The 61,709-nt window shown below is 33.4% G+C and overlaps 1 protein-coding gene and 1 non-coding gene across 2 annotated transcripts; both read right to left on the bottom strand.

The window, feature by feature from the left end:
* Window positions 1-13,936: 13,936 nt before the first annotated feature.
* On the bottom strand, window positions 13,937-23,599 carry LOC123655066. The gene is made up of 3 exons (XM_045590904.1): window positions 23,519-23,599; window positions 22,395-22,589; window positions 13,937-14,068 (listed from the first exon to the last, which is right to left on the bottom strand). Exons 1-3 carry the CDS (start codon window positions 23,597-23,599, stop codon window positions 13,937-13,939), a joined length of 408 nt encoding a protein of 135 aa, XP_045446860.1.
* A 31,016-nt stretch (window positions 23,600-54,615) lies between these two features.
* On the bottom strand, window positions 54,616-54,734 carry LOC123655444. The gene has a single exon (XR_006743404.1). It is a non-coding gene; the product is annotated as a 5S ribosomal RNA (ribosomal RNA).
* Window positions 54,735-61,709: the final 6,975 nt, after the last annotated feature.

Raw genomic sequence — 61,709 nt, 5'->3', positions numbered from 1 at the left:
GAGCTAATGTCATATACGCCATATACTACGGGTATTGTGCGGATATGCTGTGTGTGAGTGCTATATGCGTAATTCATGTAAATATAATATACACAAGTAAATAAATTATGTGTTCCCACACCTATACTTCTTATTTTTATTTATTTACTAGGGCCCCCCGTCCCGGGTTCACATGGGTGCAAAACTATCAGTTCCTCTACTATATTACACATGTATTATACATAAATACATACTTACTATTTACTAAAGAAAGCCGCATCAAAATCTGTTGCGTAGTTTTAAAGATCTAAGAATACAGACAGCGGGAAGCGACTTTGTTTTATACTATGTAGTGATTATTTATTCAATTTTAAAGCAATGTTTCACATGTAACATATCTGAAGCGGAAGGGTATCGCATGGGCCAGCGAGAGGAATGCTTCCTACCTCGCAAATCGGCATAAATCCACCCGGCCTAAGGTTGAGGAACAATTAAACATCCTGGACCACTTGCGAACTATTCGAATGAAACTGAGACCTTAGGATTTGGGGCCATTGAAAATAAACTGCTTAAATTATGTTAAATTGTTATTATTAATCAAAAAGTTGTTTTATTTTTTAAGAATTTTAATCAGTGGTTTTTCAAGGAAATAAAAAAAATGTTTTAATTGTTATAAAATTGTTTTTTTTTTCGAGAATACGAATCAAAGTTATTTAGTATATTGTCTTAAAAAAAACAATACATAAATACATAAAAACTAAACTACATTATCATTTAATTTTTAAATTTTTTAATAATACTAAAATTTTTGGACCGACGATCTACGTAAGATTGCCATTACTTGACAATATTTTCGTTGTCCTACGTTGTATTATACCGCATAACTTTTCATTGTGTGTACCGATTTTAATGATTCTGCTTTTAATCGAAAGCTGATGCTTGTTTTGTGGTTCCGTTTAAATTTGTTTGATATGATCAGTAGTTTTTGAGTTATATCTAATAATATGCATTAAGATATACCTAATTTGAATTACTTGTAATTGAAGTCAGTTTTTTTTTTCGTTTGAGAGCAAACACAATTATTTTATTAAACTAATTAACATGGTTGTACTCGTATATATAATAATAATCGCCCCTTTAGTAGCCATACCCAGCGGCCGTCTTAAGATATTAACTTTTGTCAAGGTATTCGCTTACATCCCGAGGGCTCGGTAATGTAGCGATGAGAAATTTAGTTTTAAACCTCTCAACTATGTAACCTTTTGCTTTGAATAATGTACCTCCGAGACTCGTAGTACATATTAAAGAGCGAACGTGTCTATAAATACTATAAAAACTAATAAATATATATGAACATGATATACTCATTGAGCCTCAGTGGCGTGAAAATTGCGTCGACCCAAAAAATACATGTCTCAAACATGAAGATAGTACCTATGGCTCTAAAAAAAATGATGCGCAGATATCGTACAAGCGACCACTAACGCTGTAGATTACCAAACCTTATTTATCTTCATCATTAAATAATTTTTATTTCTTGGTTCAAATTCTGACCTTCACCTTAACCTTCGATCACGTAAAGACAATCGTCTGAAAATGTTTGTTTCGCAATCGCAAGTGTACAGCAACTCTTTTAGGATTAAGGCTGCGAAACTATGGAATGGCCTACCTGGAAATGTTTGCCATTCTGATTCGTTATCAATTTTTAAGAATCGCTTATACAAACATTACCTATCGCTTTAAATGTTTTTTTTATATTATTTTGTGATATGCATTTGTGTACTTATGTTGTATGTGTATGTATTTATGTATGTATGTATGTATGTGTGTGTATGTATTTATGTATGTGTATGTATTTATGTATGTGTATGTATGTATGTATGTATGTATGTGTGTATGTATGTATTTTGTGTATGTTGTAAGTATTTAATATGTGTACCTATATTCTTACGTATGGTTTACGTAAATTTATTTATTCTCATGATTTTGTATGTTTATCTTATTCTTCTGTAAGTGTATGTATATATTTTTTTTATGTATTTATAATTCTATTTATATTTATCTACTTTTACACAATCCCGCACTTTGTTACTAATAATCTCCTTTTACCTGGGGTTGTCAGGAAGAGATTGCTTAAAGCAATAAGACCGCCTTTGCATGCTGTCATTATAACTACTTTTTGTTTAATTTTATTTCTGTTCTGTTTTTTTTCTTCTTCTTTTTACTACGTAAAAGTGTTTGATTATAAGTATGCAAGAAGTAATAAATAAATAAAATAAATGTTAGTTAACATCTCATAACATAAATATACTTCTTAATGGTACGACAAAGCGATACAAATTGCTTGAACCCCAAAAATCGTCTAACACTAAAAAGGTTGAGAGAAAAAAAATATCCAAATAAAAATTCAACAAAAACATTTGCAACGATATATGCCGAGTATAAATTATGCAGTTTAGCGAAGACAATCAGCCTTACCGGGTCGTTTAATCTAAATGGCAGTCATCCTTGACATCGAATAACTCCTAAGATTTAATATGGAGTTGGCATCGGGCAGTGGAAGTACGGGCGGCGCTCGCTCTTGGCAGCTCCGAGACATTTTCTTGAACATAAAAGAATACCAATTGAAGCGATTGAGAACCAAATTACTTACATTTAACAAAGCCTTCAACGAATAAGGCCCGCACTCGTATTTTACGTATGTCAAAATGTTCTAGCATAGCTAAAACTGCGCTAAAATGTTCTGATTAGCTCAAGTATTGGTATAACAATCAATAAATCTTCGAGATGTCACTGTAAGAGCATAACTGTAAACATCACCATAAGGATTCTGGCAGAAGTAGCAGCGTTGTGATAGTATTCCATAATGTATGCTGTGTGAGAACTTGTACACAAAGACAGTATATCTAATTGTTATATTTTTCTTATAAACAAAATCTTTAAATTATGTTTGTGTATAAGTTATTCTTTTATTTATCTCATTTTAAGATGTTGTAAATCCAGTGTAAGTTGTAATCTGTGGCAACATAAGTAAGGGAGATCTCTGTTACTGGTTCTACATATGTCGTCTCTCAGCATTTGTTCATGGCTGATTGGGCATTTTTGTGATTGATTGGTTCAGCTTGTAACATCCCGGTGCTAGGCATAGGCCTATTTCTACATGTGGGAGAAGTATAAGGATATTTATGCTGACAACAACAACAAGATTTATCCTTCACGTGCTTATAGGCCCTGAAGATTATCGTATATTCTTCCACATCAAGGCAAAACCCCTATCAAATGTAATAAGTAAGGAACTTTAATAATTAATAATAAAGTGAGATTTCAGATAACAAAAAGGCACAAAATAACCTTATAATATAGCGATCCGAACTCACGTTCAGCTCGTAAGTAACCTTCGATTTAATATTTGAGCAGCAGGCAGGTGCGCGCCGCGACGTGGCTCATGTATGAAACAGTGGTGGTGTAGCTCTATCACGAATGATATTTGGATGTAGGCACGTGACACACATGCTTTAGACGTATATTATTATATACATTTATTATATTGCACGATGCTATGGAAAATTCCACGAATATCCTAACACTGTTCATATAAGCATGTATGCTACTTATCCGCAGTGAAGCAGCGTAGGGGATTAAGCCCAGGTACTCCTCCTACATGGAGAAAGAGTCCTACATATACCTAGCAGTGGGACGCTATACTTTGAATCATATCGTGAACTGTCCTATACAAGTATACATAATTGTATTTAATATTTATGCATATATGTATAACGACTGAGGTCCACTGATTTCACTAAAAAGGTTTACAGCATAACAAATCCACACCAATCCACCACACCATCAAGTACGATGATTAGTATGAAGTGTGATGAAAATATGATTAAAATTAAGTATCCACCAGATTTTAAGCTCGAGCTCTGAAGTAGGTCTCGATTAGTATTAGTTTCCTGAGACATGCAAAGTACATATAGGTATCTACACCAACAAATATCAGTGTGACCTATACTTTCATTTGTCATGTGCGGGAATCGAACCAGCGATTAACAGCGTCGCAGCCAATTTTTGTGACAGCAGCCAATTGGTAATATGACCAATCCAATTTTTTATACTTATTAAAAAAGACAAATAATTAATTATTTTCTAAAAAATGAGGATACAAAAGTGCTTCAGAAGCCTATTTGAATTTTATATGATTTGAATTATTCTTCAACTTCAAATAAATATTATAATACATATATGTGTGAGCGTCATATGAAGCCAAGTGTAATATATAATATTAAACAGCGTTCTTTGTCCGGGATTGATTGAGCTGCTCCTCGGGGACGATGGTGTAGGTAGAATGCGTAGGTGTCGGTAAGGACTTATTCTGGACGACGTGAAATAAAATTATATTTTCATATTTTTTTTATGATGTACAGAATTAATTAAAAAAAATAGTTTATATGATTTGTTGTTAGTTGAAAATAAAATTAAATTATAAAACGAATTTGTGTCTTGTGTGTGTAGTTTAGAAATGGTATGTAATATTTAAGTTTAATTTATAACCCAAAGCTTGTATCCACATGTTTAACTTAAATATAATAATGATAATGATATTTAGTTTAGTATTACTTTTGATATAAATACTGATATATACATTATTTTCTAAAAAAAAATGTTTGCGATACATTAAGTTACGTTTGGCTATCATTACTGATTTTGTTGTCATACATACATAATTGTCATTAATCAAAAATTTAAATTGAACATAGCTAGTATAATTACATTGTACAGTTATTTTAAGAATATAGTAAATAATTAATAATAAACAAAAGCTCATGTTGTAGAAAAAAATAAGAAAACTAATGTCATCTAATTCGATTCAGAATAGGGAAGTGGGATAAATCTTGCAAGGGTTGAACCCTTTCAGTGCACATTCAATTAACGGCAGTGTAGCCGAGATGATGGGAAAAATCACACCATAATAGAAAACAATACACTGTAGACGCTCTCCATGAAAACCATGATGACATTAGGGGCGGTAATAATTTAATAATCATATCTAGCATAGCAAATTATACGTATTTGGTTTTATTATTTTCGTTCATTTTCAGGGAATAGATCTTTGTTTTTGTCAAGAAAAATAATAAGAAAAATTACTTGATAACAAGGCACGGGACAAGGACCAAGAGCACAAGGACCTAAAAATCTCCGATTTTATTAATGGCTATCTTTAAGGTTTTCGTTTGCATTAAATTATATTATTGCATGCATTTAACTAGATGTCGGTCAATTTTAAGTGAGACCACATGACAAGAAACACTTTTTTATTAAAAAAGAATTATCGAAATCGGTCCTCAAAGTTAAAGATTATGACTTATAATACAACGTAGATCGATGAAAAAATATTCAAGTAAATACGCATTATTAGCGATAACTCAAAAATTACCTGTCAGATCTCAATTACATTTAAATGGGACCACATGACACACCGATTTTGAATTTAAAAAAAAAATCGACCTACTCAGTAAAAGTATAATTATAAAAAAAATACTGTCGAATTAAGAATCTCCTACTTTTTTTGAAGTCGGTTAAAAAATGCAACTTTCGCGCGAGACAAATTTTATCAGTTACCGGTGAAGCAGGTCCTAAGCGATCTCGATTATCTACATACATACATGTTTATGTTGTGATTATATACATACATGTATTATAACTTGTTTAAGTTCCATAACTAAGTTTAATATGAAGTTACGTTAGATGCGATTAACCCAATAAACTCACGTGCTTACATTACTAGTACAATAAAAAGGAATCCCCGTAAATTTCCTAAGTCTAATTTCTTAGCTGATGGAAACCCTCCAATCTCGTGAGACGATAGTAACATACGTCTCGACAAACAGCCGTTACGCTGTATTGTTATACGGAGAAAACAGATACAAGTAGGTAATACAAGCGTAGTGCCTACCTTTGATAAGCTAGAACTGTTCACGCTGCATCAGCGAGCGATTTAGTAGCAGATCTTTTGATACGACTAATTTTTTTCGTGTTATTTAAAGTAATAAAAATATTTATGGTACTTTATTTAAAATTTATTGCATTACTAGATTTAATTCTGTCATAGTAGAAATTGTCTCTAGCAAATATGCGAACTGGAAAAACTGAAAAATCAAAAAGTTCTTGTTGTTTAAGAACAGGCATATTACTTTTCAATATTTTCATAGCGTATATAAATAAATAACGACATATATTTTAAATTATTATTTTTCAGTGTATTAAATACCATCGAAAAAATTTTCGTCTTCAAATTTTGGAACAGAATGAGATAAATTTGTATCACATAAATCGCTATCGCTTAAGACATCGCTATCGCTTATCACAGTGTCGTATATCTGTGCGTGTTCACGTATAATACTTGCAATAACAGTAACATTATGCGAGAGGGGAATAACTCCGCTTACGATGTTGGCTAATGTTCTACATGAATTTGCTCAGCCTTTTCAATATGCGTGCGGGTTGTGCTTTTGATTTTATGCTACGTGCTCTAACATACACACGAACGATGTATGGTATTGTGAATGTATGTATATTGTGTCGGTAATAGGAGTTAGGATGTGTAGGTCAATTGAGATATTTTTGTGTTGTGTTTTAAAAATAAGCTTGTGTCTGTTGTTTTAGATTTAAATTTTTTTTATAGTAGTTGTTGGCAATCGTAGTGTGGGACGCCCTCTGGCCCGCTTGACCGACGATCTACGTGAGATTGCCGGTGGGTGGATGAGGATTGCGGAAAATAGGAATCTTTGGCGTGAACTTGGGGAGGACTATGTCCAGCAGTACACTGCTATAGGCCGAAGTGAGTGTGAGAAACAGTGCTTGACGGATGCATTTTTTTTTGTTTTTAAATGCAATTGATTTTGAATAATAAATACTTTTCTTCTTACTTTGATACTTAATTATCCCGCTTTGTTCGTTTTATGTGTTCCATTTTGTTCTTGTTTTTATACTAGCTTTTATCTCTTCGTACGTAGAATTTTGAATTGAATAAATAAATAAATGTTCTATTACATTCACACATGACCTATGTGTCTGTTTCTAAAGTAACCAACTTAATGCTTATGTTATAGGTAACAGTCGACTGTTATAGCTGACTTTTTTTAATAAATATAACACAAATAAATATATAAATGCAAATATTACACCCAGCCTCAGAGCGGGTATAAAACCCTCAACCCACGGAGCAGAAAGCAGGGCACTACAAACTCCGCCAACGGGCTAATCAAAATATAAGTATTTTTATTTATATTCTTTCCGCCCGGTTCATTTCGGTAACGCCTAAGTAGATATCACATTTCCGTTAGACCTATATAAAGGAACTCAAACTTAAAATCAAATTGCACCAGTATTTTAAATTAGAATACTAGAAAGATTTGTTTGGGCTTCTGTTATCGGTGTTCCTCTCTCTTAGACGCAGATAAATCGTCTTTTCTATTTGTCTCTCACGGACATTAATTTTATTGCCATAACATTGAATGGTTACCGCTTAATTTCAAGTATTAAATTTATTAAAGTACTAACTTCCTAGTAACTTGAACACCACACCTACATCCTATATAAAGACGTTACGAAACTTTGAAAATTCATTCAGCTCGTAACATCCGATTAACCGGATGCGCGGAAGTGTATGTGTTGCCCAAGTTATTAGCTTCACCTGAGGGCGAAGGCGTATCAGAATGTTTGCCTACAAACAATACATTCAAATTATTATGAGACCCCCATAGTGTGTGCTGAAGTCAACTAACTTTGTTCTCTCTATCACGTAGTAAAACTTGCCTTATAGTTATTGGATTAAGGTTTATTATCCTATAATTTGTGATTAACGTTTCATCTTACAAGTTTGAATATTGACACAAGTAAATGTACCTATTATTACTGCCTCGATATTAATTCTCGATAGCTCTATCTACGTTACAAGGGGTTAGCGGTGCTTCAATTGATTTTGTGTGTTAAACAACGAGTCTCGTGGATGAGTGTTGTTTTCTTACACGGGAAATCAATAGAAAATTAATTAGGTTGTCTATAGGTGTACCTATATAAAAGGGACATTTTCGATTAAAATTTAATTAACCAATGATTATAATGATTATAATATAATGATATTAAAATAACTTTTATTTTAATATCATTATATTATGTTATAATGATATTAAAATAACTTTTTATTACATGATAAAAAACATTATTATTATAAAGGGAAACCTGTTATTGGCCTTATTTTTTGTAATTGTTTATAGTATGTATTGACTGAAACGTTGTTGGTTTTTTTAATAAATAAATAAAAAATTATAGTTTTAATGAGGACAATAGAAAGCAAAATAATTATTTTTTGAAGATGTTCTCTGTCTTTATGTTTGTTACGATTTTATGAGAAAAAAAAAATAGTTTAAAAGTGTATGTGATTGCCACGGTTATATCAGGTCTGACTTAAAAATACAAGATTCGTTTTGTTATACTGTCAAGAATTGGAGTATATTATTAATCTATATACTAATTGTAGTTGTTTTTAATCATTTATTTATTTAATGAAGCAACAGTACAATAAATATAGAATAATTTAAGTTAAACATTTAAGCCACTGTTAGAAACACTTTATGAGGCTAACAATTAGTGTTGCCCAAATTCAGTCTTGGTCTTGCAGTCTTGGTCTTGTTCTTGCGTTTTTGCAAGACCAAGACCAAGAACAAGACCGCGTATTTTTAGCAAGACCAAGACCAAGACTGACCGTGCAAGACTTGAGCAAGAACAAGACATAGCCTGCAAGACTCTTGCGTCTTGCAGCTAGGACTTAGCGCTATTTCACTGAGTAGTTAGGTGTAACAGTTCGGTGTATAGGTAGGTACGCTTAGGAATTCTACACTCACTGAACAAATCTCTGGAATTACCAGAAAAAGAAAATAAAGTATGTGATGAAGATGAAGACGTAATAGACTTTGATAAACTCTATGAATGTCCCCTGTCCATCTGGATCTTGTCTTCAAGGCTTAGTGATAGACGAGTTGGAGGAGTACCTGAGAAAACCAAGAACTGCCAGCTCGGAAGACATTTTAGATTGGTGGAGGACGCATGAGACAGAGTATCCGATTTTATCGAAAATGGCCCGTGATTTTCTCTCAATACCTGCAACTTCAGTACCTGCTGAGAGGTTATTTTCTAAAGCATCATTAGTAATTAGAAAACATAGAAATAGGTTAAGTGATGAGTCAGCCAGATGGTTACTTTGTATTAATTCTTGGTCAAAAAAATTGATATAAAGTATCATAACCTAATGATAAAGCTGTTGATTTGTGTTGTATTTTATTTTTTATTCAAATAAATGATAAATCGTAAAACTCTTTTATTAAATTTCTTATAAGTTGAGGGTTCAATCTCTTTCTAGACAGATAAGTATTGTTCTTTAAAATACAGTCAAGTTATTGTAATTAATTTGTTTTTTTACATGTTTTAGCAAATGTAAGCTTATAAATCATAAATGTTTATTAAGAAACAGTTACTTCCATGGAAAACGACATATAGGTCAGTTGATTTTTCGAATTTCTTATCAAATCTTCAGTTATTTATTAATCTGCTTGATCTTTACTATGGCTATGTTAATTCAAGCTCACAATGTTCCAATTCTAATACGTTTTTCTAAGATTTAAAGTAAACTTTAATAAATAGTAATAGACTAATAGGTAATTGCAAGACTTGCAAGACTCTTGCTGCAAGACCAAGACCAAGACCAAGACTGGGAGCGCAAGACCAAGACCAAGACCAAGACCAGGTGTATTGGCGCAAGAGCAAGACCAAGACTGGCTAAGTCTCGTCTTGTTCTTGCATTTGGGCAACACTACTAACAATTCAAAGTTTACAAAATGTTTACTATTACTCGTAACAACATAACATACTAAATATGACAAGATAATACACATATACTTTATTGTGACCAATCACTTTTGACTTTGACAAGAGGATAGGTTAAAAATAAAATAAAAAATCAAACAGGTCACTGCATAATAGTATCTTATCGACCAGTATGATTTACTATTTGCAGTTATATTCTAATGGAGTCGTTTTCGATACTAGAACAACGCAGACGAAGTCACTAGTATCGACTTGTATTAAAATATAAATTAAAGCAAAACAGTTGTTGTTAGTTAATATTATCTGGTTTGCTAACTTGTTTATAGTAGTAGTAATTAATTTTGAATTTACATTTATAATAACAACGAGGTGATTATGTGTTTAATGATGATGATTATGAGGATGATGTAATTATAACAATTGCGTATAATATTTTTTAACTGAGGTAAGGCACAGCAGGAAATTTCCTGCTCAAAGTTTGGAGCAGCCCGACTGGGGAAGTACCTCGAGATTGCAGAAGATCACAGCTAAAATTACCAGAGAATGATGCAGCAGCGTGGTGATATTAAGCTGCAATCCTTCTCCTACATACAGGCTGAATCGTATCGTGAACTTAATTATATCAGAAATAAAATCTTATTGCTAATGCGAATGCGAAATATTTAATGGATGAATGTAGTTTGTTACTCAATCACGTCAGAACGGGTGATCTAGGTAAAAGATATAATCTGGTAGGATATTTTCATATCAGAAAAATGTACATTTCCCACGGGATACGCATAGTTATTCATAAAACACAATCAAAATACACAATTACAGATTGTAAATCCCACGGTCAACCAACAGTAAGAGTGTTAACCCGTTAATACCGGCTCACGTAATCACCTACAACGTGTAAACAATTTCGAGTATCGCAAGTTATTAAAACATTCGTTCGAAGTAACATTAATTGCTTAAACCCTACAATGTTTGGGGTCGAGGCGACCCCGGCGATTAATTTTCGCTGTTTGAGTTTTGGTCGGGTAAATGAAAACGGGTCATCTCTAACTGCTTACGCTTTTTGATAACGGATGAATGGTTTTATATTATGTGTATGTGTTACAGATTCAGGAATACCTATACAAATATTATCATTTTATACTTATTAATAAAACACGAATGTCTGTTTATTCTTAGTGTTGTTTGAGTGATTGAAATTACTATATAAAATCTCAGTATAAAAATTTATTTTATTCAAAATCTCAAAAGTTATTTACAAGTTATTTATTAAAAGTTATTGTAGAACTAGACTAAAAATCCCATAAGTATAACCTGGAAGTAAATTTATTATAAATTTCGAGACATGTCCTTACACGTTAAAAATATAATAAGTTTTACATTCTCAACAAATAAAGTTTAAATTTGTATAATTGTCCATACGAGAACAGCAATGGGCGATTGGGCATACTCGTATCTATAGGAATAATTTTTAGATTGAAAATACATAATCAATAATTTTAAATCTTTGACCCCAAAATGTATGAGGTTGTTCACACACCTGGGATTTTTTTGTCCCATAGGGTAGAGTTACCGTGTAATGGAGTGGTGCCGCTATACGGGTTAGCATCTGCTTACTGATTGTAATTAAACGACGTCAAATATTCAGGTGAAATACGATTACCTGGAAAACAGGATGGTTTTACTTTCACCAATATTTATAAGCAGTGTTTCGTCAATATGAATCGTAGTATAAAAGTTATATGGCCTATGTTTAATTTACATATCTTTCTTGATAAAGTGATATTAATATTCGTAAAATTTATTAATTTTATGTTTAGAGTATAGATTTAAAAATCTTTGATTTGATGTTTATCAAAAGTTATAACAAATACCATATTCTTTATTTTAATTGATCAACAAATAACAATATTATTTTTAAATGTGTAGTTTTGAAACCCTTAAATTAACATCAATATATCACATATCAATATGATTTATTGGGAATTAAGATCAGATAGAAATTATTTTTTTTATTTATAAGCTTCTAAGAATCTTTGTGATCATCTTATTTTGAATGGAATGAAAATCCGCCCCGCTACTCTCACTGCGTGTTGGTGGGAAATTTCCCTTAAACGAGGTAATAATTGTTATCAAGTATCTATGTGAAAGTGATTGATTTACGCGCTTTCCAAGGCACGGTGTGGAGATAGTAACAAGTATACACCAAGGAGATACTGTGTGGCTACGATACAAAAGAATATGACCACCCGCTCTCTTCCCGTGGATGTCGTAAGAGGCCACTAAGGGATAACACAGTTCTACTACCACCTTGGAACTTAAAAAGCCGACAGGTGGCGGGATAAACATCCAACTCCTGGCTTTAAAATACACAGGCCGAAGACGGGCAGCAGCGTCTTCGGTGCGACAAAGCCAGCCCTGCGGTCACCAACCTGCCTGCCCAGCGTGGTGACTATGGGCAAAACACATGAGTTCACGTTATTTTTGGCGTAAACTTGTGGAGGCCTATGTCTAGCAGTGGACTGTATAGGCTGTAATGATGATGATACACCAAGGCTAGAAATATTTTTTTATTGAAACGCAAATCTTTGGTCTGAACGGGAACCGAAACATTATTAATACTATTTCCATATTGGAAATATTATGTATATAACATTAATTATTAATAACGGACATATTTTAATATCAGACACCCTTCTAAATTCAGAAATAAAGATTATAATCGACACTTAACTCTTTCGTCCATAAATTGAAAAATTATCACGAACATACCAATTATCTTAATTCGGGAGTCGAACCCAGGTTAACAATAACGAGCTCGTTCCACGAAACCCGCATGTGTCGCGACGACAATTGACTCAATTGCGCGCACGCAACTTTGTGTGTCAGGGGACTGTTTCCCAGATTATACCAGACAGTATGTGTTCCGTAATTCCCTTTAAACTGACTCAAGAATTGTCGGTTTGACTATGTATAACGCACATCTCTCGTACGTAGCATATGTTAAAAAAAAATTAAATGAGATAACTCCTCGCCTTATTGCCTCCACTGCTGACAAGAGGGCTGGTGCATTTTTTGCCCGGAGAATCGGCATAGCGATTCAACGGGGAAATGCTGCCAGCATTCTTGGCACACTTCCACGCGGACATGATTTATACCAAAACTATCTGTAAATATTTAGTTCATAAGTTGTGAATTGTAAATATGTACAATGTTTAATAAAATGTTTTGCTATATGTTTAGCTTCAAAAGACAGAAATATTTTTAATTGGATCATAAAGCAGATATAAAAAATTTAATACATGCGAGATTGTATATGACAATTAGATCTGATATTTTAACCGAGTTCCAAAAAAGGAGGAGGTTCTCAATTCTATTATATTTTTATTAATGTATGTTACTTCAGAACTTTTGACTGGGTGGACCGATTTCGATATATTTTTTTTTAAATCGAAAGGTGGTGCGTGTCATTTAGTCCCATTTAAATTTATTTGAGATCTAACAACTACTTTTCGAGCTATATTTAAGAATGAGTTATTAAGGAGTTCATCATCATCATCACTTTAGAATAAAAGCCCTTATTAATGAATCGAAACCTCTCAGCAATACCTTCAAAAGAAATGACCTTCAAAAGAAAACATCGGAATCATGCATACTCACCCATGTAGATATCTGTGTTATAAAACGTATGAGGAGTGAATTGTACTAAATGAACTGAGTTGAGTCAATTACCCGTACCTGCGTCGTATCTCTAAGCTAATCGGATGCGATGTGGGTCACACGGCTCCAACTCTCATAGAGTGGAGTTTAATATACTCGTATCAAGGAAAATGCAAATTATTATACAGGCATATATCTAAAACATCGAGAAAGCGAAACGAAAGAAAAAATAATACGCGATTTAGAACAAGATTGTGCAAATTTTGAGGAACTAGAAAGTAAATTCTGGCCGGTTGTTAAGACAATACAAAAGATTGGTAGTATTAGATCAATGTTTTGAAGTGAGCTACTTTATCTACACTGGCCATTTATTTCTATTAATCTGAGTGGGCTACGAGCAGCTGAATCTAGTACTAGCTTATATTTGGCAAATTAATTTTCTGATATTACTGTTTGTAGCCTCAATAGCATCTCTATTGTCCTCTATGTTCCTTCTGTTAAGTCTATTGACTGAATTGTCTGACTCAGCGGCCACCTGGCGGCTGATCACCTTAAATACTGTACAATTGGGCACTAATCTGTATTCGAAACAAGCGCTGTCTGTCGTTCATTTAGACTTCATCTTTCAATTGACTATCTTAATAAGTCAAATGAAGAAAATTGATTTCGTTTACAACGTTAATTCATTCAGATCGTTTATGGCTGGATTCTGATTTCATCTAAGTATGTGTATATACCAGTTGACTTATGAATTTCTTTCCGCCATATTATTTTTAATTTTGGAATAAAAATATCGAGATAATAATCGAAATAAAATAAAGCCTATTTTTTAAGTTGGACTAAATAAAATATCTGTGCAAAATTTTATTGAAATTGATCCAGGAGTTCCGGAAATTTGATTTTGATTTATATATATAGGTACATATATTCCATTTTTTTCACTTGCCGTTTCATTTCTTTTTTCATTTTTTGAACACCACAAAAAAAGACACGTTTTGAAACAGCACTGTATATCTAGATTTATTCTTTAGACGTACTGATGGTAGATGGAATCGGTAGGTGCTAGCATGCTAATCGTGCTTAGGCAAGCGTTGTGTAGAACGCCCGGTAGGACAGTACGAAGGACACAAGGAGTTAGGTTCAGCAGTGAGTAGTGACAAGCTGAATGATAGGATGAACTGTAAATTTTGGTATTCAATAAAGGAAACAGTATTACAAATGTTTTCATGATTTTATAATCGTTCAAAAGTGTTATAATTATGAACAGTATGTGATAGCCGGGAGCATTTTTTTCTTAAATTTATACGAGATTAAATTTATATGAATAATTTTTGGACATAAACTTCACCGTCATTATTTATCCTTTATTTTAACCCAACATCCTCTCCTTTCACATTTGATCATGAAATAATAACACAAAACTTGAGTTAATATTCTTATCCCATAACTAAAGATTAGTAGCCAAGAGAGCTTTCCTTCATATAACTAATATCTAATGAAAATTCTCTTTGAACACTGTACTTTGCGATGTTAGCACGTTGCTCTCGTACCGACAACTTTGCGTCAGTTGAATCTAATAAAACATGTCAGTTCACTTTTTAATTGATTTTTTATCTCTGTTTAAAATTTTAAGTAAATTCTCGCTTCACATGCTATATTTCTTAACGTTGTTAATCTAATACCTGATAACTTTGTTGTTTATTTGGTGCAATTCAAATCATTTTCAGGAGATAAAACGTTTTCTACAATAATTTGATATACGAAGCTGAAATCACTATATTTGCATAGAACAGGAGAAAACACATAACAAAAATCGTCTTTATAATATGTTAAATTTAACTTTCTATTTAACAAGCTAAAGTTGAAAGGGTTGTACAAGGCCGTAGATAAAATGATCAAACATTAACCAACACAAAGACAAAAGTGAAACACTAGTCCACTGTAACTTAAAACGTGTAAAATTAAATAAGGCCCTTTGTAAAGGTGCCCTTGCTAATAGTTCGCCCGCATGTACCGATGTGTTATACATTCCCCGACTATTGTGGTTAGGTGAGATCCATGGGCTTTGTTAAATAACAAAGCATGATAAAATCAATTGGGATAATCAAGTCGACTTTTAAATATTCTTTAGATATTTAGCTGAACAGTGTGACTATTCTAAGATTATCAAAATTTCATCTTTTGAGGTCTCATCAAGGTCTACCCATCTGTTAGCACAGCATTTTTTTGTGTTATGAAAATTGAAAACCGGTGTACGGTCCATCTGATGTTAAGAAGCCTATGGATGGTTATTATTGGTATGCGAAATGAAGTGAAAGATTCTTTTTTGGGACGTACTCGTATATGTAATAATAGCTGTCAAATCCTCGATCATGCGCGGTAAAGATCCTTCTCGATTGTTCCTCTGTAATACTATACTGTCCATACTAAGCATATAAAGACTCTACTCTACCCTTAGGGGCTATATATACCTTATAGGGGTATTGGGTTTAGCCCCAACAAGGAGCGCTGGCTTGCCTCACCACATTCTACTGGAGGGAAGTTATATTTGCCTTCAGGTTCAGGTACTTTGCCAGTCGAGCTGTTCAAGATTTAATGCAAGATATTTCCTGCTAGACCCTGGGCTTTAGAATTACTGTTATTCATATTTCTGAAAAGCATAGCCATGTCCATTATTGCACTTAGTTTTTTTCTCGATTTTTTGGGCTAAGCTTTTGTCACTTGTGGACTGTTTGCTACTGCATCTTCTTTAAATTAGTATGTAAAATTTGAATTCTTTAAAGAATGTAGGTTAAATAAAAAAAATTGATAGATTTTTTGAAGTGATTTAAAAAAACAAATTCATAGTAATGTTTGGGTTGTCTGGAAGAAATGGTTAAATAGCCATAAGTCCGCCCATTGTGCTTCACAGTCTGTAACTATCTTTAAAATGTTTAATGTTTAAAATTGTAGCTGTGGTCTACAATAAAGTATAAATAAATAATAAATAAATCATACATGTAAATTGCTTTGCATTGCGTCATACACGTAAATTGCTTTAAAAAAAAAAAACTAAAGTGAAATTGCTTGCATGACTGCGTAAAAAAAGTCATTAGAATCAATTAGTGGTCACAATGGTAAATTCTCGAAAATAAGTGTAAAGTAAGACCCAATTTAACACAAAAGGAAAGGGCCAACAATCGGCGAATGGGCCGGCATGCGGGCTGAGGAAATTATTAATTTAGACTATTAAAATTACCTTAGCAATTGAGACAGACGGACAAAAAGCTCCCCTTTAGAAAGGGCTTTCGTAGAACAGTTACGTTAGAAGTGATATGGGTTATATGTTTTTTTTTTCTGTCTATGTACAACTATGCTTTGGTGATATATGATGGCCCTTTTTATTTTCTTTACCTACTATATAAATGTGTTTGTACGCAAACAAAAAAAAACTGACTTCAATTACATCGACAAGTAAAACAACGTAGATCGACGAAAAAATAGTCAAGAAACTACGCGTTATCAAAGATTACTCAAAAAGTATTTATCAGATCTCAATAAAATTTATATATGACCACATGATAAATATCAGCTTTCGATTAAATTAAAAATTATCAAAATCGGTACACCGAGTAAAAAGTTATTGCGGATTTACGAGAGTTTCCCTCGATTTCTCTGGGATCCCATCTTTAGATCCTGGTTTTCTTATCATGGTATTAAACTAGGGATATCCCCTTTCCAACAAAAAAAGAATTATCGAAATCGGTACATCCAGTAGAAAGTTATGCGGTATAATACAACGTAGGTCGACGAAAAAAGCGTCAAGTAAAAACGCATTATTAGATATTACTCGAAAAGTAGTTGTTAGATCTCAAATAAATTTAAATGAGACCAAATGACACGCACTACCTTTCGATTAAAAACAAATGTCGAAATCGCTCCACCCAGTCAAAAGTTCTAAAGTAACATACATATAAAAAAAATCCAATCGAATTGAGAACCTCCTCCTTTTTTGGAAGTCGGTTAAATAGGTAGTTTAAAGGCTGGTTGAGATATATAAATAAAATACTGATAGCTTTAAGCTATTGCCACACTGAATTCCTAATTATCAACTAATCAGCAATTAGGTATATGTTATTTCTCTGATGATTGTTTGACAAAGTTTGTACTATTAATATGAGTAGATACCGTAATACTTTTACCAAATTGGATGTGACCAAATAAACTTTTTGTGTCACATGTTATCACATTCGTAATTAATGTATGATATGCAAGTCGTTTTAATCCGTCATTCGAATAGTGTGCACGATGGCATTTCTAAACAAGTTCAAAGTTTTCTTATTCTGGGGGTTATTTCTATACCTTTTTAACGATAAATGACTGGTGAATGTGTTGGGTTTGCATTTGACGCTTTGAGATATGAGGAAGGAGATAATACGGTCTCGGTCGGTAAAACAGTGTGGTGTAAGTTTTTGTTAAAATGCAATTAGTGCGAATGTTGCTTCTTATTTAAGTAGTTTTTACGCGTTTTTTAATATACGATTATTTTATTGTTGTCTTGATTTTAGATTTATTCTTTGAATATAAAGCTTCTCTATTCATACTTATCTTTATCAGCACACATGCTACATACCAAAAGAGAGATTAATAAAGGTCAGCAATAGATTTTGAACGCCTTTAAGCGGACAGAATATAGGTAGGAGTTTCTTGCCGATTCTTCTCTGCAGAATCTACATTCCGAATCGGTGGTAGCTTCACTTTTACAAAAATAATAATTTATTTTTAAAGTTTTATTTGTAAAATGACGATTCGAAAGTGCTCTTGGAGCCTATTTGAATAAAGCTATTTTTGATTTTGATTTTGATTTTGTATACATCAATATGGATTCAGCCTGTAACACCACACAACAAAATTATTTCTAACTGTCACGAAAGAAAAAAAAAATCATCAAAAGATAATTTTATCTGTGCTGCAGTTTATATAATTATACTATGCGTTATAGTAGAATACATCTTAATAACTTTTAAATCAATACGCCCATTTGAACGATATCTTCCCACGCTTATCTGTATTGCCGACAATTTCGCTTGCTCCGAGATATTGGAATTTAATTATTTCCTTTTAAAGGACGATCGGACTGCAATTTTTGTGCTAATGTTCACTGAACTCAGTGCATTATGAGCTTATTATCTCTCTTACTAGACCGTGATGTAAAGTAAAATACTGTAAATCACCGATGCGATCATTAAACATATCAAAATAATAATAATACTAAAAAAGTTACCGAATAAAAATCAGTGCCACTTATTTCCCTAGGATTAGGGTAGGGTGACCGTCGCTTGCGCAGGGCGAGGACAATGGACTCGTGTGACGTGACGCGTGCCGCGAGGGGGGAGGGGAGGGGTCGCGGGTAAGGGGAAGAGGTAATGCAATATTTGTTCGGCGACACACGGGTGACACGCGCTTATTGTTCTGTGCACCTAGGCATGGGTTGGCAACTTTTTGAAAGATTTGATTATTTTTTTTAATTTTTTTTCTAGATGTATATTAAAATATTCTAAGATATAATTTTGAGATTTTTGTGTAATATATACTAGTAAGTAGTTTTTATACATATTTTATTTGTATTATAAAATATATTAAAATGTAGAAAAGGACATTTTATCAGCGCCTATATGATACATACATTTGTATTCTAAAATTATAAAATATTACACAAATTATTTTCAAGTTTTCTTAGTCCTATCATTTAGCATAAATAAAATATTCTATTTACATTTCTTTATTTAAAAAGGTGCAGAAATTAACTGAGTCACTAACAAAACAAAATAATTAAATAAAATAAAAAACCAAACTGCAACGGCTATCAACCCCTGCAAACCGAAATAATCCGTGAGCTTGGGGTGCAACGATAAAAAGATAATGCGGGCTGGAGTCGCGTGCGCTTCAAAAAACGCGTTTTAACGACGCACCTATACAGAGCGGCTTATCGCGCCTGCGCGTACCGCTGCCTGCGTGGAGCTGAAATAACAACAAATGAGCATGATCTGGGAGCTTGCGAACAGAACGGTCTCATACTCATATTGATGTATGAAAATACATTTGTTAACTTTAAAAACGTTCTAATTATGCTACTATAGCAAATTTACGCTTGAATTTTAAATATTTTAATTCAAAATTAATGATTTGATTGTCTAATTGTTATAGACTAGAAATAATTATACGCTGTCTATAGTTTAAACAATGTCCACGAGTAACACCAAAAGTTACTTACTTTTTATATTTTTACACCAATTCTATTCGACACATATAAAGCACTATATATTTTTGTATTTATTTTACAAATTTATGAGATTTTTTATTATTTCCAGTAATCTAGGTAAAATTCAAAAATTATGTAGCTCTAAGCAAGAATCTATTTAACTTATTTTTATATAAAACTCTTCTTATAGTTAGCTATATACTGTACATACTGTGTATACGAGTACATAGATAATTTTGGATCGCCAGCTCTTCATAATACCTTAGCAAGGGGTACTCTGAGCGGTGTGACAAAATAAACATCGTAGCAGGAGGTCTCGACGTGTTTTTATTGGCGATGCGTGCTGAGTCAATGTCGCGAGAGTAATGACGGGAATGAATTTCAGATTTCCCCTTCATGTGACTATAACGGTGACCTATAAGTCTTGTTTTGTAAGAAAAACTGTGTCAAAAAATAGTGTTAACTTTAAGCTCATTTTTGTTTTGTGAAATTGTGCTGTTTGATTCGAAGCTTAAATATTCGTGGACGACTGAAATTTTTAAATTTGTTTGTTTGCTTTATTTTGGTAATATATACTGATATGATAAAGCTGAAGAGTTTGTTTATTTGTTTAAACACGCTTATCGCAGGAACTACTGTTTCGAATTGAAAAAATCTTTTTGTGTTGGATAGTTCGCTTACTGATGAAAGCTACAGGCTATTTAACATCGTGATAAGGCTAAAAGAAAGTGAGCATTAATGAAAACGGGAAAAAGTATTCTTTTTTGAGAGCTTTCTTTACGTGCGCTGCTAAAACGATTAAAGCTACCCAAAAATTATGTATTATGGAATCGATCACCATTATAAGTCCTAAAAAGTCAGCAACATCATTTGTCTATTTTTTAAGGTTAACTCATTAGAATTACGTTATTCATCATAAGAGTTTATTTTGGACAAAATTGTCATTAACGTCATTCGATTTCAAAGAAAGAAAGAAAGAAAGATGAAAGAAATACATTTATTTGAGAAACATACACTGCTTACATACTCATAACTAACACAGTGAAAGCACAAATACAATAAGAAAAAAAAAGTAAAAATTTAAATAATTAATTTAAAAATAAAAAGGAAAATTTTATCAAATAAAAAAAAATAATAATTTAAGAGTAATAATTAAAAATTTATTTATTTATTTATTTATTTATTAGGATTACCAACAGAAATTACAACAATAATAACAAAAGAATTATTTTACACAATTGATCAAAAGAAGTTTAATTGTATTTCTTTTTAAAGGTAATCACAACATGCAATAATCAAATAGCAAATATGAAATAAAAATATACATAAAAAAAAAACAGCAAAAATTAGATTTAATTATTGAATTAGATCAGATTTAATTATTGAATTAGATTATATTTAATACAGAATTAGATAAATTGATATAGATTTTTAAAAAGAAATATAATTATTTGACAATTTTATATATAAAAAGCTTCTCAAATACACGTCAATAACTGTATGAAAGTAACAAATTGGAATCAAAATAATATCAACAACTAAATTACTCTAGTAAACAATTAGCAATGAAGAAACTGATCAATCTAAATCTAAAGACGTGCAAGCCATCAAAAGTGATGTCAAGGCCAGAAATCTTTGACGACAGATCGTTACAAGTACGTGCTAGTCGAGCCAAAGGGGAATACTTGCCCAAATTGGATTTATAGAGGGATACATTTATCAAGGCGTGCGGTTCCCTGGGTAATCTGGATGGTATATTATAATTAAATAATTGAAGTATTGGTGGACAATCAATGCTGTTATTGAGTATTTTGTGCAGAAACATCATGTCTGAAATAATTCTTCGTGATTTCAGTGACAACATATTATATTGTATCAATCTACCCCCATATGAACTACTACTATGACTGCCGTTCGAGCGGTACGCGAGATGACGTAGCAGTCTCTTTTGTATTCTTTCAATTCGAATCGAATGGATTTTGTAGTGAGGACTCCAAATTTGACTGCAGTATTCTAGCTTACTTCTGACCAGACTATTGTAAAGCTTAATTGTTGTAGCTGGTTGCCTGAACTCTTTGGAATTCCTCAATACAAAACCCAGTGATTTTGTAGCTGAGGTAACTATGCTATCGATATGTTCGGTAAATTTTAATTTGCTGTCTAGTATGACACCCAAATCACGCACCGATCGAACCGCAGCCAGTTTTTCAGTATCAATATAGTATTGACTCTGAACAAAGTTATGTTTCCTGGTGAACCTGATGAGGTGACATTTTTTGGCATTGAGAAACATTTGGTTGTTATTACACCACTGGGAAAGACGGTTGAGATCTTGTTGCAACAGTTCAACGTCAGAGATGTTTCTGATGGTTTTAACCAATTTGAGATCATCAGCAAACAGATACACGTTCGAGTGTTGAAATATCGAGGCAATGTCGTTTATGTAGATGTTAAAAAATACTGGCCCCAAAGTAGAGCCTTGTGGTACACCGGAATAGGCAATATAAGACTGTGAAACGTATCCGTCTATCACAACATTCGAAGATCTCCGCTGAAGATAAGATGCACACCAGTTCAGCAAATTCTCTCCTACACCAAATGTTCTCAGCTTATTAACAAGTAATGCGTGATTTACCCTGTCAAAGGCCTTGGAGAAGTCTGTGTATATAGCATCAACTTGCAATTTATTATCAATATTCTCAATAAGGTTGGTTACGTACAAGAATAAATTTGTGACTGTAGATCTACCAGATATAAAACCATGCTGGTGCCAACCAATGTGCCGTACCAAGTCCTTGAAAAATGATTTATAGACCAATCTCTCGAAGACCTTTGACACAGTAGATAAAATCGATATAGGTCTATAATTAATAACATGAGCAGCGTTTTCACCTTTAAATACTGGTACAATCCGCGCCTCCTTCCACTTTTCAGGGAAAATACCCGTCCTCAAGGATGTGTTAAATATGAGAGTCAGAGGGGCAGTTAGTGAGCTTGCACATATATATATCAGTACAGGTGGAATTCCGTCAGGGCCAGGACTTTTAGTTTTGTCTAACCGCAATAGCTCACTCTCAATGTCTTGGCTAGAGAAATAAGTACTGCCTACAAAGTTTGGGGGTACTGTCTGTGGAAATAAGTTGTAATTGATATTTTCCCTAACAAAAACTGACGAAAAATGATCGGCAAACAAATCACAAATATCTTGCCTATTACTAGCCTCACGATCATTCAGAGACATTCTATTAGGATAGTTTGACACCTTACGACGCATGTTTTTTATATGTGTCCAGAAATACTTCGGATTATTGCCAATAGCTTCTTCGATATTTAGGATATAACGGTAATAACATTGTTTCATTTTAAAAAAAATTAACCGATACAGCATCACTTTATAATTTTGAACTTAAACGTTAAAAAAAATGTAATAATTTTAAAATAATTTTGCAACAAATTAATAATCACAAAAATTAAAAGGTAATTTTATTGCATTTTTATGACCAGGCATAATCTTTACTTATATGAAAAATACTTTATCAACAAAGCATTTTTATGAAGATTAACTTTGTCGTTTATAGCATTTAATTTTAATGCATGGCGTATAAGATGTCAGATCTCTTAAGTTGGATAGTAATGGTTTAAAAATAATTTTGTACGTTTTTCCAAAACAACCCGGGTGTCACAGCGGGACACAACTAGTCTGTATATAAAAAAGGTACTATGACACTCTGCTGCTTATAGGTTTTTTTTTTTATGTACCTCCGACATGGGATCGGAGTCTGTGCTTAAACTGCTCATCCATACCTGTTCTCGCATTGCATGTTCTTCTCGCACTTTCATTCTGCATACTAATTTCTTTCTTTCATACTTTCCACATTCACACACTGGGTGGGTTCCCATCTAACCCACTATTATACTTCTATTGCTCATTTTATGAACACCTGGGAAAATGAGCGGGGTTTGGGTATGATGTTTTTATTTACAATCTTTTTCTTTTTCCTTTTTTATATACACTATAATAATAATACATAACTTACATCTGTTCTACTTTCTATCTCTACTTCTATAATATAGGGTCATACGCTGCTTATAGGTTAGGAATTGTTATTTTTTTTTTTTAGTACTACTACCCATTTCATTTGTACAGTAACTGTAAATATTTAGCCCAATTTTAAATGGTTAATATGGCGACGTGAACTTTTGTTTTAGATACAAGATTTATGGTGTGACGTTGTTGATTCATTGCTTTTGATGGTTAAATACCACGCATTCCTGTTACAATTGTGATCATATAGATTATACTGAATCACATTCATCTATGCATTGTGCCTTATTACAAAGCAACTTCCACTTTAGCGTTCAGAGAAATGGTAAACAGGAACTAGCTTAAAAAATTTGATTCATAATTAAAAAAAACTCGACATTAGTAAAAAAAAAAAAACTTGTGATAGTTTGAAAAGACTACGTGAATCTACATAACGCTTAAGTTATTCTTATATTTAAAATATTGCAAAGAATATTTTACGATAAAAAATGAGTGTGCTTTTGACCACACGACTTGATACAACTACAGTAAACCTTATATAGCTTCTACAGTAATGTACGAAACGTAACTCTCTCTTTTTCTATCTTCACTAACTTATATATCCCTCTCAACTTCCGTTCGCCTCAACTTATCTCACTTTTCGTAACGCTCTCGTCATGGATTCATCAGCTTACTTCTCAATCCAAGCGTGCGTAAAGAAGTTTTACTTCTATCATTTAGAAAAACAGTCACACAAATCTATACATATAATAAAAATAGTAATAGTAGATAAAATAGTACCCCGAAACGTATTACTCGTACAATTCAATAAATGGAATATAAACAAAAAGTATTTATTATCATTTCAATATTGTTACATTTAGCGAGAGAGATTCACGATCGAAACAAAAAAAAAAACAAAAACAAAAAATTGACACATATCACTAGTCAAAGCGCTGAGGGAAAACTATAAACTGCTATATTGTAACGGGCATAATTACTAGGCGTACATTGAAAACAAAAAGCTTTAGTACCACCCTCGGTTCACGGTTTTCATAACAGTAACCGGTTCACATTGTTTGCGAGTGTTATAAATCACACGAATATGTCGCTCGGACTAAAAATCATTGTGAGAGTAATTTATAGTGCGTGGTGCGAGGCGCGGCGCGGGGTACAAGGTGGGCGAGTTTTTGTTAGCACTATTGTGTAACGGTTTTTCGGTCAGAGAATCGTTGTCGCCCTACGATAGCGACGTATGACTTTTTGTTGATTTTTTCTTCTACATATGATCATCTATGGGATGACTAGTAACGCTCGATTGTGATTTTTTTATTTTTTGTTTTATTGTTATTTTATGTAATAACTAGCTGTGCCCGCGACTTCGTCGGCGTGGAATTACAAAAAATTGTTATTGTTCAGTTCGCAGTTATAAAATAAAATAAAATCTAAAAGAAACGTAGCATAAGCTACAGCAGTAAGAATATAGCCACCCGCCTCTCTTCCCGTGGGTGTCGTATGAGGTGACTAAGGGATAACACAATTCCACTACTACCTTGGGACTTAAAAAAATGACCGACGGTGGGATAACTATCCAACTGCTGGTTTTGAAATACACAGGCCGAAGACGGGCAGCAGCGTCTTTGGTGCGACAAAGCCAGCCCTGCGGTCACCAACCCGCCTGCCCAGCGTGGTGACTATGGGCAAAACACATGAGTTCACACCATTTTCGGCGCGAGCTTGTGGAGGCCTGTGTCCAGCAGTGGACTGTATTAGGCTGAAGTGATGGTGAGTGAAGTTACTGCTTATTACATCATCTACTTCTGCCAGTGTAAGCCCTGTCAAAATCGATCCAGCCGTTTCAGAGATATATTTTAGTAATAATATGTTTTTAGATTAGAAAATAAGAATTTTGCTAAGGATATCAGAAGTTAAATTTATGTATACACTTCGAACTCTGAAGACGGAAAGTGGATAAGATATTACATACTTTGGGTTAAACCTTGGAGCTTGATAACAAAGTTTGTTCCCTACCCAAATATCTAACAGTAGACATAACAAATACCTAGGGACAGTATTTTTGATATTCTATTTATTTTTGAAGAAGCTTTGTCGACCTTTTACTTTACAGATATTATTATTAGGCCTTACTCTTCTTTTTGAAGTAAAAAAGTCCAAGTACTTTTGCATTTAATAGTTTTCAAGCAGGACTCATTGAGAAAAAAAACGAGTCTTTAGACCACATGACTTCAATCCGTAAGACATCTTTAGCAATAGGTCTGCACTGTGTCTTAAGATATACGAAACGCAACTCACTATGAGAGAAAGAGAACAAGAAAAGATGTGCTCGCACCTCTCGCTCTATCTCCGTTCGCCTCGCCCGATCACACTTTTCGTAACGCTCTCGACTCGCATTCCCCAGCTTACTCTCCAAATAAAGCGTGCGTAAAAAGTTTTACTTCAAAATTAAAAATGTTTTTCTCTCTATAATACTATTTTGGCTTTTTACTGCAGTGCATTAAAACCCTAAGATGTGTATATTTAAATAGGTTATTTAATAATAGGCTCTCATGTTTAGTAGCTTTGGTAACCGAAGTGGTTCGTATTGTTTCATTCCAGCGATGTTCTTTCTTTCAATGAAAAATTTACTTAGTATGCTTCATGTAAGTTTTTTATTTTTATTCATTTTATTTATTGAACTTTATTGCACACACAAAAAAGAAGATACATTTTAAAAAGATTAGATACAAAAAAATAATATATGTATGCAAAGGCGGCCTTATCGCTTATAGCGATCTCTTCCAGGCAACCTTTAATAAAAGTAGTATAGGATAAATATGTCGGTAATAGTGCGCAATTAACAACGCAAGGTTATTAATTATTACACATCATTACAGCCTATACAGTCCACTGCTGGACATAGGTCTCCACAAGTTCGCGCCAAAAATAACGTGAACTCATGTGTTTTGCCCATAGTCACCGCGCTGGGCAGGCGGGTTGGTGACCGCAGTACTGGCTTTGTCGCATCGAAGACGCTGCTGCCCGTCTTCGGCCTGTGTATTTCAAAGCCAGCAGTTGGATGGTTATCCCGCCACCGGTCGGCTTTTTAAGTTCCAAGGTGGTAGCGAAACTGTGTTATCCCTTAGTCGCCTCTTACGACACCCACGGGAAGAGAGGGGGTGGCTATATTCTTTAGTACCGTAGCCACACAGTACAATTATTACACATAATTAAATCAATTTATAATACTAAACGTAGTTATATAATACAATATTCATACATTGAAACGGTATAACTACATAAACATATACACACATGTAAATACATACAAAATATATTATTTAAATATAAAACATATGTTTCATATGTTTCTTAATATTTGTTATTATAAAATATATGTCTCTATTTCAATATTGTTAATTTTTTTCAAATAGAGATAAAAAACTTTTGTATTCTCGTTGTAAGTGAAACTGTTTTTTTAACCAACTTCCAAAAAAGGACCAGGTTCTCAATTTGATTGTATTTGTTTTAATGTATGTTACATCAAAACTTTTGACTGGGTCGGCCGATTTCGATGAATTTTCTTTTAATTGAAATGTGTCGCGTGTCATTTGATTCCATTTAAATTTATTTGAGATCTAACAACTCATTTTTGAGTTATATCTAATAATGCGTAATTTGACTATTTTTTTGTCGACCTACGTTGTATTAAGCCGCATAACTTTTCACTGCGTTTATCGATTTTGATGATTCTTACTTTGATTGATAGCTAATAATTTTCATGTAGTCTTATTTAAATTTCCTCTAGATCTGATGACTGCTTTTTTAGGTAATCTTTGATGGGGCGTATTTACTTGACTATTTTTTTATCTACCTACGTTGTATTACTTGTCGATGTAATTGAAGTCGATTTTTTTTATCATTTGCGAGCAAACATAACTTTCGTTTCAGTCTATCGCAGTCCACTGTTGGACATTGGTCTCCCCGAGTTCGCCTTAGTCATCCCGCAATTGCATTCAGCATGTAATATCCCACTGCTGGGCATAGGCCTCTTTCTCCATGTAGGAGAAAGATTGGAGCTTAATCTCTCCGAGGCACGGTGAGGAGACCCACATGAACAGATAGCGGAAATATTTGTTATATAACCCTCAAAACGCCTGTGCTTAAGGCACCACACCAGAGCAGTTTTTATATGAAGCCATGTATGTACCCAAGATATATTTTTAATTAATACAAGACAAGTACATACATATACAACAATATCAATTTCACTTGCCTTTCATTTATTTTTCATCTCAGTCGCCACTGACAGGTTAGGGCGACAATCTAATAAACTGTCCCGCGTCCCGCTGAGACTATCCGATTATATGAGCGGAATCTCGTTACCCTACACTGATTAATACGGCTGGACCGATGTTGATACACACCAATTTTATAGAATTGAAATGTAATACAATTATTCCTGGCTACCCTTTGGAGATTGAGTTTTTTGTGGAGATAAGCATGATCATGGAATGTATAAACATGTATGTTGGTGTATGTTTAGAGATTTAACATACAAAAAAAGTGATCTTTTTCAAAAATAGACTATTTAATGTCTGAGTTCTAGATAACAGCTGACTGGTACAGGTACTTCGTCAGTCAGCTTAGTGCATGATTTCTTTTTTTTTTTTGGTGGCTCTTAAACACAGGCATAAAGATGCCGATGATGCGTAATGAGTAAGTTTTTACTTTGTCCTGTGTATCTAAAACTCGTAATAATTAAGGGCTTAAAAACACACGTGACAGATATTTTGACTAGTTATTCATGTGGGTACGATTACAATTTTTTTTCTTTAGATATTTATTAATTATTTTACGACCAGTGTTAACCTTCCCACATGCATATCCTGCATTAAAAAATATTTTTATTAACTCCTACGCTATAAAATAAAAATTCATGTTAGATATTTTGATTTAAAATCTATAAAATTTTAATCTTATAAATCTTATCTATTTTTTTGTCAGTTTTTTTTAATTATTTACTACTTAGAAGAATTATTTACTACTTTATTACTTATAAGTAGGTAGTAGAGGTCAAAAAAGCTAAATAAGGTTATAATCGAGCGTCGAGGATACCTATTAGATTATGAAGATTAGATGCTAAAAAAAAAAAAAAGCTATAGAATGTATTGAAAGTGTATCAGGGGTGGGGGGGAGATAATACGATATAATGTTTGAATGGTATAGATCATTATAATTCCTTGTACATAATGTAGTTATAAATATAATGTTATTTCTTATTTATTTAGTTCGAGGTAATGTAAATATCATTCGCACGCCGCGACTCACGAAACTGTACCTTCAACTAAACTACTACATAATTTGAATTTCAGTGATGCAACTTGATGTTATTATCGATATTAAAACCAACGAATTTTGTTTCCAGCTGGAATTTTTCCTAGGAAATTCGCCTTTTAACCGTCTGCGTCATAAAACAAACAATTTTTTAGTTTTCCAATTTTTTTTTACGTTAGAACCGATTATTACATGACTTAGTATCAAGGAATCAACTTTTTTATGCAGACATAATGGGTAAACGAAAGGGAAAATATTAGTCTTTAGTCTTCGGTCTTTTATTACTTAAGGGGTTTAGTTAGCTAGGGTATATGCAAAATACAATTGAATCATACTTAAACCTATATCCATACTGACGTCATATCAAAGTTTAAAAAAAACGATTGTGCTTTAGGTCACACGACTGAAGTAAAACTTGCTTAGCGAAGGGCCTGGACAATAGGCCTGCACTATGTCTTAGATATACGAAACGTAACTGGCTGCGAGAGAAAGAGAAAAAAAAATGTGTGGTCGCTCCTCTCGCTCTTGCTCCGTTCGCCTCAACCGATCACACGTCGTAGCGTTCTCGTCACGAATTCACCAGCTCCTCAAGTCAAGTGTGCGTAAAGATGTTTTAAAAAAATTATGTGGTGTCATGGGACACCAGGTAGGAACGAAGTTCCTTCGGATAGTATAGAAGCAACACAATTTGAAAAAAAAAATTGTTGTATTTTTTATATATTTTCTAGTTCTTGATTTTTTTTTTAATTTTGTTGATTGGTTTTTAATTAAGTACATAAAAGTATTTAGGAATTTAGTATTTTAGAGAATAACAAATACCGTAAAATAAAATAAATCAAACAAAATAATAATAATAATAATAATTCAAACTATTAAGTGAAATAAAATAAAACATAATATGTCTTTATTTATTTTTGTCGACAGTATAAAATTAAATAAATCATTTAAAAAAAAGTTTTACTAGTAATATTTTAGTTTTACAAACGTCATATTATACAGTCGTGTGACTGATATTACGTCACTTCCATTATATATTTTTCTTACGGTTTTAGTATCACATTTTTTTCAGTTCGGTCGCCCAGCCAAATGTCAAGCCTGCCGTAAGGAGCTTTGTTCCAAAAAAAAGTTCACAATAGATAATTTTTACTTCAATTTATCGATACAGCGCATCACTAGTAGCAAAGGAGTGTCGGTGGCAGTGGCACAGTTTGCATAAAATCCTCATTTGTCAAGCACTAATGCGTCGCCGGCAGATCACCAGCCCTCCATGCATTGTATGATATTACGTCACTGGTACCTACTTAACTCAGTTTCGTATTTACTAAAGTTATCTGATTATACTCGTAAGCAGTAATAGAAATGGACAAATAAATAGGATATGTATCGATTTGGTGGACGTATTCCTGCCCCCGTAATAAATTATTAAAAAATGATTTAATGCCACTTTCACTGGTGTCTGATATGGTAAACATCGGAATAAATTAGTAATATGCATTCAACAAATTTATTATCAGACGGTGCTATAAGTCGTTAAAATTTGTTTCAAATTAACAAACAAGCCACACTCTTAGTTTTATCATTTTTGGAAATTTCATTGTCACTTTTAGGATTAAAAATAATCAATAGATAAGGTGGTGTTTTATGGTGATACAAAAAAAATATATTAGATACCTTTATTTGTTGTATACTGTGACGTGAAAGATGACCCGAAAACAGCAACCAGTAATTTTTTTTTTTTTTTTTTTCGTATTATCGGTTTTTACGGCGAAGTATGACAATTGTAATAAAATTTGTAATTTTCTCCTGGAATTCCACTAACACTATTAAAATAAAACTATATTACATGTTAAGTATAAAGAGATTGAAAGTTTTCCTATTAGTTTCATTAACCATTGATATAACCACAAATTCATCTCAGCAATCCATTAACCGCTCTTAAGGCGCGACTCTGAAGACCTTCGTATAAACACTTCAATAAAGACACATTAAAAGATATGTCTCCAATTTAACTAAAATTTATGGACACCATAACACCTATACTCGCACCATGAAATTCTTAAAACGACTATTTACATGAGTGAGCAATACATTGCTGTTTTTGTTTCTTATTGTTTTTAAAATTTCGTTACGATACCAGCAGTGGATGTTACAGTAAAAATAGTATCGAAACAAGATATTGTTTATGAGGTACTAATAGAAGGTTAGATACAAATACTAAGTCCCCTACATTCGCCATAAACTTTAAGAAATGACGCGTTTATTATTCATAAAATTTATATGCACTTTTATTCCGTCAATAAACTTCGATCTGTTGCAACGTATTAGGGTGAATACTTGTCGATGAGAGGTGAACAAATCCAGTAATTCTACAAATATTGAAGTCTCGGCAAGTCTCGGCAAGTATACCGTCGCTAATTATTTTACAAATAATTGTCGTAGATTTACATTAAGTTGACGTAAATAACCGTATGTATGATGATTTTTACTTTCGGTTTAAGCGAACCGTGGCGCCACGTGTAGCGTGTGTGTGGTGACACGGTATGTCGAAGACGCGGGTTCGAATCCCGCTGGAGCGGTCAATTTTTGATATGATATTCAAAAATGTTTAGAACTGTATTTTAATTTTGTTATTTTAATTTTGACATTCCCATGCTTATATATAAATAATACGCCTAAACTTGGAGCAGGAGTAGAAACGTACCTACCAAAAACACCCGGATCAGTCAAATAAGGTATACAATAAGCATATAAAAAAGTGCGTTTGTACTTATGTTCGCATGTAAGAAGTTGCACTTCATTGGCTAGCTAATTTCACGTTGCTAACTTCTAGCTTGACTAGCTAACTTCAGGTTGTCGGTTTTTTGTGACTCTAAATATAACTTTAAAAAGTATATCAAATATAGCCTACCCTGCATAACATAAATAATTTCACCTGTTTATCGTTAAATGTTTATTTTTACTCGAACATTACGACGTCAGATTGTCTGTATGAAAATTTTATGGAACCGCGAAAACGCCCGGTTAATGTCCAATCAAAGTTTTTATTAATCGTTGAGTCCGTTCGATGTTCACTTTTTTATTTTTATATCGTGATGAAAATTAATACATTTATGTCACGTAAAATGTGTGATGTTATGATGTTGACAAGTCACTACAAATATGACGTGTCACCAATAAAATAAACGAGTGTGCTTTTGACCACACGGATGAAGTAAAACCTCTTTAGCAATAGGCTTGCACTGTGTCTTAGATATGCTGTGTGGCTACGGCACTAAAGAATTTAACCACCCCATCTCTTCCCGTGGGTGTCGTAAGAGGTGACTAAGGGATAACAAGGTTCCACAACCACATTAGAACTTAAGAAGCCGACCGATGGCGGGATATCCATCCACCTGCTGGCTTTGAAATACACAGGCCGAAGACGGGCAGCAGCGTCTTCGGTGCGACAAAGCCAGTACTGCGGTCACCAACCCGTCTGCCCAGCGTGGTGACTATGGGCAAAACACATGAGTTCACGTTATTTTTGGGCGTAAACTTGTGGTGGCCTATGTCCAGCAGTGGACTGTATAGGCTGTAATGCTGTGTCTTAGATATACGAAACGTAACTAACTATGAGAGAAAGAGGGAAAGAAAATGTGTGCTCGCACCTTTCTCTCTTGCTCCGTTCGCCTCGCCCAATCACACTTTTCGTAACGCTCTCGTCACGCATTCGCCAGCTTACTCCCCAAGCTAAGCGTTGTTTATAATTTAGAGTAGCACGGCTAGGGAGGTATTTGAACTTTACAAATAAAACCCTCTCTCTTTCAAGTGTGTAACGCAACAGACCTGTGGTGATCAAGCTAATCGAGCTCTAAGGAAGAGCCAGAGATAAAAAATAACTTTAAAATTTCGTAAATGATAAGCAGATAATTATTTTTTAAACTTTGGCGTATCAAAATATATAAACTTTTTTTATGGAAGGAATAATGAAACCTCGTTTCTTGTTTTTATTTTGTTTATAATATTTTTTGATAGATGTCAAGAATTTGTATTTAGAATTCTTCTTTATAATTTATGTTTCATAATTTATTAATTCTATTTCATACTACGTGCACGTTGTTTTGGAATTATATTGTATATTTTGCTGTGTGACATTGTTTTTTATATTATTATTATTCTTTTAAAATCGTCGGTGGAGATAACGAAGATCTTATCATTACTTCAACCGTTAAATGAAAATTCGCTAAAAAACAATCAACACATATTTATTTTATTCTGCACAAACTTACAATAAAGCTGGTAAATGTATCAGTGAGCGTATCAATCAATTAAACAAACATATAACAAGTACATAAGTCGGTTAATTCCTTGTTTCCAACTTTAAAATCAAATCAAAATCCATCCATTCACCTCAGAAGCTCAGATAAAGACTCTATTATGCTCAGCTGAGCATCGAGTCCCCGTAAAAGGCATCCAGAATTAACGTCACGAGATACATTCGTACAATTTTATGTTAATTTAATATTTTCGGGGTTCTGACATTTGTAGGGGAGGCACGTGGGGTAGATGGCGATTTGTGAACGTCATATATACCTACTATAATATGTAGGTGGGAATGATTTTGTAGTAATTTTTCTACCTTAGTATTAAGTTAGGAATCTAATACCTAATGTTACGTTTGTATTCGAAGTAATATATTTTTATGTTACATAGAAGTTTTTAAACACTTTTTTATTATATTTGATAATCATAAATATCGCAACAACTGATATTTTTAAACTGTTCTTTTTTCTACACAATACACACACTGTCGACTGTTCTTAAAGTAAGCAACTTAATGCTTGTGTTATAGGTAACAGCCGACTAGTATAGCTACATATATAAATATAAATAAATATTTATATTACACCTAGTCTCGGGGTAGGAATAGAATCCACAACCCCCGGAGCAGAAAGCAGGGTCACTACAAACTGCGCCAACGGGCTAGTCACTAGTTTTGAGCCATCTTGTCAGTATTCACAACGTTAACCGAAGCAGCTGTCGTACCAGGAACGTATAATTATCGTTTGCGGATCAAAATTATCGTATACGTCAAGTTTTTTATCGTACATTCCGCTACTAGGGTAGGCACGAAATTATCGCACACGTACGATAACTATCATACGTTTGCGATCACTGCTTCCTGTAAGATATCATTTTTAGTGACAAGTCCACTATGGTAAATTTTTTGTAAGTTTTGTAGGCCTCTTTCCACATGTAGGAGAAGGATCAGAGCTTAATCCACCACGCTGCTCCAATGCGGGTTGGTGGATTTATTCCCTACTATGAGTGACGATCGCTATCAGGTGTACATGATAAAAACCGGGATCGACGGCTTTACGTGCTCTCCGAGGCACGATGGGAAGACCCACAAGGTCTACATAAACACCCAGACCACGGCAAACACTTGTATGGCTAAAACAAATATTTTTCATGTGCGGGGATCGAACCCGCAACCGCCAGCGCAACAGGCACAATCCATATTATAATACGTCAACACACCAGACCCTTACCCTTCACCCAGCATCCCTTTAAGACGTGTCTCGCTAACAACGTTACAATAGTTTTATAACTATTATTAAATTCAGTACATAAATTTCAATTACGATTCGATACTCTGTGAACGACTCATAAACTGCATTTTGACTAATTAAATTACTTATAAATGTAAACTTTGTTATGACTAAAGTATATTTAATTACGTTTTTATGTATTGTTTATTATTTCGTGGTTAAAATGATAATGTTCGATGTTAGGACCAAAATGATAAATAATATAGCTGTGCCCCGCGGTTTCGAACGCGTTAATTTAAGGGAAAAAATAGTCTAGACCCTTGCTCGATAAATAGGCTATTAAAAACACAAATAATTTTTCAATTTAAATCAGTAGTTCAGTGAGATTAGTGTCCTCAAAAAAACAAACAAACTTATCCACTATTATCTACTATATAATATAAGATTGACTAATAATACATAGAAATATATATCAGCTATGGGATTTTATAGACATTAAAGAGTTGGTAGTTAATCTACACATATTAAAAAAAACTGTAAAAACTTTTTGCTTTTCTTATTCCTAACTGTTGTTTATAAGAAGATAAAAAATTAAGTATGTATATGAAACATGTTGCGCATATTGCGCATAGTAAAATTAATATACAAAAAAATGACTGCAAAATAGAGTTGAACAGTGACCTACACGGTGATACATGTTAAAAATAAAATACAAAGCGCTTAAAGCTACGTAAGGTTTATCTTAAAAAAATTACAATGGGACAAATAAAATCGATTATATAGCGCTGAATTTGCTGCAAACGTTACATCTCACCCTCTGGTCTCTCTAAATGACTGTTCGGCGAGGTGACCATTTTAATAAAGGGTTCTCGAGTAACCTGCCCTATTATAATATTTTATAATAAAATAGACTTTATGTATTAGACATAAGAGCGATATATGAGCGTCAGTATTTTAGGGAGAATTGCATTACTTGAAGGATAAAATCTACTGATAAATAGTAAAGACTAAAAATGAGATCCTAGCTATTTAGCATTTATAGTAAAGAACGAATCACATCATCTGTGTGATACGTAAGGCATAATATTTGAATCACAGCAATACTGATGTTATTTTTTTAATTGTTTTTTTTTTCAATGAAAAAAACTCTCAATATCTTAGATAAAAAATAACAATTAAAAATAAGTAAATAGAATAACCGGCCAAAATAGAATTATTTTAAATTATATATATCCAAAAATGAACCCTCGCTCGTAATTTAGAAATATTATAATCATTTACAATAACATCCATACCTAGGTAGGGGAACAACAAAAGCTAGGTGCACACGAGCGTCGCGTCACGCGCTACTATTGTGCGTCGCCCTCACTGCACGTTAAATATTATTATCAGGAGATTTATTGCATGGAAAATTGCACTTATTGTCGTTATTCGACATATATCGCCGTGTCGTAAATAATTTTTATTTTAATTACTAAATATCAGTTTAGCATCGGTAACGGTTTTTATTTTACGGTTATTCGTTTAGTTTTCTCAATCACAGCGACATATAAAATTTACGAAATAAGTAAAAATAATAATTGAATACAAATATAATATATAAAAACAACTGGACTTATTATGAATATACCGACCTTGCCTTGTGATATTTTTATTACATACTCGCATTTCAATGGTTTTATTATTGTAACACAAAGTACAGAAATAGAATGATTATGTTAATTATTTTAACAATTCTTTATTGTAAATTAACCCGCTTGAGAATAATATCGTTCCAGAGAAAACACACGTAAAAACATATTAGTACATTCTAAATTAATACAAAAGCATACTTCGTAATCGATCGACATTCTTTCCAATTCACATCAATTGCAGCACAAAGCCGTTTTCATTAAAAACGTCAGCTTATGAGATTAAAACACCTTTCGAGCGTACAGAATCTGCGACAAAAACAACAGTATTTTAATCTGTTCAAATCAAAAGCAGTTAATTCGGAGTGTCCCCAGCGTCACTCTCGACAATACATTAGCTAATACCCTCACAATGCTATCCGCTCGGTTCACACGCATCGACAATTCGTGACAGTGTGGCTTCTGCTTTTGATCGATCTATGAACGGTCTGATAGACGCGGGGATACGATGAGGTAAATTTAATTTTTATTTTTACATATAAAAATACTAACATATTATTCTGATATTATATATCCTTGTGAGCTATTTCCACCCTAGTAAGATAATATACACTTTTATATAACAAATAAATATTTATTGCCACAGAATTGCCACATTATATAAGTTTGACTAATTTTAAGCCTTTTTTCAAGTTGAGATTTAGTTTTAAAGGATTCATTTGTTTAAAAAATTAAACAGTTATGTGCTTTCACGTTTGAATTTACTGTTTTTGCATGATTTATCAATCTAATTATGGATATAGTAATGAACGATAAATTTAACTTTGAAGATTATTTATTATATTTTTTGTAAGAAAATTAGGAAAAAATATATAAATAGTAAATCATATTAAAACAGAATAGCTTAAAGTCACATTTGTATATCACAAAATAAATGCGATTTAAATAAGAATGAATAGTACATGGTCAACAAAGCGAGGGTGAATGAATGGAATGGAATGGTGAGCGGTGAACGGAGCGGTGAACGGCGAGCGGTGAGCGAGCGTGGGGCGATAATCGCCTTTACATCGCAGCACAATCGCCGAATTATTCACGCTTTTATTAATAATGCGATGTTGCTTTCTCACATGAACGACGTTACCGATTCCGAGTCAGTAAGTCCTACCTATGTTTTGTTTTTGAAATTTAAATAATTCGTTCGATATGCAGTTCTGTTTCATTAACCGACTTCCAAAAAAGGAGGAGGTTCTCAATTCGACTGTATTTTTTTTTTTTTTTTTTTTTTTTTATGTATGTTACATCAGAACTTTTGCCCGTGTGGACCGATTTCGACAAATTTTGTTTTAATCGAAAGGTGGTGTGTGCCAATTGGTCCCATTTAAATTTATTTGAGATCTAACAACTACTTTTCGAGTTATATCTAATAATGTGTTTTTACTTGACGCTTTTTTCGTCGACCTACGTTGTATTATACCGCATAACTTTCTACTGGATATACCGATTTTGATAATTCTTTTTTTGTTGAAAAGGGGATATCCCTAGTTTGGTACCGTGATAAGGAAACTAGGATCTGATGATGGGATCCCAGAGGAATCGAGGGAAACTCTCGAAAATCCGTAATAACTTTTTACTGGGTGTACCGATTTTGATAATTTTTAATTTAATCGAAAGCTGATATTTATCATGTGGTCACATATAAATTTTATTGAGATCTGATAACTACTTTTTGAGTAATCTTTAATAACGAGTAGTTGCTTGACTATTTTTTCGTCGATCTACGTTGTATTACTGGTCGATGTAATTGAAGTCGGTTTTTTTTTTCGTTTGCGAGCAAACACAATTATTTTAAATTACTTGTTTACTAGTTTTTTCTGGATTGAGTTGATATTTAGCAGAATGATTGACATTTTAAGATGCTCACGCTATTTGAAATTATTGCTACTAAATTTCTTGCTTCATAAACATGTTTGTGTGATACAGAAAAGAACCGTCATCGTCGGTCCATGTCCTAGTTTTAATAGACAGTCACAGGATTGTCGATTTGTAGTCTTAGTAATTAATCGCCTGTGGGATAAGTGTAATTATAATGCATGATGTTAAATAAAAGGCATGGCAGAACCTATGCTTATGATTTAGGTTCACTTTTAAAAGAAACAATCAATCCCTTTCAGTATACTAATGGAAAGAACAAAAGTAATAACCTACACACATAACCTTAAGTATTGAACCTACTGTTTCAGAATTAAACACAACTTTAAAAGTTAAAAACCTTTGCAAACTTATTTTCATACAAAAACAGACAATAAAATATTACACGCCAATGTTTTACAAATTCTTTTGATGTTCAAGAGGGTTTCGAGCAAAAAATATTCTTGTTCTGTTTCCAAGCAATTACACAACACGAGATGCAGGACTGCCGTCAGACGTTATCGACGAGGGATCTTTTCATCACTGTTATCAGAGCATCACGGCAGCATGTGTACTGTATTGCTTTTGTCATATTGCCGAACTTGAATTACATTTAATATGTATTCTCAAACAGATATAACAAAATAATTTTAAATTAAGTAGGCTTCAAATAGTTTTTAATTATCATTTTATCAAGTAATTAATTTTATTTTAGAAATTATTTGGAATATAGCTTCTTCTGAACAGAACTCAACCATGACTCTGTTATAACTATCAATATATTACGAAAGTATATAGTTATAATTTTCAATTAAATGTCCTACGTATAAACAATTGCTACTAAATCTTAAAATTAATCATCTTTTCAGCCTATTACAGTCCACTGCTGGACATAGGCCTCCACAAGTTCACGCCAAAAATGTTGTGAACTCATGTGTGTTACCCATAGTCACCACGCTGGGCAGGCGGGTTGGTGACCGCAGGGCTGTCTTTGTCGCGCCGAAGACGCTGCTGCCCGTTCTTGGTCTGTGCATTTAAAATGCCAGCAGTTGGATGGTTATCCCGCCATCGGTCGGCTTTTTAAGTTCCAAGGTGGTAGTGGAACTGTGTTATCCCTTAGTCGCCTCTTATGACACCCACGGGAAGAGAGGGGGTGGCTATATTCTTCATTGCCGTAACCACACAGCAATTAAAATTAAAATTAATGCAATTCTTCTAAGTTTTACAGTTTGAATTATAAGGCGCGAACTTGTGGAGGCCATGTCTAGCAGTGGACTGCTATAGGCTGAAGTGATGATGATATAAGATCTCGCCTCTTATCTAAAAACATAATGCAATATCATCATTAAATGTAAACTTATAAGTGCTATAGGACCAACGGTTTTAGATTAACAAAGATTTGATCAAAAAATTAAGTTAAAGATTTTAAGCTGAAAACAATAACACATGATAGGAGTTACATAACAGGTAATTATAGAAAGAGCACATTTATGTTCAGCAAAGAATAATCAGTGCTGTTAAACAAGTGCATCTAGAAAATCAATGAAATAAAAAAATAAATGAATATTTTAATTAAAAACAAAATCCCATTTATAAAATATACAGGAAACCTTTTATAAGTACTCCTGCGTTTTATTTAAAGTAACTCCGCCCCTTTGCAATACGAACAAGATTAGGTTTGACAATGAGCATTAATTATGCCTTTCTCACGGCGAGTCGGGGGGTAAGAGCGCCGATATCTGGCAATTAATAGCGCTCGTGGACTCGTGGGCCTCGCTCCAAAGGTTTTTAATTTGCGACACACGTGCATGCCGAATGGCGACGCGTGCGCGACTGAGTCCACTTCAGGGATTTGTCCGACAAGCACACTCGTTAGCAAGAAATATGTTATCTGTGATTGTAGGTAATTTAAACGCAGACTGTAAATAAACTTTTTGAATTCCGAATTTGGAATACGAATATCGTTAAAGAACTTTTCCACGATCGGTTTCAAAAATAGTATTTAAAAATAGATTGCTGCGTTTTTCGTTTCGAACGCAACTATTCGGTAAAAAAGAAAACCGGAACAGGAGAAAAACTCAACTGGTGGCGAAATTTATAAAAACGCGGACAAGGCGGCCACGTCAAAGCGAATGTACAAAAAAAGAAAAAAAAAAACTAATCGATTGTTAAAAAATTCGCCAACAAACTGGCCAGTTGGCTCGCTGCTTTTTTACGCCAATAGAGCCGCTTCCGGTGGCCGGACGCGGCCCGAATCCCGTCCGCCCGGGACGGGCCACAACAGGAGCGCTTACCTTAGTTTTTTATTTGTCCACTCTGATTTATGGTTGTTTTGAATTTGTTCGGACTGTGCGCCAAAATGCTTTCGGCACTTGCAGGAAATCTAGCGACGACTTTTTTTTAGTTCGGACCAGTTTGGGGAAATGGGTGGAGTTCAAAATTTTTAGTTCGCAAAATAGAAAATACGCATGTCGTCGATACAGACAATTCTACTTTATCTTACGGAGCTCTGTTTGTAGGAGGAACTGTGTTTTTAAACTGGACTCTAAATTCGAAACGAATTTTCAAACCCTTTTTTACTCTCATCGTGAAATCTAAAAACCAATACGCAAAACGAAACTAGATCGTGACATAATTTTTTCTAAAAATGAAAATTGGGTAATAAATTTTGACTACATTTTGGAAGATTTGAATTTATTATATTTTTAACTCTATTATCTAAATCTAATTACAATTTAGTCACAATTTTATAATACCAATGACTTAGTGAATTTCGTAACTAAAAAGAATAATGACAACTTTCCCGGAAACAGAATAACGCGAACCATAACATCTTCAAACGGATTCTTAAATCGTGAAATATATTGAAAAATCCCACTGTTACCCGCTCCAAGAACGAGCTGGTTCGCTAGTGAAAATTAAAACTCGAATATAAGATAGCAATCTCTTTGATACAAAAAGCTGTACAGTTTAAAAGAGAAAACAAAATATTTTTCATTAGAGCCACCGAACAATGACAATTGGATCGCACTACCTCGTGGATTACTCGGACTTATTGCGCCTCGGCAATCCCGCTCCGCCTCAAAAGAATAATATGTCTTTATAACGGATCCCGTGGCTTTCCCTGCCTTACTTCTTACACATTTTTCAGTAAAATGCGAGAGCTTCTTTCGTTCTATTCCATTTTATGCAAAGGATTTAGAGCTGTATTACAAGAGCGCAAGATTTCTATTCGAATCTGAACGGCTTTTGGGAATAGATTGCATTGTCTTCTCACGTAAATCAAACTCACATAAGATAGTACACTTCCTACAAACAATAATGAACTTTATACCAATAGCTATTAAGTTGAAATTTCAATGAATAGATCTGGGTTATATAGCATTGTAAATTGAATTTGATAGTCTCACGTGGTAAAAGGACACTTTGCCTGTGATGGACGAATTAAATTTATATAAAATAGAAAATTTTCGCTAGACAGTATGTCACTTCGTCAAAAATTTAATCAGGTTAAAATTTTTCGACTTTATTGTCGCATCACAGGTATAAGTTGATACCATTTAATTTGCGTAGCTTTATATTTATATGAATAGTAATTTTTTTATAAATAAATAAATATCTTATAACATTCACACACACAGTCCTCTGTTCCTATGGTAAGCAACTTAATGCTTGTGCTGTAGGTAAAAGCCGGCTGATATAGCTAAATATTTTTTTTTATAAATATACATGGAAATAATATATATGTAAATATATAAATACAAATATTACACTCTGACTGAGGAGGGACTAAAACCCACAACCCGCGTAACAAAAAGCAAGACCACTACAAACTGCGCGAACGGGCTAGTCAAGGTGTTATATTTTTAGATTGTAGAAAATTAAAAAAATATTGTTCAGTTGGTAACATCCCACGGTATTGGTCTCTTTCTATTTGTAGGAAAAGGGTGCAAGCTTAATCCACTACACACTCCATGGATGGAGGATACATTCTTTACGAGTACTTAATTAAAATAAACGACAAATTTCCATTTTTTTTTTTTCAATCATGCATCAGTCTACCTTAATACAAACTCTTGAAATGGAATAATTACTCCATAAATAATAATTGTACTGAAATATTAACAAAGTCATTTCATACACATCATTTTTCGTACAGTTTTATTTAAATATAGGCTGATTTTACAAAAACTGACAATAAACCTACGATACATAATATTGTATATATACCTATATAGCATCACGCAATTGCTCATATAAACGAAAACTGTTACAAGCATGGGCCAAAGACAAAAACTACGAGTATATATGTAAGAAAAGGCGCGTCACAAACAAGAAGCTATCCCCGATCCAATAAAGAGCAAATTTTATTTGGGTGCAAAAGAAACACCTTAATTCGATAAACATAATCTTTCATTTGCCGAATTGTTTACGATCATTGCCTTTCTCATTTCTCTGTCCTTGTCTTTCTCATTAGTTCTCGATATGATCGTCTTATTCTTTCGAAGGTGCGTCCAGAAGTCTGGTCGTTTGGTCCATTTTGATCGCGTCGCGACCCTCCGTAATGATGATTGGTTCGCATCAGTAAATTGGAGGTGGCGTCGACATACGAATTCACTTAGTGCACCGTTCTGAAACCTCACTTATGTTTATGGTATCCTGGTACATCGTGGATATTAATGAAAGAAAACGTTTATGATGGCGTGTTGGCTTTTTTTCTCTACCTTCTGAGCCTACGAAGTTTTTGTATGCATTTATCTTTCAAACACCCATTTATACCCTCTAACTTATACGTGTGACTTTGTTTGCTTAGCTTATTATATTAACTATGTATCTTATATGCAGAGAAAAACACCTCAAAAAGATTAAAATAATTTAGTTTTTATTGACAATAGACATTTCTAGAAACATAAAACACTTAATTTCTCAGAATAAAATACCTAAGAATATTTTATCGAAACTTGTTTAATAGTCTCCTACCTAGCTGTAGTAGTAAGTTTTCATTACAAGTTTACCTGATAGTATCTAGGAAATCAGCACAAGCAAAGGAGATACATTGATAAGACAGAGGTATATTTTGACGAACATAGAACTCCGCGTCTCCCAATCTGTTTTTATAGGCATTAATGCGTGATGAATATTTATTACAGCTATACACGTTCCCTAATAGCGCGTTGCGTAGTTTCATAATAATTTATACACATTTTGTATAGAGCTCGCGTCATTACCTTCGTATAGATTTGTTTGTGATGATATTTCATTTTGAATAGCCCTGAGAAAGAGGTTGTAAGTTTTATGTGTTTCTTTATTGTTTGTAATACATCATTTGCTTTGATCGGCTTTCCGTGACCTAGAAATGAACTTGTAAGTAGAATGTCGATGGGTTTTCTTTGTATACGTCAAAGATAAGTTTCGATGTTTGGTCTTAAATGATTTCTTTTGCAATAACAATAAAATACATTAATAATGCTTTATTTTAAATTATTTTGAACTGGAAATTGTAAAAAAAAAGATAAGCAACAAATTTAATTTCTACACGGAGCAAATATTGTAGGTTATGTAGATTTGTTTCAAATTCGAGAGAATTCTCTGGGTATCTCCTTATCTCTAGCCATCTCCGTATTGTTCCTCGGAGACCACATAGTCTTCAAACACATTGTCATAGATACTAAATAGCGATCGTCACTCAGTTTTTTTTTTTTTTGTTTTCTTATACAACTAGGTTGGCAAACAAGCGTAGGTAGGGCTCACCTGCTGGTAAGCGATTACCATACCTTATAAGCCCCTGCAACAATCCAATCCAAAAATCCCAATCCCGTCAGGAGGTATGGTCGCCTTGTTCACCACAGGAATATTACACCGCTTGAAAGCAGTGCTATTTAGCAATGGTCCTCTGTAAGTTCGAGGTACTTTTCCAGTTGGGCTGCTCTGAGGTAAGGAAATTTTGTGCCAAACCGCAGTAATACAGTGTGAGGGATTAAGCTCTTAACTTTGTTCCGTGTGTTCTTCTATGAAGAGAAAGTATTCGCTTAGCAGTACGATGTTGACAGACTGACTTAGTTTAATTTATATGCTTATGGAATATTATATAGGTACTAGCTAAACGCTATTAAAAATAGGGGTTGGTGGTAGAGGGTAGAAAATTTAGGGTTGTATGTATTTTTTAATGTTGTATTATAAAAAATAACAATAATTTATCTAAAAATTAAAAAAACTTTGGGGTGGACTACCCTTAACATTTAGGGGGATGAAAAATAGATGTTGTTCGATTCTCAGACCTACCCAATATGCACACAAAATTTCATGAGAATCGGTCAAGCCGTTTCGAAGGGGTTAACTACAAACACCGCGACACGAGAATTTTATATATTAGATATATCAAACTTACAATAAAATATTTTAAATGTTATTTACAAAAGTTATAATGGGATAGTAAAAAAAATGGCAGTTACATCTTACTTATATGTTAAAATATCGAATAAAGAAATATTACGTAAAAATCTAAAACTAACAATAAGAGATGATATCAATCGTTTTTCGTTGACAATAGATACCATATGGAAAATAAAATCCCCATTCCTATGTTAATGACCACAATAGCCCAATATTGATGAATTTCGTTGGCGAGAGGCCACGAATACCGTATTGCTGGCTTCGAACGTTTATACCGGCCATTTTAACTGAGTAAGGTACGGATAGCGATTTTTTATTAATGTTTTTTTACACATTTTTATATGATCTCACATTTAGACTAGTCTTTCATAGTTATTTCTTTATTATTTTTTGGCTAAGTACAAAATGTTATGCTGGAGTTTTGTTCAATTTTATGTACGTAGTATTAATACGTGTATAAAATGTCTATTTGAGAAGTGCGTAATTATTTATATATATATTCATTAACATAATAAATAGTCAGGTCTATTTAGAAATTTCGTTTAACTAATTGCAAAGATTCGACAATATTTGTTAATATTTAATTGCGAATGTAAGTAAAGTGACATAATATAAAGGCTATTCGTGACATGATAACTATTACCCTAGCCATTTTTATCCCTAACAGGGAATATCTAAGAAGCGTTTCAAACGATTAACTCAATTCATTTGCAATACGCTGAGTACAGCGGATGCAAGCGACACGCGCGCACTACCTTCCGCTACGGAGGACGACCGATGAATGAGACTAATTGTGCCACGTGGCCAGGAGCGTGCGATGCGCTTTGCTGACACTACCCTCATATTACAAATGTAACTTTACAATTCATTACAAAACATTTTCAACTCAATTGCGTTCATCATAGAAATCATTTTTTAAAGTGATGGACGAGGAGTTAAACCGTATTGTAATGTGGAGCTATAAGGAAACTGTGACAAATGAACGTGAGTTTGAACTTTGCAGTACGTTCGAATGATTTTGAATTGAATCCTCAATCGTTACGGAATGAGATTAAATATTACCGTCTCTGAGAACGCTGCTCATTATGGAGCCAATTCTAGATATTTATTATTTTTAAGAAATGTGAATAGTAAATTGTATATAATAAAATGTCTTTGATTGACTTCACATATGAAGAAAAAAATTCACATATATATAAATACTCATTTTAAAATTGACTGTGATTTTTTACTAAGTAGGTATTTAAAGTTTGAAGGGATCTTTGTGTTATTATGATGAAGACTAGTAGGTTGGCGCAGTTTGTAGTGGCCCTGCTTTCTGTTCCGCAGGTTGCGGGTTCGATTCCCGCCTGAGTCTGGGTGTAATATGTATATTTATATATGTATTATTTCTATGTATATTATTAAAAAAATATTTAGCTATAAAATTCGGCTGTTACCTGTAACACAAGCATTAAGTTGCTTAATATGGGAACAAACGGCTGTGTGTATATGTTATAAGATATTTATATTTATTTATATTTATAGCCATACTTTACACAGCCTATTGTAAAAAATATTATTCAAATCACACTGCTAGTTTTAGGTTTTCGAATTAAAAGACCTTTTTAAATGAAAATTCTTCACGCACGCTTAACTTGGGAAATAAGGTAGTAGATGCGTGACGAGAGCGTTACGAAATGTGTAATCGGGCTAGGCGAACGGAGCAAGAGAGAGAGAGAGGTGCGAGCATACATTTTCTCCTTCTCTTTCTCTCATAGGCGTTTCGTATATCTAAAGCCGTGTGGTCTAAAGCACACACTTTTTTTTTAATTTTAAATTCAAGGAATAAATTAACTGTAATATAAATAAGAAAAGAATAGTAGTAGAATATTTATAGCAATAATATTCAGCGGATATTCAGCGGACATTCAATATTCAGCAGAAGCATTGCAACCGCGTTGCCTTATTAATTACCACATGAACGCGACACTACTATAAGCATATAATTATGGCTGTGATCTTATATAGGTTGATGTACGGCCCCAGTCCGGCTGCTCTAGATTTTGAACATGTCTTTTGTCCTGTTCCTGCTGTACCCTACGTCTATGAAAGTCATATGTGAATAACTTCACATATTACTAACAGTATATACATATAATTATGTATATAATGCTTACCTATCCTTTCCATTATGAGCAACATTTTACCTTCACTGTTTGGTCATCCTTACTTACAAAAATACCGAAAATTAAACCCAATTACCAGCAAATAAAACTCTATTTCCTGTAAACGTTAAATATATATTAAAAGCATCGGACAGCAAAATGAACTACGAAAGATGTATGAGCACGAGGATTAAAAATATTTGTACGGACCATTATACAGGCTGTAATGAAAGCCCCGAGTTTCTTTATTAAGCATACAGGGTGTCCGCTAATTGAACCGGGGGATTTGTGTGCCCTTTTATCGTTTGACGGAGGTCCGGTGACGTCAAATGAAAGATTTGACCAAGTTTTTGTTTAGCGATATGGTAATTTCTGACCAGGAATCTTGGGGATTACGAAAATGGAATGTGAAATATGGGATTACTTGGTTTTTGTATGTGGAAATACGAGTAAAGCCGCGGCGTGTATGTGAGTGTAACGCACACATCAGTAAATTTTAACAAATAAAGCATAATTATAACACTGTCACGTCGATACTTCAACGATTTTCTACTTCAAGCAATATGTATGTGCTATGACAAAACGGTTATCGTAAAAACGATCACAATATGTCAATTACAATACAAAATTTGTACTTTATAAAATTGTATATTTACTGTTATTATGAATTATGTTCAACATTAGTTCATGATATGTTAGGTAGACATTATTATTTTAATTGATTTTGGATATGACCGCAATAATTACAAAAATTTTGATGTTTTGTTGATGTTTGCAATAAATTATTAGATACCGTTTTTGACATTGTAAAAATATGTCTTAGTTTTTCCCGGATTATGTCATGCCGTAACATTAGAATTCAATTTTTATTCATTTATTACTTTTTAAATAGACATGCTAACATATTCTCTATAATATAAAAATGAGTCGCTGAATGTGTTGCTAAGCGCAAAACTCGAGAACGTTTGGACCGATTTCGCTAATTCTTTTTTTAAAATATTCCTTGAAGTACGAAGATGGTTCTTACGGAGAGAAAAATTCTAAAAAAAAAAATTCCTGAAAAAGTCTAAAAACAACACTTTTCTATACTCCCATACAAAAGATTTGTGATAATACTTAAAAGTCAATTTGAACTTTAATACCATACGATAAAGTTTGTGTTAGGCGATACGAAGTTCGCCGGGTCAGCTAGTGTATAATATAAGTTTAAAAAGTATAATTATGAATAAATAAATTCTTTGTTTTTATAAGATGTGATAAGCATACGAAATAAAAAGTAACTTTAATTTAACTCAAAATGCGTTCACTAAATATTATAAAATAATAAATAATTATAACTCATACATACCACACAAATAAAAGCACACAATGCCTTATTCAACATTTTACGAAAATAATTGTATTAAAAATGACATTTATAGAATTCAAGTAACAAATGGCTTGGAAGTATAACCGCCACAAATACAAAAGCGCAACACACAGCTATACATACATCAACATACAGCAAAATAAATATGTGCTATATTATCAAACAGGTTATTATAATTCATTACCCTTTACATTCGCTATAGAATAAAAATATAACACAATTCTATTTTTAAAAAATACTCACACAAACAAAACATCCAGTTCCATCCGGTTTAATTACATATATACAACGCACACATATAAATGAAATAGGACGTATCAAGCGCTGCATAGTTTACACAGCCATACAGGTTGTTCTCATTCGCTGCACCCTCTACATTCTATGCTCTATAGCGGTATCGTGCGCGGGCATTCATTATACAGCCGTAATGAGCCGCGCTCGCTTTGCCCTCTCATAGATTAAAAATGAAGTAATAGACAGATGTAACAAAACAACTATAAAAATTCCAATCAATTAAAATTATATATTAAAAAAAAATGCTTCAATAGTATATTTGTTTTGAAAGATTATAGGCTGAGTAACATAGTGTTACACTTCGTAAAAAAAAAAAAAAAAACTTCTTATTTGTTAGTGTAGGTAAAGCGAAACTAAAAGTAAAATCACAAGTAAAAGATGATGCAATTATTTGAATACTACAAGTCTTCATTGAACTTCTTCGATCCTATAGAATCAATTTAAATTGGTTAACCCATTCGAGCAAATCGTTTCGAGCCACTAAATTTGTTTTTGAAGTTATACTTCTTTTGAAAAAATAATGAGAATAAATTTTTACGATGCGCGCGCATACTGTCCCAAAAACCGACACCCTGAAGTTACAACGAAGAAGAAGTTAGCAACGTGAAGCTAGCCAGCCAATGAAGTATGACTTATTACGTGCGTACATGAGTACACACACACACACACACTCTTTTTAGTATTTACTTAGCTACCAATTCTCATATTATGTTCGTTTGTTTTAGACGACTTTGTACTGCTAGCTTTATGAAGCTATCGATAGATGTGTTATCGCAAATTTTTTGAAAAAGCCGGTGGTTTTCTGGAGGTCTAAATTAAAATGGAATGTCCTTTGCACCTTGATAGTGGTATATTATCCGACTTCAAGAAAATAATAATAATCAAACATTAATGATTTCTGATCTTGTTTTAAACTAGGTACATTAATATACAAAGCTATTGTATGTATAATTTAGCACATCTATATTTATAATCTTTGTCTTCATCAAGTACACCAGCACCTTTTAAGGCTTTTAAAAGGCTCTCAGGGTGGCTAATCAGGCGCTCGCGGCGGTCCAGCCGAGATTATCTCCACAGATGTCTCTATGTACTATTCTTTGTATATACTTCAATACATAGGACATATTATGTCATTCGTGTTTTGTTTTTAAAGTTATTATATTTTAATTAATGAAAATGCATGCTTGGTTTAGTTTTACTCCGTATAATTATTTATTATGAATTTTAATGTTTTGGGGTCATTGCTGTGGATAGTTTTTGGATATTTGATTATTATTTATATATTTCTTATTTCTCCTGATTTATTTAAATTAAATTTGAATTATTTTTTTTGTAAAATGATCAATAGACACAGAATATTGATATGATTTGATCGGTACTGAAGTGCTCTTTATTTAGTAAAAATATATATTTATTATTCACCTCGTTTTGATTATATACCAAAATCAACTAAAATTAAAAATAATTTTATTCAAATAGGCTTCAAAATCGCATTAGAGCAGCGTGGTGGATTAAGCTCTGATCCTTCTCCTACATGGGGAAAGAGGCCTATGTCCAGTAGTAGGATATTACAGGCTGAAGCAAGGCTTCAAAAGTACCATCGAATCGTTATCTTACAAATTGAAATTTTCATTATGGTTAAAATTAAAGCTACCGCCGATTTGGGATGTAGACTGCGCAAACAAAAATAGGTAAAAAACTCCGCAGTTACTCTTTATATAAAAAAATAAACTACTACTAAGCAACTGGTAAACAATAATATCTCGTATAAAATAGATCACTTTAAAAATTATCAATTATTTTAACGAAAACCATAAGAAATGATGTATTTTCATAAAATGAAATTAAAAATTGTCATCATCATCATCATCATCATCATCATTCCAGCCTATTGCAGTCCACTGCTGGACATAGGCCTCCACAAGTTCGCGCCAAAAATGCGTGAACTCACGTGTGTTGCCCATAGTCACCACGCTGGGCAGGCGGGTTGGTGACCGAATGTTAAAAATTGTAATTGATGGTATTCCTAGGGAAATGTAGTCATTTTTTTTCAATAGCTAGGTCGGCATTTTTGGCGTGAACTTTTGGAGGCCTATGTCCAGTAGTGGACTGCGAAAGGCTGCTGTGATGATGATGTGATGAGTAAATTATAAATTGGTGATTCAATGGTTGCAAAGCCTGGGTACTTCTATAACTTTGTTTCATTAATTTGATTTGATGTATGTCTAGTGTTAGCGATATCTCAAAAATTGTGTGAGATAACTGTACTCATTTAAAGCTTGTTTACCTATATTCAAGTTATTCTCTAAATTTGATTGCTGGTAAGCAAACGATTTTTAACCGACTTCAAAAAAGGAGGAGGAAAGAAGGGGGCTTTCAATTCGATTGAATTATTTATTATGTGTTTACCTCGTAACTTATTTTTTTTTAATTTTGATAATACTTTTTTATGCAAAAGCTTGTACTTGTTATTTTCAACGAATCTGATGAATAGCTTTGAAGTTATACCTAATTAAGCATATCTGAAATCAAATTTTATTTACTTGAGAAGATATATAATTATACAAATATACCAAAACGAGCACTAATTATAACTTAAACTAAAACGACCACTTCTTCAATTGATTTTTGCATTATAAAAAATACGATAACATATTATTTAATTTTTACATTCGTAACATAAAGAAAGTATTATAACGTTTAGCGCTAAACGTAAATACGTTTACTACCCATTCTCATTTCGACCGGACAAATTACGTCGTGAACTAAATAATAACACAAGCGCCTACATCTCCGATCAAAGCACCGGACACTTTAAATCATAGCTAATGACGTATTAAAAATATATAAATAATAAAAAGTCCCATTCACGCTGCGACCGACGTGCGCACGACGATGTCGTACTACGATCGCAGTTGCAGATTTTTGAAACTACGGTACTCTGTACTATACTTTCTAGAAAAGTCTTGCAGTTTTTATCGCTATTATAATGATAATTTTTATTTTACTACATTTTTCTAGGTAGCTTGAATGATCTCCAAGCTCACCCTCACCGAAATCTTTATAATTTGTGCGAGTAAACACCCAGCATCATCTGATAAAATTGTTATAACTGTGAATTATCCGTAAAGAATAGAAATAATTGCATTTACTCACAAAATAACCAACATAATACAACTTAGGTAGTCGAAAAAATCGACTCGAAAAATACTCATCTGTTTTACGTCAAATTTAAATGAAACAACACTATAATTACCAGTTTTGGATTTAATAAAATTATCGTCACATAAAAATACAGTCGAATTGACGACAACCTCTTTCTTTTTTATATCGGTTAAAAAGTCACTAAATCTACGTCTACGTCATTTAAAGGGTATAAATGATATTGAGTACAATAAATACAGTTGAGCTACATACATTTTAAAGTTAAACCATTCTCTCGCTTCAGCCTGTAATATCCCACTACTGGGCATAGGCCTCTTTTCCCATGTAGGAGAAGGATCAGAGCTTATCCCATTATATACCATTCTATTTTCTCTTATATTCTATGTTCTTTTTGTGAATACAAAAGTCGTAACACGAAAAGCGCCTTTATCACGACGGAAACAGCTGATTGTAAATTGTCAAGTTAACCTTGTGACCGCGATGTCATTTGATTTTTTTGTTACTATTAATTAGTGCCGTTTATTTTTGTAAATAGAATTTGTAGACAATTCCGAAAGTATTTGTTTAGAAATCTTGACAGATTTATGAGGACTATGTGTTTAATTTATTATTGATCTTTTAACTTAAATCAAAATCGTAATCAAATGAAAAGTAAAAGTTTTATAAAATTAAACATAATTGTTGACCAATAGTATTAAATATACAGCTCACAATCAACGGCTGCCAGTAAAACGAAAACATGAGTCGAAGATACGGAATCGGAACACAACATGAACACAAATTCCATTACAAACACCACACTTTTTTGACGAGATATATCCCTGTATGGATAGTTGCCCACCAAGAAAAAACTAAGAAGGATAGATGCCTGCAGTACAGAATAGATTAGATGACTTTGTTTTTCGCGTTTTTTAACATGACGATAAAGGTTATATACAAATAATTGTGTTTGCTCGCAAACGAAAAAAAACCGACTTCAATTACATCGAAGAGTAATACAACGTAGATCGACGAAAAAATAGTCAAGTAACTACGCGTTATCAAAGATTACTCAAAAAGTAGTTATCAGATCTCGATAAAATTTATATGTGACCACATGATAAATACCAGCTTTCGATTAAATTAAAAATCATCAAAATCGGTACACTTAGTACCAAACTAGGGATATCCCCTTTCCAACAAAAAAAGAATTATCAAAATTGGTACATCCAGTAGAAAGTTATGCGGTATAATACAACGTAGGTCGACGAAAAAAGCGTCAAGTAAAAACGCATTATTAGATATAACTCGAAAAGTAGTTGTTAGATCTCAAATAAATTTAAATGGGACCAATTGACACACACAACCTTTCGATTAAAAAAAAAATGTCGAAATCGGTCCACCTGGTCAAAAGTTCTGATGTAACAGACATAAAAAAAAATACAGTCGAATTGAGAACCTCCTCCTTTTTTGGAAGTCGGTTAAAAAAAGGATATATTCACACATAAAAATATGGTCACCAAGTTTGCTGAATCAGCTAGTTTTACATAAAATAAAACATCCATTGTTGCCGTAGATACACGTACAGAAAAAAAGTTATTACGGCCAAAATTGAAAGATATAAGCCGGGAGAGTCCGAAATATTGAGCGTCGGAATGTAATATGTTGTAGGTGATGTCGTTTTTTACGTCCATTAAGGGAGTACCTTCGGGATGAACTCGCTCTGGAAGATTTATGGTTGTGCCAGTTAAATGTTATTAAATTTCTAGCAAGAAGCACTTTTTTTAAATGCAATAAATTTTTCGTTACTCTAGATATAAAAATATGGTTCGGAAGGAATTAGGATGTACACGTCTTAGTGATAGAAGAAATTTCTTCTTAAAAAATAAGGATTTGAGCTAATCCCACCACGCTCCTTTATTGCGGGTTGGTAAATGATTATCACGCCATTCTCTATGCTAAAAAGCCGGATACTTAGGCTTTTTTTTAGTTTACAAAACAAGGAAAGAATCATCATTACAGCCCATACAGTCCACTGCTGGACATAGGCCTCCACAAGTTTACGCCAAAAATAACGTGAACTCATGTGTTTTGCCCATAGTCACCACGCTGGGCAGGCGGGTTGGTGACCGCAGGGTTGGCTTTGTCACACCGAGGACGCTGCTGTCCGTCTTTGGCCTGTGTATTTCAAAGCCAGCAGTTAGATGGTTATCTCGCCACCGGTCGGCTTTTAAGTTCCAAGGTGGTAGCAGAACTGTGTTATCCCTTATTCGCCTCTTACGACACCCACGAGAAGAGAGGGGGTGGCTATATTCTTTAGTACCGTAGTCACACAGTACAGGTGCAGGGGCTTATAAGGTACGGTAATCGCTTACCAGCAGGTGAGCCGTACCTACGCTTGTTGCAAACCTAGTTGTATAAGAAAAAAAACATGAGTGATGATTGCTATTTACTGTCTATGACAATGTGTTTGAAGACTATGTGGTCTCCGAGTAACAATACGGAGATGGCTAGAGATAAGAAGATACCCAGGGACATTCTCTCGAATTTGAAACAAATCTACATAACCTACAATATTTGCATCATGACCTATATCAAATATTTGTACAAAATGTGTGTTGTAAATTTCGAAACATTTGAAAAAATATTGTAACTAAAAAGTGATTTTACGATTACCAATATTAAAAATCTGAAAGTGAATTTATATGTGACTTACAGTCTTCAAGCTTCGGTGTTCGATCATTCTGAAAGGCACTCACGTAGGTTTGGGTTCGAGAAAATAGATATTTTGTAGTAATACAACGATCGCTGTTGAAAGTTGATAGTTACCTTTTTTTACCAAAACAACCAAAAATTACCTATTACAAAATCTATTTCACCCAAAATATAGTAAAAGCTGCCAAATGTTACTTATACTTTGTAGATTAATCAGAATAGTGTAGTGTAACTTACGTATGTAAAATTAGGGAAAAATGATAAACAGAAAGGATAAAAAAAGTGCGTGCGTACGAAGTACACATTTCAGAAGTTAAACTTCTTTGAAAACTAATTAAAAAATGAATTGAGAAAAATAAAATAAAAAGCCAACGTCACGCGGTGTTCCCAGGCGGTCACCCATCCAAGTACTGACCGCGCCCGACGTTGCTTAACTTCGGTGATCGGACGAGAACCACTGTATTCAACGTGGTATGGACGTTTAAAAATTCGTGACTCGTGACGCCGTGACGTGTTTGATCCGTAAAAATTTTACCCCTCATGCGCGTAAAGGAGTTTCGCTCAGTAAATTACTTTTAAATATGGTCTTTTGTAATTGACGGAAAACTATAACAGAGGAAGAACTAGCTGCACCACATTCACCCGTGTAATTTCCGAGCCCGTGGGAATGTCGGGATAAAAAGGAGTGTATGTGTTATTCTAAATCTCCAGCTATCTATGCCATCATCCAATAGATTTTGCGTAAAAGAGTAAATACCACACATACATACACAACATTATTGGCATTTATAATATTAGTAGAAGTAAATTTATCGACAAAATTTGGTAATATTCACCTCTGAGCTGAAGAGGATCACGAAAATTTGGCGGATGCGATGGTATAGGTTGTTAAGTTCCTCATTTACCATCGCAAAGGGAGGATCTTCCGACCAGACGGATGTTGTGTCTGGTGGGCTACTGCCCCGACGGTTGTTGTCGGGTTCTTGTATATATACTCAATCACTTTGAAAACTCTGATAGTGCGATGTAGCATACGTCAGTTTTCTCTAATTAGTAGTTAGTATGATGCGTAATAGATGTCACTACAAACAAAACTCCAAAATACGTCTTCAAATCAAAACAGGAAATCTTGAATCCATTCCTAATTCGAATCAGAAAAACTCTCATAATGATCTCCTACTAATAACAACAAAAACAGTACTTAATATCTGTACAACGCAGCGGTAATTACTCTGATTGTTGTATAATAAAACTATTCGAACAACATTTTGCTCGTCAAGTGGTTGCTAATGTGACTTTACTTATGTTGTCTTGAAATATAGTGGTTTTACTGTCATAATAATAGTCAAGTTCAGGTCAAATTGAAACGGCTGATCGACAACGAACAATGTAAATAAATCATATACAAGGGAATTGAAAATTATAATAGAATGAAAAAAATTAGGTGAACTGTAATAATCTGAAATGATGATGATGATGATGATGAAAAAAAATAATGCAAATAAAAAATGGGAAAATAGCGTTTCATTATTTATCATCTTTTATGATTAATACAAAAATACAAAATAGTTTATTGATAATAATAAGTTTTAACAAACAAGTCGCAAGGGCCCTGTACTGGGTGGTGTCCCATATTACTGGGTACCCCTCGTATCCTCCAAGGCTTACAATATTAATTAATATTAGACAAATAATAATAAAAAAAGGATAATTACTATATAAATTAATATACTAAACTTTAATAAATCACTTCAAATTGTGCAAGAATTAATTTAGATATTTGCATTACACTTTACATTACACAATTAGAATATACCTATAGCTATCTTGCAAATACCGCTATAATTTCAGATTGTATCCTTTATGGATACAACATAAGAATTGTGTAGCAAATAAATAAAATATATCATTGTTCATGAAAAAAAAATTGCAATGCAGAAAATAAAATATCAAAGTAGATTTACTAATAGATAATCGATTTAAAAATGACGTCCTTTTTATGGCAAAATGAATGCCGTCTCCAACTACTTCCGATTTCATCTTCTAAAACAACATAAAATAATTCTATGATTCTAATATAATTGAAAAGTCATCACCTCTCAAACACGACAGATAATTTTTGATTTCACATACTTAGGTATAAAACAAAACTCTCTTAATTAAACTGATTCATAATCACTAATCTATACACAGAGATATTTTTTTAATCTCTCCCAGGACAGGTGACTCAGTGATGTACCACAGGGGTGGCCCTTGTTTGCACAGCTAAAATGTTTGCACACGTGAGCGCAATGTACTTTGACCCCTAAACGGATTATGACGTGTCATGTGCGTAGTTACATATCAAATTTTTGCGTACTGATTTAGTTCACTTTTGAACTTTCTGAATCAGATTTTGAAAGATGACAAAGTAAGTAAGGTTAAAAACGACTAACTGATGTTTTAACACCTGACAGAAGAGATTTAAAGAGAATAACATATTGTGGTAAAAATTAAAGGCAAAATGAAAACGGGAAAGTGGAACATTTCGTAGATGAGATGAAAAAAGAATAAATGAGAATAAGAATTAATAAGAGACTACCTATATAAAAAATAATCAAATAAAATGTTTTATGAAACAGCCCATATAGATACGTTCATCTCATTAGAAATTAGATTCCAATCTCTATAAATATAATATCCCTATACAAAAGCTTTGACTAACACTAATTTTTATTGCTAAATATTTCTACAGTCCTTTTACAAGATAATTTAGTATATATAAATAAAATTTGGGGATGTGTCAGTTTAGTTTGTCGATCTCCCCTGTTTGCTAGGATAAAATGTTTGCACCAAATCGCCACTTTGATCTGTACACCGTTTCAAAAGTTACTGTCAAATATTTTAAATTGAAATATCCTCTGCTTTCACAATATTATATTTTAAGATTTATCAACTGAAAATGTAGCTATTTTTCTTTTAATTCGTCGAAATACACCTTACAATTTTATTTTAATTTTAGACCACCAATTCAAAATGTCTACCCATAAGAGTGGGACTTAATTTACAGACGTGTGCTTGCTTTAAAACAGAAAGGTACACAATTTTAAGGATAAGAGTTTAAGAACTTGTTACTACGGCTTCGAACTGAGATAATTTAGGCTGATTATAACTAAGAATTCTTCTCCGAAATATATAAATGATAGAAGGGCTGGAAGGACACGAATGAGCTTATGAGTGAAGACAGAATTCACCCAGTTCTTCCACTTCTCCAGCTATCAGGTGCGCCTCGTAATACGACACCTCACTCCCCTGTCATTACTGAGTTTTGTTTGCTCACGATGGATGCAAGCGCCCCAAGCGGTTGACTTCAAGCGAAAACCATAGAACTATCTTCATTCCATAAATTTCAAGTAGTGATGAAGTTAACTATTATATAGACTACTAGCTGTGCCCGCGGCTTCGCCCGCGTTAAAATCAGTTTGTCACAAAGTTTTCCCGGTAAACTTCCAGTGAAAGTCTCATCAAAATCGGCTTAGCCGTTCCAAAAACCTTCCTCTTGAAGCTCTCTCCATTGGTGAAACCGCATGAAAATCCGTTCAGTAGATTTTGAGGGAATCGATCACATACGCTTTTGGGGACTTTGTTTTATATATAATACACTAACTGTTGCCCGTGACTACGTCCGCGTGGTTATAAAGATATGCATTACTATTAAGCTGCTTAACGCAAATTATTTTTTATTTCAGTCACTTGAAATGCTTATCACTCTGAGTAACTTTTTCAAACGCACAATTTAGTATAATTTATTAGTTATTTTTATAAAACCTCTCTATACACCACATTTTTAGTTTTATTTTCAAGCTGCAGTATAAATAGCCTTTCAGGCGAACTTATAGTTGCTGTATATGTTTCATACAAACTATCAAGCCCAATTAAACCCTCTTAGCGGTGGAATATCGCAAAATCCGTTCTTAACGGACGTCTACTAACTATAATCTACCTCCCTGCAAAATTTCATCTTTGTCCATCTTGGATGGATGGACCATCCAGCAGCTTTTGAGGTCTTGTGATGAGTGAGGCAGTGACCTTTCTCTTTTATATATATATATATATATACAGGGTGTCCCAAAAAGTAGTGATAAGCGGAATTCCAGAGATAGGGCACCCCTTGGGGTATCCGAATCACCCCTATGTATGTTCAGCGATTTTGCATAGTTTTCGAGTTATGAATTTTTTTATATGTTTTTGAGAATTTTCCACCTGAACAACTTTAAAAATTTTTAAAAAAAAAATTGAAGACTTTTTAGAATTTTTGTTTTTGTATCTAAATAGCCATGAGCTGTAGCTTTCCGCTTAAAAGATTCAGCTTCTTAACTTTGATGGAAATTGTGAAAATCTAAGTGTAAAGTGAAAATTTTACGTTTTGAGAACTATGATTTCAATTTTCAACTTAGAATTAAAAATCTAAACAAACAATTTTATGGTTTCTAATTAGGCTTAAAAACTTCTCCAGAGTCTCAGCTTTCATAATCACAAATAAAAAGTTGTACTTAATGGGGCTACTTTTGCTAAAATTTGCCTTCAAAGACATCAAGGTGGAAAATTCTTAAAATTACCAATTTGAATAAAAAAAATTTTTTGTTCAATTTATTATTCCTTTAAGGTTAAATAGTTTTGTCGGCGCTCTAGCTGGGTCATACGTATAGGATTCGTGCGGAGGAAAATGATAAATCCGTAGACTGAGTGATATGGTTCCAAAACGATGGTGCTCCATGCCACTTTGCAAGAATAGTCAGACAACACTTAACAGAAAGATTTAGAGACAGATGGATCGGCCGTGGAGGACCCATTGCATGGCCGCGCGGTCCACAGACTTGAATCCAATCGATTTCTTTGTCTGGGGATATTATAAAGAAATAGTTTACGCTAAAAACATTAGCAACGTAGCGGAGTTAAGACGAAAATTGAGACAGGCAGAAGAAACAATTAAAAACAAAAGAATAGCATTCGTAAGAGTTAATTAGTCTGTTAACCAACCAAAAGATTGTAAGAAAACTAAGATTGAAGATTTAATAAACATTTGGAGGTTATTTAGGTTTAATTAATAAAACGAAAAATAATCGTCTTAAAATTATTTATTATAAAAAGTTTTCAATTAGTCGACCTTCGTGCTCGATACATGTTTTACATCGTCTTAAAAAGTTTTCTTTGAGTCTTACGAATGCTATTCTATTGTTTTTAATTGTTTCTTCTGCCTGTCTCAATTTTCGTCTTACCTCCGCTACGTTGCTAATGTTTTTAGCGTAAACTATTTCTTTATAATATCCCTAGACAAAGAAATCGATTGGATTCAAGTCTGGGGACCGCGCAGCCATGCAATAGGCCCTCCACGGCCGATCCATCTGTCTCTAAATCTTTCTGTTAAGTGTTGTCTGACTATTCTTGCAAAGTGGCATGGAGCACCATCGTTTTGGAACCATATCACTCAGTCTACGGATTTATCATTTTCCTCCGCACGAATCCTATACGTATGACCCAGCTAGAGCGCCGACAAAACTATTTAACCTTAAAGGAATAATAAATTGAACAAAAAATTTTTTTTATTCAAATTGGTAATTTTAAGAATTTTCCACCTTGATGTCTTTGAAGGCAAATTTTAGCAAAAGTAGCCCCATTAAGTACAACTTTTTATTTGTGATTATGAAAGCTGAGACTCTGGAGAAGTTTTTAAGCCTAATTAGAAACCATAAAATTGTTTGTTTAGATTTTTAATTCTAAGTTGAAAATTGAAGTCATAGTTCTCAAAACGTAAAATTTTCACTTTACACTTAGATTTTCACAATTTCCATCAAAGTTAAGAAGCTGAATCTTTTAAGCGGAAAGCTACAGCTCATGACTATTTAGATACAAAAACAAAAATTCTAAAAAGTCTTCAATTTTTTTTTTTAAAAATTTTTAAAGTTGTTCAGGTGGAAAATTCTCAAAAACATATAAAAAAATTCATAACTCGAAAACTATGCAAAATCGCTGAACATACATAGGGGTGATTCGGATACCCCAAGGGGTGCCCTATCTCTGGAATTCCGCTTATCACTACTTTTTGGGACACCCTGTATATATATATATAGATTAACGATGTATTAGTTGGACACTTCCTCACCATCTATAGAGCATACATTTTGAATTTCAAGTCTCTTCCTTCAAAAACATAGGACTTTCATACAAACTTCCAACCCCCGTTTTATCCCCTTAGGGGTCGAGTTTCGTAAAATCCGTTCTCAGCGGATGTTTACGCCCTATAAGAAACATATCTGCAAAATTTCAAGTTTGTATCTGTTATAGTTTTGGAGATTTCGTGATGATTGAGTCAACCTACCATCCCCCGTTTTAACCCCAAAAGGGAGTTGATTTCTAAAGATACATTATTTGGACATCTTCTCACTATCTATAGAGCATAAATTTCAAATTTCAAGTCTCTTACTTCAAAAACATAGGACTTTCATACAAACTTCCAACCCCCGTTTTACCCCCTGTAGCATATACGTATATATATATATATATATATTTAAAAAGAAGATTAAGATTCGGTAGGATTCTTTTTACTCTCTCTCTTGTGTCTCGTGTTAGGAGTTGTGGGTGACTCTCTAACCCAGCAAACAATTTTCTAACACGTAGCACCCCTTAGGGGTCGAATTTCGTAAAATCCGTTCTTAGCGGGTGCCTACGTCTTATAAGGAGCCTACCTGCCAAATTTCAAGTTTGTAGGTGTTATAGTTTCGGAGATTTCGTGAGGAGTGACCTTTCGCTTTTATATATGGTAAAACCGGGAGAGATGCCGCAGTGGGATAGATGCCTTATGTTCTAAAAACCTAACATCCCGAACTCACAAATAAAAATTAATCGCATAAGTAGGAGTCGAAGACACCCCGTACCTCAGATATCCACAGATATTCGTGTGGCAAGGATGCGTTTGGATCGTGTGTGTAATTTTCTCCGTGGCGAAACTTACAAACACGTCAAAGTTTTAAAGGTTAGTATTTAAGGTTGTATAATTTTATAAATAGTAAGTAATTCCGTTATATTTTTTATCACGTCTATATACTGGGTCATTGCGTCTGCATATAGTTGTCAATAGATGCTAATTTGTTTATAATTTATTTAAAAAATACGTGGGCATCTATCCCAATCACAAAGGATAGTTGCCCTGATTTTTTGAGGTATAGGTGCCCTTAGTATCCCTTCATTCACCATATACAGACTAAGTTTATATGTATAATTTTTTTTTGTCTGTTATATTTTTTATGTATTTAGGTATATTTATGTTTGGATGTTTTACTGATTCTAGCAGAACTATGCCACGAAAATATCAAAGAAAGGAAGAAATGCGAGCTCGAGTATGTCCTTGGACTATAAAAAACCTACAGTCAGCTTTCGATGAGAAAGTATGATTGTGCAATGTGCATTTTGACACTAGATAT

Source organism: Melitaea cinxia, chromosome 7 (genome assembly GCF_905220565.1).
Source record: "Melitaea cinxia chromosome 7, ilMelCinx1.1, whole genome shotgun sequence".
Taxonomy (NCBI): Eukaryota; Metazoa; Arthropoda; class Insecta; order Lepidoptera; family Nymphalidae; genus Melitaea; species Melitaea cinxia.
Note: the sequence above shows the minus strand (reverse complement) of the source record. Positions and strands in the feature narration are given on the sequence as shown.

Bases quoted from the DNA above. Each gene is read 5' to 3' on its own strand.
- LOC123655066 (XM_045590904.1), bottom strand. From the start codon at position 23,599: ATGAAAGTGCGAGAAGAACATGCAATGCGAGAACAGGTATGGATGAGC. The intron at 22,590-23,518 runs GTACATAAAAAA...ACTGTGTCAAAG, and splicing joins ACTCCGATCCCATGTCGGAG to GTCTTCGAGAGATTGGTCTA. The intron at 14,069-22,394 runs GTAAATCACGCA...ACAGTATTTAAG, and splicing joins TCTCCAAGGCCTTTGACAGG to GTGATCAGCCGCCAGGTGGC.